This window comes from Cibotium barometz, chromosome 2 (assembly GCF_041138505.1).
Source record: "Cibotium barometz isolate CiBa-2024 chromosome 2, ASM4113850v1, whole genome shotgun sequence".
Lineage (NCBI taxonomy): Eukaryota > Viridiplantae > Streptophyta > Polypodiopsida > Cyatheales > Cibotiaceae > Cibotium > Cibotium barometz.
This window is the reverse complement of record NC_141047.1, coordinates 22,945,862-23,017,950: the sequence shown is the minus strand read 5'-3', so window position 1 is coordinate 23,017,950 and position 72,089 is coordinate 22,945,862. Positions and strand designations below refer to the sequence as shown.

At 39.7% G+C, this 72,089-nt stretch overlaps 1 protein-coding gene across 1 annotated transcript; it reads right to left on the bottom strand.

The window, feature by feature from the left end:
- Positions 1–41,571: 41,571 nt before the first annotated feature.
- On the bottom strand, positions 41,572–65,235 carry LOC147640826 (protein AUXIN SIGNALING F-BOX 2-like). The gene is made up of 3 exons (XM_086815885.1): positions 63,197–65,235; positions 62,557–63,049; positions 41,572–42,763 (listed from the first exon to the last, which is right to left on the bottom strand). The coding sequence occupies exons 1-3, from the start codon at positions 63,664–63,666 to the stop codon at positions 42,020–42,022; spliced, it is 1,707 nt and encodes a 568-aa protein (XP_086672011.1). The 5' UTR covers positions 63,667–65,235; the 3' UTR covers positions 41,572–42,019.
- Positions 65,236–72,089: the final 6,854 nt, after the last annotated feature.

The window sequence follows — 72,089 nt, the reverse complement described above, 5'->3', positions numbered from 1 at the left end:
GCTCTTTATACACTAGGTGTAACAATAGCTGATATTCCAAACTTCTCATCAAGGCTCTTGTTTGAGCCATTATCTCCATATCAACAAAGGAGTGACCTCCTTAGACATTGGCATTATAAAAGAATGGTCCATCTTTTCTTTTCCCTTACATGATACATGAAAACTAGCTGAATTTACAACACATATAGTATCACCATAAGACATATCAAAATACCTAACATTCTAGCTCAACTTGCCTCAACAAGATCGCACAATAGATATGTTTGTTTGCGAGAGAACTCTCCTAGTCCACTAAGTGCATGTGTGATTGATGCTCAGCATTTAACGCACCCATTTGATTCTTTGTTTTAGCCTCTATATAATCCTTTATTGGCGTATATACCAACTACTTATCTCATTAAACATAACATATGTTCTCACTCAAATCTTACAAATAGTGGGGTTATAACATCTTTAACCTTTCTTCTTAAGGGATTTTTCTACCTTGAGATCTGACTTAATTCTCAAATCATTTAAAGTAACTCTCACCTCATCTAAAGAAACAAACAATTTCAAGTGTGCCAAATTTGGTTATCTGCCAGTAAACTTTAATTCAAGTATCATGCCATAAACTATTTTAGCAGGCATATTTCTCATGATATAATTTTTAAAAACTACTAATTTAGCCTATAAATAATAAGGTATCCCTTTCTCATTCATGAATGCACATGAAACTTTTATAAGATTCCTATTTTTCCTTTCTGCCTGCCGCATTTTACTATGGGGTGTACCTTGCATGTAAACTGCCTCTTTATCCCATGCTCTCTCAAATAGTCCTTGAATTCATTGAAGAAGTATACTCCCCTACCATGTGACCTTAGGAATTTTATATTCATGTATTTGTCTTTCTCTATGATAGCTTTAAGGCTATGAAAGTGAATAAACACTTCACTTTTCTCTTTGATGAAATACACACACACTTTCCTAGTGGTGTGGATGTGAAAGTGAACAAACACTTCACTTTTCTCTTTCATGAAATACACCCAAACTTTCCTAGGGTGGTTATTAATGAAATATACATAGTAATGGCACCCTTTTATTGATGTCATCTTTGTTGGTTTCCAAATATCAGAATGCACCACATCTAAAGGTCTTTGATTAACATGCTTATCATGTAAAAATGTATGCTTACTTGCTTGCCCGATTGGCACACTTCATGTACTCTATGCATTCCATCCACTTTGAATTTTGGCAAACTTGTAGCAATACTTTGGACCTACATATTCTTCAACTACTAATATTGGCATGCCCACTGTGTTTATATCAAACATCAATGTTTGTAATCACAACGTAATTTTGTAGGGTTTTCACAGTCAAGAAAAGTGATTTTCACGAACATGAAAAATTATCTCGCGTGAAAAGTGAAGGTTTAATTTTTTTGATAATTTGATGATGTTGATGAGAGTTTTTCATGTCCAAAGTTTCTAGTTTGAGTCCTTTTAGCACAAATTTTACAATTTTGTATCAATGGGATTTAAAATTGTACACCATTTTTTATTTTAATGATTTTTGAATAAAGTCTAAAAGCTGCAATTTCAAGGTGTGAAAAAGTAGAGATCTAAACAAGAAATAAATGTACAAAATTGTTTAATGTCCTTTCCTCTAGGGAACCCAAACAACACATAAATTTTCCTTCTTTTTCTCATGAAGCTCAAAACCTTATCCTCTTCTCATAAATAGTAGCTATGGGACAAGGTACTTGCATAAGGGAGAGGAGGCTCTAAAAAGAGAGATCAGTGTTAGGGAAGAATGTGCACATCCTTTTTGACCCTGATAGCACTCACAACTTTGTTAACGCTAAACTTGTGTGCACAGAAGTTGGAAGTGAAGATGCAACCAAGTGATCACATGTATCGTGTGAACTTGATGGTGAGACTTGGATGGATCTGGGACATGCATGTATCTCAAAGCAAGAATTTTTGGGTATTCAGAGCCTCATGTGTGTGTGAAATAGCCCTTAGATGACTTAGTGTGTGTGTGAACAACCTCTAATATGTGTGAGTGTGGTAAGCAGTGATGTCATATTTTTTGCCATATGTTATTGCCCCAGTGTATATGTAATGTGTCAAAGATAAGGCTGTGAAGCCTATAAAAGGCACTATACTCTTTGAATCTTGTATCACATCAATCAATCAATAGAAGTTATGATTGAGTCATGCATATGCTCTCTCTCTCTCTCTCTAGAACTTTTGTTTCTCACTCTCTCTCCTTCATCCACCATAACCTTGCTGACATGTGCTAACCCTAAACTCCCACAAATGGTATCAGAGCTACACAGCAGCACATCACCTTCAGCATAGCAGCTCATTGTCACCCACACAAGGCACGTTACAGGGCTGCTGCCACCTCAGCGCTGAAGGTTGTGCCACCCACTTGAGAGCTGCATTCACCCCCGCCTAGCTGGGTGGCATTAGTAGTACAGGGAGAGGTCCACTATCGCCAGCATTTTGGGTGGCTCAGCCTGACCATTGAGCGGTGCAGCCTGGCCATCAGAGGCGACACTAGTGCCGAGGGGTCCGTCGACTATTCAATCACCTTTGCCCATCTCTAAGGTCGCCACCCATCTACGCTACTTGGCTTGCCTCCAACCAACAAGCCTTCTCCAATCTTATAGCTGCTTGTCTTTGTGGCTGCACTCAACATCTCCGACTAGTTTGCCGCCGCTTCCATGGCTTGCCGCCTTCTCTGAGCTATGTGTTATGATCAACGTGGAGCCTGAGGTATTAACTCCCATGCTTTCATAAAGGTACTATTCATTCAAGGGGTTCTTTCTCACCATGATGCCTACACCATCTATTGCAAAGTTTAATCGGGTTTCCTATTGTTCAAGGCTTGGCTATGGTGGTCGAAGTTGTAGATGATGTAGAGGCACATCGAGAGAGAGGAAAGAACCAAATTATAGTAGACAAGGTAAGCTTTTGATTGATATTAAGCTTTATGAAGCAAAATGCTTTTATAGGTACAAAGCCCTACCTTTTGACCCATTGAAACACCATATGATAATGACACCTGGCATAGTAATGACATCACTGCTTATGTCAAACTCACACATAATATCTGCTCGTTAGAATAGGGTCACATGCACATATAAATGCTAGCACTTTAAGGGGTGTTCACACACACACACACACAAGGACTCCAATTTCCCAACAATCCTCCTTCAAAGTCAAGGTGGTGTCTTATGAATTGGCCTTCATATTTATGATGATTTGAGCCCATAACTATACACATGATTCAAAAGATCACACTACACCAAACACATGGACTCTCATACCAGGCCTGATATGGGGTTTGACCACACATAAAATTCCTCATCCCTTCTAGAGCAACCCCCCTAACTTAAAACTGGGAAAAGTAGAAGAAAAAGAACACCTGGACTCTTGTACTAGGCCTGATATGGGGTTTGACCACACATAAAATTCCTCATCCCTTCTAGAGTACCCCCCTAACTTAAAACTGGGAAAAGTAGAAGAAACAAAACACTTGGACTCTCATACTAGGCCTAATATGGGGTTTGACCACACATAAAATTCCTCATCCCTTCTAGAGTAACTTAACATTGGGAAAAGTAGAAGAAACAGAACACCTGGACTCTCATACTAGGCCTAATATGGGGCATTACCACACATAAAATTCATCATCCCTTCTAGACTAACCCACTTAACTTAGAACTGGGATAAGTAAAAGAAACAAAACAACAAACACACATAGATACAATCTGATTTTCGGGGACTACCTGAGCAGAGAACCCAAACATAAATAAAGAGAATTATATAGAAAGCCCAATCAGTATCCACCTCAAAGAGAGATAGATTAGCCAATGCATTGTAGGATTTCCTAGGTATAGTAGAGGATTTTGGCTTGTCCAGAACATCTTTAAAATCATCCTCTTCTTCGTCTTCTCAGCAGCAACTAGGTTGGCATGATTCTTCTCTTGTTCTTTAGCTAGCCGATTACACTGATCGTCTCTGTTGTGCCCTAACTTTTTGTGCAGAACCTGTATTTGAAAACCTTCTCTTTGCCCCTTGGTGGATTTTTATCTTTCGTAAAGAATCCCTTATTCAAATCAAAGGTGGAGTCAACGTCGTGGTTTGTGATCTTAATCAAGAAGTATGGCTACCATATCCTCATATCACATTCATTGCTCACGATACATAGAGTGTAGATATGAATTCTTTATACTTAGAAATGTCTTCAAGACATGAAGACAAGACTGCCTTCTTATCATGTTCATCTACATGTGTTGATAACGTAGTCAATTATTGTAGTAGTAGTGACCCTATGACGCTTAAGTGCTCTTGGTGCTCTTGCAGCCTATGAGTCTCTTTCATTTTAAGGCCATAGTATTTGTGCTTGAAAAATATTTTAGAGTTATTTATTTTGTTGCCAAATAAATTCTCAAGTTTTGTTCATACCTCATTTGCTATCTTGTGGACATTTGCTACCTTGTCGAATTCAATGTGATGCACGAGGTTGTCTACCAATCCAGGCTCTTTGTATGCCATAGCTTTGTTGTTAGGCCACTGTAAGCTCCATAAGTAATCTTTCAGGCTTTGGCTCATCACCCTTGTGACGATCTTCCATAGTCCTTCCTGCACCAGGAGTAACTTGATTTTAGTCTGCCATGTTGGAAAGTTGGAGCCACAGAAGTTGTCAAAAGAGATAGTGCTCCTATTGAGGTCCATGGTGGGTGGAAACCAATGGCAGGTAGAAGATGGTTTTCAACAAGCACACAGATGATTTTAGTCTGCCATGTTGGAAAGCTGGAGCCATAGAAGTTGTCGAAAGAGATAGTGCTCTGGAAACCAATGACAGGTAGAAGATGGTTTTCAACAAGCACACAGATGTATACCGTAGGAGGCTTTGCAGAGGAATCGTAGTGATTGGATTGGGCTAAGGATAGATCCCAAGCTCCTCCTCTTGTCTTTTCTGCCCCTTGGTGGAGCCCACTTCTCGGTCCGATTTCTTGAGGGTTGTCGGGAATTTTTTCCAATGCATGTACTTGTGTTTACACTTGCCTATGCATGCCACATTACACTGCATGTGCCACTTACACTTGGAATTTTTCTCTAAGTGTGGACCTCGCCCTCATGTAAAAATGAGGGTGTGTGGAATTTTTCTCTAAGTGTGGACCTACTTGTGTTTACACTTGCCTATGCACGCTACATTACACTACATGTAAGCACTTACACTTGGAATGTGGGAGAACATGCATGTGTAAGTCAGTCAAGTGTAATAATTGGATGTGTAGCGTCGTAATGAGGGTGTGACTGCACGTAATGCACTTACACTTGGAATGTGGGAGAACATTACACTACATGTAAGCACTTACACTTGGAATGTGGGAGAACATGCATGTGTAAGTCAGTCAAGTGTAATCATTGGATGTGTAGCGTCGTAATGAGGGTGTGACTGCACGTAATGCACTTACACTTGGAATGTGGGAGAACATGCATGTGTAAGTCATGTCAAGTAGTCAAGTGTAATCACTGGAGGTGTAGCGTCATAATGAGGGTGTGTGGAATTTTTCTCTAAGGGTGTGTGGAATTTTTCTCTAAGTGTGGACCTATTTGTGTTTACACTTGCCTATGCACGCCACATTACACTGCATGTAGGCACTTACACTTGGAATGTGGCATGTGTAAAGCAGTCAAGAATAATCATCGGATGTGTAGCGACGTAATGGGGTGTGTGGATTGCACGTCCACTCACTTCCCTCATTTCAGCTCTATCCACCGCGAGAATGCCTGGTAGATAACGGGAGTGTAATGGTACTTTTCCGGCCTGTCAACACAACTTGACCGGTGGGCTGGCCCCCCCGCTACCGGCCAAGCCCCCCACTACAGACAAGCGGGGGGGGCTTGCCTTTTATCCTCAGCCGATTGGAAGCAGCAATTGGTCGATCGGACATTAGCAATCGCGCGATGATTGGAGCCGAGCAATCAGAGCGATTGGAGGCGAGCAATTTGACGATTAGAGGAGACATCAGCAATCGAGCGATCGGCGATTGGAGGCAACAATTGAGTGATCCAAAGTGGACACGATCGATGATCGAAGTGGGTGATCGGCGATCGGACTACGATCGAAGCAAGTCATGAGCCGATCCGATTGGAGGGGCGACCGATCGTAATAGAGCAATCAGCGATTGGAGGCGACCGATCGTATCTGGGGTGATTGTAGCCGATTGGAGCGAGGTGATCAGAGCGAGAGCTCAGCTGATAGAGGTGGAAGTGGTAGGCAGATCAACCGACAAGTGGAGCGACCCATGGTGGTGCACTACACACTAGCACTGCCCATGCTTAGTAGCAAAAGGGGCAGTTCTGTGCAAGAAGCAGAGTGGATGGGGCGGCCATGCAGGGCGAGGTGAGGCACATACAGTAGGGAGTGTGCAGGAGACCAAGCAACAAGTGGATAGAGGGTCGCCAAGAAGAGACTGCATCCACAACACTCTGATACCAATTGTTAGTCTGGTCTTGAGGAGAGTAAGGCTATGGTGGTCAAAGTTAATGCATTATAGATGATGCAGAGAGAGAGAGAGAGAGAGAGAGAGGGGGGGGGGGAAGAATCGAATGAAAGTAGAGCAGATGATTGCACATACAAGATAAGCTCTTGATTGATATTAAGCTTTATGAAGTACAACGCTTTATAGGCACAAAGCCCTATCGTTTGAGGCATATGGCATAGAAATGACATCATTGCTTATCTTAAACTCACACATATTATCTACTCATAAGAGTAGGTTTACATGAACATATAAACACTAGCACTTTTAAGGGGTGTTCACACACATAAGGACTCTTATTTCCCAACATTTCCAACTTGGCAAACTAAGGTGCAACTACTCCTTATGCAAGAACGATTATGGGGTACTGTTTCTTTCTGATGATAATGATGTAGATCTAATATCCAAAGATCCAACCAATCAACATCATGGTGGCAAAGAAATAATAGAGCTATTACTCTTATCAAACTCTCTTGTGCATCATATTAATTTCACTCTCTTTGGTGGCAAAGGAATAATAGAGCTATTACTCTTATTTGACTCAACCTTATCAGACTCTCTTGTGCATCATATCAACTTCACTCTCTTGGTGGCAAAGGAATAATAGAGCTATTACTCTTATCAGACTCAACCTTTCAGACTCTCTTGTGCATCATATCAACTTCAAGTCTACTTTAGTCACTTTTGAGATCTGGGAGAAGCTAGAAGCAAGTAATCACATCACTAACTCTAAATTTTTTCTTAAGCTCAAATTTTATGATCTAAAGATGAACAAGAATGAGGAGTTAAGTGATCAATTGGCCAAGCAACTTGGGTCATTAGTGCATCAGCTTACCGGCTTGAAATGTGAGCCCAACAATGTAGCTAAAATGCAAGTACTTGCTCATCAAAAGCATGCAAGGGATCACTTGATTCTAACAAACTCTAGAGGTTTTACGTCTTGCTCTTGCTACTACTTTTGATGATCTGGCGCTTTAATTGAAAAAGAAGAACAAAGAGGAGAAAACCAGCATTGGTATTAATCAAGCCTTGCATAAACAGGAATTAGTAGACCACCAAGAAGATTCAGTGCAAGTACTACAAAAGGATGGGGTACAAGGAGGCCACTATTCAAAAAGTTGGAAAAAGAGAAAGAAAAGAATCCTGACAATCTCCTTGAAGAAGATGTCTCAAACTCTTCTGTGAAGAATATCTCGCTAATAAGGAAGAAATTCATGATGCAACGGTCTAGGTCAAAGACCTCACTCTAGGAAAGGTCAAGGATGAGTGGGCTTTCTAACCCTCTTCTCCACTTCATTATGTGTGATTCATGGGTTCTCTACCTTGAGAGTTCCCCAAAATCTGAGTTAAATAATCCTTGTGTGTATTTTTCTCTTATATGTTTGTATCACCTTCACTTACAAAAGGCTCTATGTTATCTTTTATCCTTGTTAGGAGCTAGGTGGATGACGAAGACCTAGCCTTCTTGCTGCTTTGGTCACTTGTTCATTAGAAGATTAGCATGGCACAGGAGGTGCGCATGAGCATGACACAAGAGGTGCGCATGGTAGATCACTCCTTTGCAACATGACACAGGAGGTGCACATGGCTAGATCACTTCCTCGCAGCATATGATGAAATTAGAATCTTTTTCATGTTGGGTCTCATCGTTTCACTCCAAAGAGGAGCTTGTTGGGTAGTCAGAGCCTCATGTGTATGTGAAATATCCCTTAGATGGATTAGTGTGTTTATGTGTGTGAACAACCTCTTATAGACATTTTATGTGTGAGTGTGTTAAGAAATGATGTCATATGTTTAGTCATGTGTCTTTGCTCTAGTGTATGTCATGGTGTCAAAGATAATGCTTTTAAGCCTATAACAGGCATTGTACTCTTTGAAGATTGTATCACATTAATCAATAGAACTTATCATTGAGTCATGCATATGCTCTCTCTCTCTCTCTCTCTCTCTCTCTCTCTCTCTCTCTCTCTCCACACGCTATGAGTACCTTTTATCCACCATAACCTTGCTAACCTATGCTCTAACCATAATCTCCCACAAGAATGTGTCCCCAACATTGGTATGGCCCATTTTTGCCCTCTCTAAAACTCATACATTCACATAGAAATTCACAAATAAGAGACAACAATTGTTAGAAGTAACAATAGTGTGGGATACTTACCTTGAGGCCATCCAAACCTAACCGACAGCTTCTCTCCTTCTTCCCTTCTCTTCCTCTGTTTTATAGAGGAAAGTGCTTCATCTTACATATAAGGACTCACAAACTGTTAAGACTTTGAGCCAATGAAGAATTCCACCACAAAACTTGTGTTAATGGCACAACCAAAATAATTCAAGAGTGAGCTTCATAACTTTGTTATTGATCCATGTATACTATCAAACAAATTGAGTGCACCCCAAGACTTGTGTATGTGCTACTAAAAAGAAATACCACTATAACAATAATGTAATTAGTGCATATTACACTTTTAGTCTCTCTTCCTAAGGCAACATAATTAGTGCATGTTAGGCTAAACATGATTGAAAAATGATGAGAGAAATTAACACTTAATTAACTGCTAAGGCAACATAATTAGTGCATGTTAGGCTAAACATGATTGAAAAATGATGAGAGTAATTAACTCTTAATTAAAATCACTAATCGCATTTATCTTCATCTTAGATTATGATATTTGTTACTTCCACTCCTACAATGGCTGGATTTAGGAGGTTCAAGGTCGTGTCATGCTTTAGCTATGGCATCCTCTTCTTTTACTGGTTCCCCAATGTCATCCATTACTGCATTATACTCTTCTTCTACTAGTTCCCTAATGTTAGTCATTGTTGTATTATACTCTTCTTTTTGTTAAGGTGTGTTGAAAGAGAATCATGGTCTTTAATGTCTAAGCCAAAGAGTTATTTTTTAAAGTTAGTTTTTAAATTATTTTGTTTTACCCCAAACAATTTCTCTAGCTTATCCCAAGCACCCTTAGATGTATCTTTTGTGATGCAATATGATGGGTAAATCCATCCCCTAATCCTAATACAATGATGGCTAATCCCTTTCCATCCCGCTTGTCAAATATTCTTTTTAGGACCTTCATCCTTTGGACACCTCTCTCTCCACTAACAATCCCCCAAAGTGATTCTTTCATTTAGTAAAAATAAGAACTTGACCTTGACTTACCAAACAAGTATCAAACCCTTCATTGCTAAACTTTTCAAACACAAATGGGGTTTCCACTGTATGTAGGTGAGGTGAATGGGAAGGTCTTTGCACTTGAGTATGTCTCAAGGCTAGTGTCTAGTCCCAATATAAGAGAGGCTTAATGATTAATTGAATGAAGTTGTTGTTGACACTTTCCTTAGTCTTGTAGAAGAAGTACAATGCTTCCTAGGTTTATATTCCCCTTGCTAGAATGGGTAAAAATGCTTGTGAACACAAATCCTTCACTCATCATGTGAAAAACCCTTGTGGAAGGCTCTCTCTTTTTTTAGACCCCTTTTAATATCAACTAAGCATATAGCCCTTAGGGAGACTGCACAATCATTAAATCATTATCTTTTAATGCTTGCAACAAACCTCTGACTATATGAAGATGGTAACTGAGGAGAGAACTTCCTTCTCTGCTTTTGCATGTATGCTCTCGCTTTGTTTCTGTCTCATGGGCTATAGATGACTGCCTATTTCTCTTGAGTTGCAAACAAGGTCCTTCTTTTATCATTTCCTCTCCATGATGTTGCCTACTAGAGAGGTTCATAGTGTAGAGGGCTCTCATGAAGCTATGTTCTCTCTCTTTCGCTTTTAGTGCTTGTTTTTTGCCATGTCATTCTTTGCATAGCTTACTGGTTTCTGTTGTGACCGATTGATTGCCCTCTTTTAGTCACATTGTTGGTCACAAGAGAGGTTCTTCTCTCTTCTTGAACTGTTATTGTTAAAGCCGTATAAACCACTACCTTGAAGGAGTTGTTGCCTTTGTGACAGTGCAACTTTTCCGCTACTCAAAGACAAATGTTGTTTGCCTTAATGATGTTAATACTCTTTCTTGATGATATTGATGTCCTTGTAGCTTGTTGCTACTTGAATTATGTGACCTACCACTGCAGATCCCCACATAAGAGAAAGAAACCTCTCAAGAGCATAAAACGAGAGAACGGATTACATTGATTAGAAAGGGAAACTCTAATTATGCCCTTATCAAGCATTAATCATACCCTCATTGGCTTTGATATACCAAGTTGAAATTACCTAAGGTAGGGAGGATTAAGAAAAATAATTGAAAACATGATTGAAAAATGACGAGAGCTCTTAAATTAAAATCACTAATCAAGGCATCAACTCAATCAAGCTCCCTAAAATGAGCCAAGGATTGCATGGTTTATATCTCTCAAGGAGCTCCCAAATCACAACCTATGTGCACCCTTGTGCCATCCATGTGTCAATAAATGCTCACATTCCACATGTGCCACCTTATGCTTTTCATGTGCTACCTTTTTTACCATTGACTTCTCCTTTTACATATAACCATATAAATCGACCTTTGAGTTAGGACTCTTAGTCTTTCTTCTTCCTATTTAATGTGCATGCTCTTCACCTTGCTCTAGTCATATTATGTCCTCACACATTGCTGTTTCAACATCCTTTGCTTGTTGTGAAAGGAAATTGGATCCTCTTATAAGCAAGAAAAAGGAAAGAAGATTTTCTAATAATGAGTTCATTGTGAGAGTTGGAAAGATTGTGTAAAGGACTTTATACTTTTTTCAAACAAGAAAACAATAAAAGAAGTACTTGTGCGTGCACAAAAGTGCTTCAAATTGGAGGAGCAAACAACAAATATCCCTTACTACCATCGACCAAACTATAAATGACTTTTAAAAAATGTTATTTTTTTAATAATATTATACATGTTTTAGTTTTGTTCTCTTGATTTTAAGATGTTTATTGTTCTTCAAATATTGAATGACAACTTGTTCAATCAATTTTAAGATGCCATTCATGCTTTTACTACATAGAGATCATCAAAAATCCTTATAGAGAAGCTAGGACCTTTTTTTATGATTATTTATATTATCCTCCCAAAGTTAACATCATTTTAGCCTATAGAATATTCAACACTATCAAATTTGAAAAGTGATGATTGGCTTCTTCAAAATCCAATCATTAGTGAAAGTTTTAGAAAAAAGTTGTTTGTTGCTGATAGCAAAGATGTCTAAAAGGCCCAATGTTGCTAGTGTTATGGTATATGTTCAATGAATGCCTCTCAACATGTATCTCACTGTTATATGCACATTATGTGTGCATATACTAGGAGGCTAACCCACATTAGGCTTGTGAGCATGGGAACAAGCTCTAGTGGAGCATGGGTTAGGACTAACCTTAAGGGTCAAGGTTAGGATCAGGCATCCAAGGGTCACACATGGGAAATGGAGAGTCAAGAGTCACTTGAGGGCCTTCCTATATAATAGGGACATGGGACACACTCAAGGGAGGCTAAGGCTATGTTATCTTGAGGCTAGGCTATGATATGATGTTCTCTTGTAATAAAGAGAATTATATCTACTCACCTACCATTTCACACTATAGCTACATGCTACTAGATTGGAGTTATACCTCTTGATGGTATGGGACATCAAGGTAAAGGTATGATGTACTTCATTATATTTCATATTATGTGCATCCCCCCTTGGGCTCGGGGGTGGGTGAATGAGTTTATGCTTGATTTATGCATGTTTATGCATAACAATTATCTAGAGAGATCTTAGTGTTTTCACAGTGGTATCAGAGAAATCTCTAGTTAATTGTTATTATTTTTTTCTTTCTTATTGTAATTTTGGTATTTTTTAAAATAAATTTTAATATTTACTAAATAAAAATATTATTTTGTTGATTTGTATTGATGATTTGCACGTGGATCACTGATATGGCAGTTGGAATGTGTGTTTCTTCTATTCAATGGACGAATCAATGTTGCGGGGGAATTTCGTGAGTTTAATGCTATTTTTTTCTATGTTTGTGGTTTAAAATAAGCATTAATAGAAATTTTATCAAAATACCACATATTTTACTATGGATATTTTTGGTAGAATGAATTCCCTGATTTTCTACAATTTTTATGAATTTTTTTCTAATTTTTTAGAATTTTTTGAGCATTTTTATGGTTAAAAATAAATTTTAATATATTTTTTCGAGTTTTTCCGCATGTATGCTATCAAATTTCTACCAATTTTCTGCTAAAATGTGGTAGGGGGCAACATGTTGATGCATGGAACGCTCTCCCGTGCACGTGGGACCCTCTTTGCCTCTCAATTCTGAATTTTCCTTCTTTTTTCCTCTCTCGTGTGTGAATGCCTCTTGCTAGGCACAATTTGATTAAGTTTAATTATAATTATAATTATGATTAATTAAAAAGATTAATTAATCTTTAATCCTCCTCTCTGTTAACAGAGAAGGAGGGGGTGGAGAGAGAATGGAATGGAGAAGGAGAGGAGAGAGGGGAGAAGAGAGAGGGGAGAGGAGAGAGGACTCCCTCTCTCTTGGTTTCAAAACGCGCCACCTGGGGGGGTTTTCGAGCAGCACGCTGGCGGGCGGAAAAAGCCCCCGCCATGAAATCATTTTTTTAAAAGCTTGTAAGCTTAAGCTTAAAAAAGCTTCATTAAAGCTTTTTAAATTATTTTTTTAAAGTTTTATTTTTAATAAAAAAGCTTTTCTAAGCTCTTCAAAAAAGCTTTAAAAAATGAGAAAAGAGATTTGAAAATTTTTATTTATTTCTCTGAAATTTTCTAAAATTTTTCTGGAGTCTCTTGGCTTTCCGTATTTCCGAGAAACCTTTTGGGCTTTCTGAATTCCGAAAAATCTTTTGACCTTTCGGATTCCGGAAACTTTTGACCTTTCACATTCCGATTTTTTTTTGTCTTTTCATTTTCCTGAAACTATTGGCTTTCCGTATTTCGGGAAGACCATCGGAATTCCGAAATTTTTTGACCGTTCGTATTCTTATGCGTTCGGGGTAAATTAAAAAGTTCAAAAAATCCTAAAAATTAGTGGAAAATTAGACAAAGGATATTTTAAATTTCTAAAAAATATGGGGTTGGTGTTTGGCATGCTGTGTGTCCATTCGTTGAGCACCTTCCGTGACCATTCAATTCTTTTAAAAATATATTTTTGGCATAAAAATTAGAAAATCCATAAAAATTATAAATTTTCATTAGATTTGAGAATTGTCGTGGCGGAATTGGAAATTTTGAACGATGGGATTCTCAGGAAAAATATGACTTTGTGAAGCAACGTTCTAACAATAATCCATTTAAATCTAGTATTACAAACATTTTTCCTATCAGATTCCTAGTATCCAATCCTATATTATCATTATCTTCATTAACACATCTGTGATATACTTTATCTGTCGAAAAAAATATGAAAGATATGTTGATAAATCGACAAACCTCAATTAAAAAATCACACATATAATGTCTCACAAAAATTACATATATTTTTCACTACATAAAATCAATTTTAGTAATATGATCAGTTGTCCACTTATTTGGATGGTTTTGAATGTTGGATTTGGTTAGTTATCCAAATCTCACTAGATGATGTCTTGTGCATGATGTTATAGGAAAAAGAAAAGACAGAAGGCATTGAGTCAATCAACCAAAACTCAATTAAAAAATCACAAATACATGCTTTCATTACTCTTAAATACTCGATATATCTATAAGTACATGTAATTAAATTTGGTCATATAGTTAGTTTTCCACATATTTGGATAGATGTAAATGTTGGATTTGATCAGTTGTCCAAATCTCACTAGATGCTAGTAGACATCTTGTGCATGTTAGTGGCTAGATTCAATTACTTATCCAAATATATGTTAAGGGTGGGTAAAGCTAGTAGTCAAATCTTATAGATGGATGTGAATTTCTAGATTTAGTCACTCATTCAAATCTTTGTCATGGGTGTTAATGTTATAGATTTGGCCAATTTTCCAAATCTTATGTATGACTATAATATGGCATTATTGACATACTATAAACTTTACGTCTTCCTCATCAGGAAGAAGTTGATCCAACAAAGTCTAACATTGCCCCTTCATGCTCCTTTGTAAGTGTAGCTATATGCTCTCGTTTAGGGCCTTCTACCAAAAGCTGCTCATTTGTAAACATTGAATCATCTCCTTGCTTTGTGATTCTAGTCCATGAACTTATTTAAAGATTCCCTCAACAAATCTTGAACACATTGATTCAATCTCATGTAATTCTTGTAAACTTGGAACCATTACCAGACTGTTTTCCATTTGTTTGCAAGAGCCATTCTACATGCACTTCCCAATGCAAATACATCAAAAACATACTCATCCTCCCTATAAAAAGAGCATATAGGTAGAAATAACATCTTCCATCTTTAGTAATAGATTGTGTGCACTGGCTTGCTCTTCATGTGCATTTGAGTCACCAATATCACTATCACTATTGTCAGCAATATCATTTGAGTCACCAATATCACTATCACTATTGTCAGCAATATCCAAAATATATGGTCTATGCTCCAAATCTTCGTAGTGAGCGACGATTTTCCATGAATTCTTTCTCTTTGCTCACTAATACATGTGCCATAAAAGCATTGATTGATCCATCTACATGATCTAGGAGGATTAATATCCATGCTACCAATTACCATCTTGTATTTCCCAGTTACCTTCTCTAAAGCACTCTCCAAGGCTACAAGTTGCTTGAATATTACAAATGCAATGAGGATGAATTGTGCAGGTTCAGCAAGCTAGTTTTAACAATCCATGCAAAACATCATCTCAAACCTATTTGTGCTCCATGTCATGCTATGAATCCCATGAACTCCATCAATCGCCACTGTGCCAATGGTAATTGGTTCCTTGAATGTGTTGCACATGAACTCCATCCATTCCCGTCTAGTCCAACTTGGTATACACTCCAAGGATATTTATCAGAATCCAAACTAGTTCCCTCCTTTTGGTTTATAATCTGCTGAATGTATGCTTGTGCCAATGGAGGCAATGCATCTTTATAATATCTATGATCAAGCTTCTTTTTCAGCCATATTTGACTTGATCCAACTATCTTTTCATAGTATTCTGGCTAGATATTATAGTAAGTCACAGAATGCTCCCATGGTCTGTCAACCTTGTCACTTGACTTTTCCTTGAACTCCTTCACAAGCTCTTCTTGCAACACCTTATCCTCCTCGAACTCCTTCACAAGCTCTTCTTGCAACACCTTATCCTCCTTCATTTAACGTGCTCTTTCTGCCATATACATCTTGTCTATATCATGCTTTCCTTTGAGTAGAAAAATCTTGGAATTCAATATTTCTTCTTGTATGATCTTAATATTCTCCTCATCTACACCTTCTTGTAAACACTTGAACATGCTAGTAATCAGTTGTCTCCCACCCTTATTGATATTATTACTATGATCAGCATGATACATTAGTGATCCATCTCTGTATGCATCCATAATTCTCATCCATGTCTCAAACATGTCATCTGGGTAGATTATCATGTGTGCATCCTTGGTTGCAACACTATCACCACCAAATGAAACTCGCGCTAGCTCGATAAACTGATGCACAACATTCTCAACATTAGGCAATGTTACGAACTACTTTATTAATGACAAACAAGAATATATTGAGGTATTTCTTTTAAAAAAAATATTAAAAGGTTGATAATTACTTTCATCCTATTCTGCACATTGTTCACCTCCCTTTGCAACTCCTTGGTGAGGCTTTGTTGCAGGTCTATTGAATGCAATCCATTGATCACTTACTTACTTTATATTATCATGATATGGAGATTGCCGCATTATATTTTGAGATTCTAGATTTTCCATTCGATAACTCCACACTCTCCTTTGGAGGGCAATGTTGCACTATCCTCGGCCACCCTTTCTATATAATACTTCTTTCATTAAATCATGGCTTTATCAGTCACACTCTCTATGAAAATCATAGATGGAGTGTTGACAAGAAAGTATCCAATACTTGTATTTATTTATGAAGATGGTCTCTCCTCACCATCTCCAAACGTTTGCCGATGGCCTCATCAAAAGGCATTAGATTAGCACATGATGCATATGGTCTAGAATTCAATCCAAAGTTGAGAGCTAATGTTTTGGCATGCTTCTTGCTCAATGTTTTGTAGACATATATTGTAGGAACTTGTACACAATTTCTCACCTGTATGTGGAAAGTCTCTTGTAATCTAAATGGGTAGTACTGCTCATAAGTGACTAATCCAGAATGGCCTTCACTACTCTAAATGGGTAGTACTACTCATAAGTGACCAATCCAGAATGGCCTTCACTACTCTTTTTTGCAAGCTTCTTCTTTGTTTGATCATAGTCCACCACAATAGCAATATTGCCAAATGGAACAATGGCATAACCTTCAGCTATATATGTCACCAAAGTAGATGATGTTTGTGGTTTCTGATTCACTATTTTTGTTTTACCTCTAACCTAATCCTTTAAAGATTGTCTTAGAACTTGTAAAGTCCATCTATGTATTGTTTTATCATAGGCTCATCATCCTCCTCCTCTAAACATCAACCCATTGTTAACATAGACTTAGCACCATCGGTCTTCACCTTTGCATCATCATAAGAAAATAAATCCAACAAGTATGATTTATTAGATTCTCTAATATCCACATGAATGCATGGAACTCCTTCTTTTCCTGAAATCCCCTTAGATAATGCATGTACTACATCAAGCTTTTTGTATGTTTTTTTCTTGGGCTGTAATGCAAACAATTACACATGTTTCACTGGCTTCCCCTCTTCATTGTAGAAGTCAAGGTACCAATTCCATGCCTTGTCATCATCATTAATGCCATCAAAAATCTCAAGCCTAGAGCTTCCCTTGGAACTTTTAACAGCACAGTGGATGATGTCTTCCTCTTTGACATTTTGAACCTATTCAAAGTCAACTTAGTTTTATAAATTTTGTAGATCTTTATAATTTTTAATCATTTAACAATTACATAGAAAAAAAATCTATTAATCAAATCATGATTGAGTACTCTAGAGGACTAAAGTTAAAATATTAGACTTAGTTAAATACTTAAGAGGGATATGAGAGAGAGTGAGCTATGAAGTGTATATATATTTGGATAATTGTCCAAATCTATATTGAATGATTGGTCAAATCTAGTGAGAAGAGCATTAGGCAAGTCCCCGATAAGGGTTAGCATTAGGAAAATCTCCAAAAGGAGTAAGTTCTAGCAAGAATTAGGAAAATCTCCAATAGGGGTAAGTTCTAGAAAGAGGAGCATTAGGCAAGTCCCCAGTAAGAGTAAGCTATGAATTATAGATAGATTTGGATTGTTAAAATCTGTATTGAATGGTTAGCCAAATATAGTTATACTCTGGAGCATTAGGAAAGTCCCCAATAGGAGTGTGGTATGGATTGTAGGTAGATTTGGACAATTGTCTAAATATACATTTAATGGTTGGCCAAAGCTATTGAGAAGAGCATTAGGCAAAGCCCTTATAGAAGTGAGCTATGAATTGTATATAGATTTGGACAATTGTGCAAATCTACATTTTGTGGTTTATCAAATATAGTGAGAGGAGAATTAGCCAAGTTTGTGATCAGGGTTAGTACTACAAGGAGCATTAAGCAAGTCCCCAATAGGAGTGAGCTATGAATTATAATAGATTTGGATAATTTTTCAAATCTATATTGAATGGTTAGCCAAATCTATTAAGAAGAGCATTAGGCAAGTCCTTAATAAGAGTGATATGAAATGCTTATAGATTTGGAGAATTGCCTAAATTTATATTAAATGGTTGGTCAAATCTACTAAGAGGAGCATTAGGTGAGCCCCGATAGGAGTGAGCTATGAATTGTATATAAAATTGGACAATTGTCCAAATCTATATTAAATGGTTGGTCAAATCTAGTGAGAGGAGAATTAGACAAATCCCTAATAAGGGTTAGTCTTTGGGAAGTCTCCAACAATAGGGGTGAGGTCTAGTGAGAGGAGCATTTTGGAAGTCTCCAATAGAAGTGAGCTATGAATTGTAGTTAAATTTGGGTAATTGTCCAAATCTAGTGAATGATTGGCCAAATCTAGTGATATGAGGATTAGACCAGTCCCCAAAAAGGTTAGCCGTAGGCAAGTACAATAAGGGTGATGTGTAGCGAGAGGAGTATTATCAAAGTCTCCACAATAGAAGTGAATTATGAATTATAGATAATTTTAAATAATTTGAACTGTGGATATATTTAGATAATTGTCTAAGTCTATATTGAATGGTTGGACACATCTAGTGAGATAAGCATTATGGAAGTTCCCAATAGTAGTAAGCTATGAATTGTATATATATTTAGACAATTGTCTAAGTCTATATTGAATGGTTGGCCATACATCTAGTGAGATGAGCATTAGGCAAGTCCCCAATTGGGGTGAGCTATGGATTGAAAATAATGAGAGAAACATTACGAAAATCCCTAATAAGGGTTATTATCAGGCGAGCCCCCAAGGTTAGTATTAGGTAAGTCCCCAATTGGGTTATTATCAGGCGAGCCCCCAAGGTTAGTATTAGGTAAGTCCCCAATTGGGTTAAGCTATGGATTGAAAATAGTGAGAGAAGAATTAGGAAAACCCCTAATAATGGTTACTATTAGGCAAGCCCCCAATGGTGATGTGAGGTCTAGTGAGAAGAGAATTAGGAATTCCCGAATAGGAGTCAGCTCTATGAATTGATAGATTTGGATTGTCCAAATCTATATTTAATATTTGGAAAAATATAGTGATAGGAGAATTAGGCAAGTAGTGACGTATGGATTGTAGGTAGATTTGGACAATTGTCCAAATTTACATTTAATGGTTGGCCAAAACTATTGAGAAGAGCATTAGGCAAGTCCCTAATAGAAGTGAGATATGAATTATATATAGATTTGGACAATTGTCCAAATCTACATTGAGTGGTTGGTCAAATATAATGAGAGAGGAGCATTAGCCAAGTTTGTGGTCAGGGTGAGTATTAGTGTGAGATCCCACTGTCCCCTCTGCGCACCGGATTCCCAGATGGTAGCAGCGGAAGTAGCTTCCTCTTGTGTGAGGCAGGGTTTCTCTCACACTCGCGACCTCGCCCTCGAATGTCTGGGTACGAGACTAAGCTAGTGGTCATTCCGAAAACTGAAACCAGGAAAATTTTCCATGCCCAAGAAGCAGGGACGATTCCACCATTTTTTATTTTCTTAACGAATTTTTCTAACGAGGTCAAGATACTGAACTAACCTTCATCTGAATAAACCAAATAGAAGGGAAATTATTACAGACTTAACTTGAAGGAATCAACACTTTTTTCCTGATTGAATCAGGCACAGCCGTTGATTTATTCTTTAAAGAAGTCTTCAGGATTCTAATTAACTACTTAAGTTCTAAGCATATTCCTATTAATCAATTTTATTATTAAAACTCTACTGATTCCAGCCTAACCCCATTTGGCCCATGGGTTAGCCACCGCCCAACCACTAGAATAGTAGAACCAGACAAGTACTCACCCACCCATAATTGAATGCCTTTCTTAACTTTTGCTTTAGAATACAGATATGCACACACTCCTCTTTAAACTTTAACTTATAAAACAATCCATTGACAAACAATTACAGGTTACACATGTCATTCGGCCCATGGGTTAGCCACCGCCCAACCATTGGAATAGTAGAACCAGACAAGTACTCACCCCCCCATAATTGAATCCCTTTCTTAACTTTTGCTTTAGAATACAGATATGCACACACTCCTCTTTAAACTTTAACTTATAAAACAATCCATTGAACTGGTTACACATGTCATAACTCAAAATTTCCATTGAGACTTTGTTTCTCACAAAACAGTATCACTCTGGACTCTCCGTTGTTGAGACCAACGGGTCAACAACGAGATCCAGTAAAACAAATTACAATAAACATTGGTCCATCATACAATATCTTCCTCGACATACGCATGGGTGTCCTCGACACCGCGAGCCCGTGCATCGCCTGGTCAGAACCCTCCAGGATCCTGCTTAGGTGTCTTGGCACTTCACTTAGGGAGGACCGCTTCATCGGCCCTCGTCCATCGTACTGGAAGTGCACCATTTTAACCATACCGAGGCTGGTCAAGACCTGGGCAAGCTTTGCCGCGTGAGCTGTCCTTTGAACACTCCCCACCAGCTGTTGCAACCGAAATTCCCTTAGAAAAACACATATACTAAATGCTCCCTCCACCAGCATTCTAGCGTAAGACAATCCTTTAAGAAAACAGGGTTTCTATGCAAGTTTTCAGTTTTGATTTTCTTTTGAATACAATGAGTATATCTTAATTCCGTATCCCAAGACTTCTAGATCATAGGACTGGATTCCCAAGCAGAATTCCTCAAATTCTGAATTCTTGATTCTCAAATCAAAATCAAAGGTCTCAACTTAGTTTCAAATTCGATGGGTAATTTGAGTGTAGATTACTGAACTGGTCACATCGTCATTTCTTGAAACTAACGAAGGAGATTAAGTCTTGGTCATAGACTGATTCAGGGCTTTAGTCTGGAAAGGTTCTCCCTGAACTATTCAAAATTGCTACTTAACTCAATTTCATTCATTGAGTATTTCGCTTAACTGAATTCAAAACTAGTCACGAATTCCTATGAGAAATCATTTATCTAAAATTCTGATTTCAATAGTTTTTCTGGATTTTCTCACTACCATCTTAAAGAATATGAAATGGTATTCATTTTCTAATATTCATAGGATTTAAACATAGGATTAAAGAGAACTCTTATTTTGATATATAAAGTTTTTGTATGCATCTATTTATGCATAAAATCTGACTTTTACGAAAATAATACTTGTATATTAAAAAAAATCCTTTTATGCATCTATTTATGCATAAAAATCAATATTGGTGAAAGTAACACTTTTTTAATTAAAAAATTCTTTTATGCATCATTTTATGCATAAAAATCAATAATGATGAAAGTAACTCTTTTATAATTAAAAAAATTCTTTTATGCATCCTTTTATGCATAAAAATCAATAATGATGAAAGTAACACTTTTATAATTAAAAATTTTCTTTTATGCATAAAAATCAATAATGATGAAAGTAACACTTTTATAATTTAAAAAAAATCTTTTATCCATCCTTTTATGCATAAAAATCAATAATGATGAAAGTAACACTTTTATAATAAAAAAATTTCTTTTATGCATAAAAATCAATAATGATGAAAATAACACTTTTATAAAAAAAAATTCTTTTATGCATCCCTTTATGCATAAAAAACAATAATGATGAAAGTAACACTTTTATAGTTTTAAAAAAAATTCTTTTATGCATCCTTTTATGCATAAAAATCAATAATGATGAAAGTAACACTTTTATAATAAAAAAATTCTTTTATGCATAAAAATCAATAATGATGAAAGTAACAAAAATAATCAATATGCATCTTTCTATGCATAGAACTTAATTCTATTAAAAATCACTCTTTTATAATAATAAAAAATTTATCAATATGCATCTTTCTATGCATGAAAATGACACTTTTAGTATATACAAACGATAGGGATTACTCTTTTATAATTATAAGATAATACTTATTTCACCAAATTTTAAAAAAAATTTACCATAACCTCCTTTGTATGACTGACCATTTTTTAATTTTTCCTACTTTATTTTACTTAAAAATTAACCTCAATTGATGTTAAGCATTCAAACTAAACAATTTTCACTTTTAAAAGAGAAAATAATATGAAAGTTTAATCCCAACTATTAGTTCACTTAACTAGGATAAAGAAGGGCTGATTTGAAGAATGAGAGAGGGGGAAGGCCTTTCCACAAGGCATAGCATCCATTTATCACTTCAAACAACACAAAAATTAGAAAAGCATAAAAAGAATAAAGAAAAATATAAGATTTCTAACGTACATAAATTCTGGGAGCTTTCCTTTGACTTGATGGTTTGAGGGTTCTACTCTTGTTTACAACAAGAGTGGCCACCAAATCGGGAAAGGTCAAAAACTAGTGAATTATTAAGAAATTCACAGTTCTTGGCTCTTGGGAGGAGGAGTAGAGTAACTGTGCATAAACACTATTATTTTTCAACAAAGGGAGAGGCTTCTATTTATAGGAAAAAGTGAGCTCCTAACCAAGCAAACTGATTCTAGAATTTTCCAGGTCAATTTGGTCAATTTTTGACCATTTTTAGGTCAGTTTAGCTTACTTTTTGGAACTAGACTTGAATTAGGAGAGAAGAGAGATGAAATATCTCAATTTTTGAAGATTTAAAACTCCACCCCACATGTGAAGTAGGCGCCTCATTTATGAGGAGGGAATCCCCATTGTGAGGTGTCAAAAATCCATTTTTTAGTTTTTCCTTTGGTCCTAAGTCCACTTTTCATCTTATGTGAGTATTTACTCAATTTTGGGAGGGATTTTCTTTATTTCTTCTATTTATCTTCTCCACACATTTGGATGAATTTGATTGGCCCCTCAAAACCTTAATTTAAAATTTTTCAAAAATCTGGACCCCTAGGATAAGGCCTCTTGAACAGATTATACTTAATTTCTAATGCACCTTCTGAAAATCTTTTTGAACTTCTGTTTCGGGGGAACTTATTTTAATAAAAAGAGATATTTTTCCATCCAAAAATATTCAAAATCTGAATATTCTCTCTCTAGAATATTTTCTTTCTCTAGGCCAAAACAAGTAGAAACAAGATCTTTTATATTTCTGAAGAGGGATTTGATTACAGGGAAAAATGCTGGACATCTTGAGAGGCTGGGGAGAAATCTTACATTCTCTCCCACTTGAAAAACACGAGATGTCCTCATCTCGCAAACTGGGGGTAATCTCGCAACAAAAGAATCTTTTCTTGAACATTAAGGATTTCTTCAGGTTGGAGTTCCATCTGTCCTTGGGTTGAAGAAGTTAAGATTTCATCATCAAGCACATGATTCGGGCTTGGTATATACTTTTTAAGAAGGCTGGCATGAAATACATTATGTACTTTAAGATGAGGAGGTAAAAGAAGCTCGTAGGCTAAGTCACCTACTTTCTTTGTAATCAGATATGGCCCACAATATCTAGGGGATAGCTTCTTGTACTTCCCAAGAGATAGAGAACTTCTTTTGGGCCGTACTCAAATGAAGACCATATCTGCTTTCTGTCTGTCCTCTTCTTATCTGCATACTGCTTCTGTCTATCCTGGGTAGTTTTTATATCTTTGCGAATTACTTGCATCTGCTGCTCCATGTCCTCAAGGATCTGTCTGGACATCTTGACCCTAATCGACCCTAATCGATGGGTCGGACCAAGTTAACGGAGTTAAGCAATCTTGTCCATACAAAGCTTTGAAAGGGCTCATCCCAATACTTCGGTGATAAGAAGCATTCTAGGCGAACTCGACTAGGTGTAGATAGCTTAGCCACTTCTTGGGTTCCCTGCCATAGCATGACCGAAGTATATCTTCGATTACTTGGTTTACCCTTTCAGTTTGACCATCGGTCTCAGGGTGGTAAGCTGTGCTGAGGTCCAAGAAAGTTCCTACTGCTTCAAAAAATGCAGTCCAGAATCTTGACGTGAATTTGGGGTCTCGATTACTATTCTTCTAGGTAGACCATGCAATCTGAAGATTTCCTTGAGAAACACTCTGGCCACATCCACTGCAGTGTAGGTTTCTTTCACTGGAATCAGATGGGCAACTTTGGTTAGTCTATCAACTACCACGAAGATGGAATTGTAACCTGATTGCACTGAGGGTAATCCAGTAATAAAATCCATACTGATACATTCCCACTTCATCTGGGGGATGTCTAAAGGATGTAACTTCCCAGGCATTTTTATTCTCTCGGCCTTGACTTTCTGACAGGTCAAACATTGACGTACATGATTAAGCACATCCTTTTTTAGACCAGGCCAAAAGAAGCTTTTCTTTACAGACATGTAGGTTTTGATAAAACCTGGATGTCCTGCAATAAGATTGTCATGGGCTTCATTCAGAATTTTTCCCTTGGTTCCCTCATCATTGGGAATGCATAGCCTGCGATTATAATACATAATTCCATCATCCAAGCTGTACCCTCCTTGAACTCGGTTCAACTCCTGTGGAGTTTTACTTTCCTGCATAAGTAGGGTAGCAATAGGGCCAAAGAATCTATCCTGCATGATCTTCTTGCTTCTATAATCTTCCTGCATGATCTTCTCTCTTGCTTCAATAATCAAAGGATTTGACACTACAGTAATTGCAAGCAAGGAGGCTTTTCTGCTGAGGGCATCTGCTATCACATTTTCTTTGCCTGGGCGGTACTTGATTTCAAAATCAAATTCCTGTAGGGTTTGCATCCACCTTCTTTGGCGCATGTTGAGATCCTTCTGAGTGAAGATCCACTTTAAGCTCTGATGATCAAAGTGAATCTTTGACCCAGTAGGTAATGTCTCCACAACTTCAGAGCATATACTATTGAAAGTAGTTCCAAGTCGTGGACAGCATAATTCCTCTCATGCGTTCTGAGTTTTCGGGATTCATAGGCCACTGCATGACCTTCCTGCATGAGTGCACCTCCCAGGGCAAAACCACTGGCATCAGTTACTACTTCAAAGGGTAGAGAGAAATCTGGTAGCTTTAGAACGGGATTGGTTACCAAGGCGGTCTTCAACTTATTAAAAGCACTCTGGCACCTGGCAGACCATTGAAACGGAATATTCTTCTTGAGAAGATTAGTCAGGGGGGAAGCTATGAGAGCATACTTTGGTATAAAAATTCTATACCAACTAGTCAATCCTAAGAATCCTCTAACTTCTTTCACTGTCTTTGGTTCAGGCCAATCTATGACTGCCTGGACTTTTGCGGAATCTGGAGAAATTCCATCTTTTGATACACCAGAAAGCCCAAGTATTCAACATGGTCGGCAGAGAAAGTGCATTTGCTCTTTTTTGCAAAGAGTTGGTGCTTCCTTAGAATCTCAAGAACTTTTCTGACATGAGCTTCATGGCCAGCTGCATTCTTTGAGTAAACCAGAATATCATCAAAGAAAACAAGAACATCCAAGTATTCTCTGAGAATGCCCTGCATTAAGCGATTGAATGTAACTGGGGCATTTGTCAATCCAAACGGCATGACAGTGAATTCATAATGCCCATACCGAGAGTATTGATGGCTGTCTTCGAGATATCTTGCTCATTAATCCTGATCTGATAATACCCTAATTTGAGATCTATCTTTGTGAAGATCTAGGCTCCACTTAGCCTGTCTAGAAGCTCGTCAATTCTGGGGATAAGATACTTATTCTTTATAGTCAAGTGATTGAGGCCTCTGTAGTCCACACAGAGTCTTAGCGTTCCATCTTTCTTTTTTTGAAAGAGAACTGGAGCACCCCAAGGTGAAACACTAGGTCTTATAAACCCTTGTTCTAACAGCTGTCTAAGCTGTTCCTTGAGTTTGATGGCTTCAAGAACTGGCATTTTGTACATGCGCAGGACTATTGGCTGAGCTCCTGGGGTTCTATCATATGATCTACTTCCCGAATTGGAGGCATCTCTGTTAGCTCTGCTGGGAATAAATCATCATCATCACTTAACCATTCAGGTTCTTTAGCTTTTAACTTTGAGTCTACCAGATTCATTTTGACAAGATAAATGCGCTGCTTCTTTCTAAGTCCTTTTAGTAACTTAGAAGCCTTTACTAACTGCAGACTTGGGAATCCTGATATTTCGGTTCCTTGAACTTTGTTTCCATGAAAGCCAGGGAAGGAAATGGTTCCATTATTATGACAGTGAGTGTCAACTTGATTTTTGTGGAGCTAATCCATTCCAATCAAAAACTCCCAAAGGTATAACTCTAAACTGATAGTCAGTTAAATTCCCATCTAAGATTGAACTGAGTACGATCTGTCTCAAGGTGAGTGAAAAGAGTCTTCCCACTTGCTAATTCAACTTGCATAGGTTTTCCTGATTTCTGATCTAAGACTAGCTTACGCAAGCATCCAGGGGTCATGAAAGAATGAGTAGTGCCTGAATCAATCAAAAGCTTAAAAGGCTTACCCTGATACTCAGCTGGAGTATTGACAGAGAATTGACGATTTGGCCCTTGGTTTTCAATTGCAACATAAATCTGTCCTCTTTCCTCTTCCAATACTTGTGCAATTGTGATTGCTCTAGCTGCTGCTGCAGTCTAAGGCGGAACTCTTTCTCTTTGGTTGCCCCAATTCTGGGAAGGAGTTCTGAGGTTACTCTGGACAGAGCCAGACGGCTAAGCTGGAGTTCTCCTGGGATTTCCCTAATTCTAGCACGGGGGATCCTGACTGGAATGATAAGAAGGAGTCTGTCTCGGAACTCTAGAACCTTGGCTTCCTTGGCCCACAAAAGGAGAGGGGCAATCCTTGAGCTGGTGCCTGTCCTTGACATCCGAAGCCTCTGTTCTCGCTTCGAAGGTCTTGTCTTTGCATTCTGGAGAGAGCCGGAGTTCCAGAGAATGTACTTCGGGGGAAAGGTCTTCCTTCATTTCTAAAGCTTCCCGTCTCCACATTCTGGTTAGGACCTTGGTCTCTCTTTGGAGGCGGAAAGTTGGAAGAACTTCCCGGTGTCTGAAATCTCTTGAAATTTGAGGGTGCAGGCTTTGGTGGGACCTTAACCACAAAGGCTTTGGCAAAGTCCTTTGCCATTCTTACTGCTTCGGCCATGGACACTGGCTTGGCATTTTTGACCAGTGTGTCCAAGGGTTCGTTCATCCCCCGAATGAACCTGGCCACCATGAGTTGTTCTTCATCTAGAGGTGGTGAATATTTGAGTAGAAGAGAAAAGGCTTAGTGGTATTCCTCGATGGTTTTTCTCCCCTGCTTTAGCTCTACGAATTCGTTCATTTTGATTTCCAAAAATCCAGGGGGACAAAATCTCTTTCTCAAATAGGTTTTTAGGTCGTTCCAGAACTGAGTATTTCTATCCAAACGGTTGGTGTCACAGTGGTTCCTCCATGCTACCCTGGCTGTTTCCACTATTTTCAGCCTGGCAAGAGCCATTTTGCTCCGCTCATTGTAGCCTGTGATGTCAAAATATTCTTCCATGGCTTCCCCCCATTTCTCCACAGCATCGTCCGGGTTCTCCCCTTCTCCTTTGAAGGGTCTTGTGGCTGAGTCCTATGAAGAGCCTTGCAAACATCAGGGTCAAGCTCGTCATCTTCAGAGAGAGGGTCTGGCTGACGGCCACGGTTTCCTCGTCTCATGATTCTGCCAAAAATTTATATATTATTAAATTTTTATTTTGATATCATCCATGAGATCCTAAGACTTTAGAGGTTTGAAAAACAATTTCTTAAATAAGACAATGATCTTATTGGAGATCTATGACATATGTCCGATAATAGATTTTTCTTTATCAGATCGTCCATAAATAATCACTTATACAACATGGAATTTTTCTCCAAAAAACTATTCTTTATTTATATAAAAGTTGCAATATGTACATAGAGCAGCTCCGCTCCAAAATTCAAAATCTCCTCGGGAGACGCATATGACGATGGTAGCCATGCCCTGATACAACCGTTCACTTACTGACAAGGGAGCTATTATATCTTCTCCTTAGGAATAAAGTAACTAAGGAGTCTATAAACTTGGCATGAAAGTCTGAACGAGGCGTTGAATGTTATAGAATGACACCATGTACCATTTTCAGCTTTAACAGAATCATTGCCAATGAGAGGTTCTGCCTCAACATTGCACACCGATCACAAGAGGCATGGACATACTGCCCTGTAAACCACTTATGCTGTCGTCTCTCCGCTGGGTCAGGAAAATATAAATCCTTGAAATGGCTTGCGAGTCTTGCTCAGCTTGTTCGAAGTGGAAGAGATGAGATGCTCAAAGGCGAACGCAGTCATGTCTTGTGACTGGGTGAGGTCGAGAATACCGTATGGAACTTCCATCTATAATTTCCAATTCAATTTATAAGTTTTCAATTTTTTTGAAGTTTATTCAACATAATATTAACAAGTGAAAACATTATTTCCCAGACTTACTTTAAAAATTGTAAGCAATTTCTGCTCTGTTGTTACGTAAATTTTACAACAGCGCTCTGATACAAACTGTGAGATCCCACTGTCCCCTCTGCGTACCGGATTCCCAGATGGTAGCAGCGGAAGTAGCTTCCTCTTGTGTGGGGCAGGGTTTCTCACACTCGCGACCTCACCCTCCTCGAATGTCCGGGTACGAGACTAAGCTAGTGGTCATTCCGAAAACCAAAACCAGGAAAATTTTCCATACCTGGAAAGCGGGGATGATTCCACCATTTTTATTTTCTTAACAAAGTTTTCTAACGAGGTCAAGATACTGAACTAACCTTCATCTAAATAAACCAGATAGAAGGGAAATTATTACAGACTTAACTTGAAGGAATCAACACTTTTTTCCTGATTGAATCAAGCACAGCCGTTGATTTATTCTTTAGAGAAGTCTTCAGGATTCTAATTAACTACTCGAGTTCTAAGCATATTCCTATTAATCAATTTTATTAAATCTCTACTGATTCCAGCCTAACCCCATTCGGCCCATGGGTTAGCCACCGCCCAACCACTGGAATAGTAGAACCAGACAAGTACTCACCCACCCATAATTGAATGCCTTTCTTAACTTTTGCTTTAGAATACAGATACGCACACTCCTCTTTAAACTTTAACTCATAAAACAATCCATTGACAAACAATTACTGGTTACACATGTCATAACTCAAAATTTCCATTACGTCTTTGTTTCTCACAAAATAGTATCACTCTGGACTCTCCATTGAGACCAGCGGGTCAACAACGAGATCCAATAATAGATTACAATAAACATTGGTCCATCATACAATATCTTCCTCGACATACGCATGGGTGTCCTCGGCACCGCGAGCCCATGCATCACCTGGTCAGAACCCTCCAGGATCCTCCTTAGGTGTCCTGGCACTTCACTCAGGGACCGCTTTGTCGGCCCTCGTCCATCGTGCCGGAAGCGCATACCGAGGCTGGTCAAGGCTTTGCCGCGTGAGCTGTCCTTTGAACACTCCCCGCGGCGCCAGCTGTTGCAACCGAACTTCCCTTAGAAAAACACATATACCAAATGCTCCCTCCAGCATTCTGGCGTAAGACAGTCCTTTAAGAAAACAGGGTTGCTATGCAAGTTTTCAGTTTTGATTTTCTTTTGAATACAATGAGTATATCTTAATTCCGTATCCCAAGACTTCTAGATCACAGGACTGGATTCCCAAGCAGAATTCCTCGAATTCTGAATTCTTGATCCTCAGATCAAAATCAAAGGTCTCAACTTAGTTTGAGATTCGGTGGGTGATTTTAGTGTAGATTACTAAACTGGTCACATCATCATTTCTTGAAACTGACGAAGGAGATTAAGTCTTGGTCATAGACTGATTCAAGGTTTGGTCTGGAAAGGTTCTCCCTGAACTATTAACTGAATTTCATTCATTGAGTATTTTGCTTAACTGAATTCAAAACTAGTCACGAATTCCTATGAGGAATCATTTATCTAAAATTCTAATTTCAATAGTTTTTTTGGATTTTCTCATTACCATCTTAGAGAATATGAAACGGTAGAATTTCCTCTCACAAGTATTTATTATTCATTTTTCAATATTCATGGGATTTAAACATAGGATTAAAGAGAACTCTTATTTTGATATAAAATTTTTGTATGCATCTATTTATGCATAAAATCCAACTTTTACAATACTTTTATATAAAAGAAAAGTCCTTTTATGCATCTATTTATGCATAAAAATCAATATTGGTGAAAGTAACACTTTTTTAATAAACAAAATTCTTTTATGCATCATTTTATGCATCAAAATCAATAATGATGAAAGTAACTCTTTTATAATAAAAAAAATTCTTTTATGCATCCTTTTCTGCATAAAAATCAATAATGATGAAAGTAACACTTTTATAATAAAAAATTTTCTTTTATGCATAAAAATCAATAATGATGAAAGTGACACTTTTATAATTAAAAAATTTCTTTTATGCATAAAAATCAATAATGATGAAAGTAACACTTTTATAATAAAAAAAACTCTTTTATGCATCCCTTTATGCATAAAAATCAATAATGATGAAAGTAACACTTTTATAATAAAAAAATTTCTTTTATGCATCCCTTTATGCATAAAAATCAACAATGATGAAAGTAACACTTTTATAATTTAAAAAAAATCTTTTATGCATCCTTTTATGCATAAAAATCAATAATGATGAAAGTAACACTTTTATAATTAAAAAAATTCTTTTATTCATCCTTTTATGCATAAAAATCAATAATGAGGAAAGTAACACTTTTATAATAAAAAAATTCTTTTATGCATTATTTTATGCATAAAAATCAATAATAATGAAAGTAACAAAAATAATCAATATGCATCTTTCTATGCATAGAACTTAATTCTATTAAAAATCACTCTTTTATAATAATAAAAAATTTATCAATATGCATCTTTCTATGCATGAAAATGACACTTTTAGTATATACAAACAATAGGGATTACTCTTTTAGAATAATAAGATAATACTTATTTCACCAAATTTTAAAAAAAATTACCATAACCTCCTTTGTATGACTGATCATTTTTCAGTTTTTCCTACTTTATTTTACTTAAAAATTAACCTCAATTGATGTTAAGCATTCAAACTAAACAATTTTCACTTTTAAAAGAGAAAATAATATGAAAGTTTAATTCCAACTATTAGTTCACTTAACTAGGATAAAGAAGGGCTGATTTGAAGAATGAGAGAGAGGGAAGGCCTTTCCACAAGGCATAGCATCCATTTATCACTTCAAACAGCACAAAAATTAGAAAAGCATAAAAAGAATAAAGAAAAATATAAGATTTCTAACTTACATAAATTCTGGGAGCTTTCCTTTGACTTGATGGTTTGAGGGTTCTACTCTTGTTTACAACAAGAGTGGCCACCAAATCTTTAGAAGAGGGAAAGGTCAAAAACTAGTGAATTATTAAGAAATTCACAGTTCTTGGCTCTTGGGAGGAGTAGAGTACCAATGTATAAACACTTTTATTTTTCAACAAAGGGGGAGGCTTCTATTCATAGGAAAAAGTGAGCTCCTAACCAAGCAAACTGATTCTAGAATTTTTCAGATCAATTTGGTCAATTTTTGACCATTTTTAGGTAGTTTAGCTTACTTTTTAGAACTAGACTTGAATTAAGAGAGGAGAGATCTCAATTTTTGAAGATTTAAAACTCCACCCCACATGTGAAGTAGGCGCCTCATTCATGAGGGGGGAATCCCATTGTGAGAGGTGTCAAAAATCTATTTTTTTAGTTTTTCCTTTGGTCCTTAGTCCACTCTTCTTATGTGAGTATTTACTCATTTTCGGGGGGGATTTTCTTTATTTCTTCTATTTATCTTCTCCACACATTTGGATGAATTTGATTGGCCCCTCAAAACCTTAATTTGAAATTTTTCAAAAATTTGGACTCCTAGGATAAGGCCTCTTGAACAAATTATACTTAATTTCTAATGCACCTTCTGAAAATCTTTTTGAACTTCTGTTTTGGGGGAACTTATTTTAATAAAAAGAGACATTTTTCCATCCAAAAATATTTAGAATTGGAATATTCTCTCTCTAAAATATTTTCTCTCTCTAGGCCAAAACAGGTAGAAACAAGATCTTTTATATTTTTGAAGAGGGATTTGATTACAGGAAAAAATGCTGGACATCTTGAGAGGCTGGGGAGGAATCTTACAAGCAAGCTATGAATTATAAATAAATTTAGACAATTGTCTAAATCTGTATTAAATGGTTGTCCAAATCTATTAAAGGTCAAATCTAGTGAGAGGAGCATAACGTGAGTCCCCAATAGAAGTGAGCTATGAATTATATATAGATTTGGAAAATTTTTCAAATCTATATTAAATGGTTGGCCAAATATAGTAAGGATAATTAGACAAATCCCCAATAAGGGTTAGCCCCTTAGACAAGTATCCAATAAGGGTGAGGTCTAGTGAGAGGAGTATTTTGGAAGTCCCCAATAGGAGTGAGCTATGAACTACAGTTAGATTCAGACAATTTTCCAAATATATATTGAATGGTTGGCCAAATCTAGTGATATGAGCATTAGGCAAGTCCCCAAAAAGGGTTAGCCTTAGGGAAAGCCTTAGGGCAAGTCTCTAATAGGGGTGATGTGTAATAATATGAGCATTATGGAAGTTCCCAATAGGAATGAGCTATGAACTCTAAATAGATTTAGACAATTTTCCAAATCTATATTGAATGGTTGGCCACATCTAGTGAGATGAGAATTAGGCAAGTCCCCAACTAGGGTAAGCTATGAATTGAAAATAGTGAGAGAAGCGTTAGGCAAATCCCCAATAAGGATTAGTATTAGGCAAGGGCCCAATAGGGAAATGAGGTATAGTGATAGGAGCATTAAACAAGTCCCCAATAGGAGTGAGCTATGAATTATAGATAGATTTGGATTATCCAAACCTATATTGAATGGTTGGCTAAATAGATTTGGATTATCCAAACCTATATTGAATGGTTGGCTAAATAGCATTAGGTAAGTCCCCAATAGGGGTGACAGATTCGGATAATTGTCCAAATCTACATTTAATGGTTGGCAAAAGTATTGAGAAGAGCATCAGGCAAGTCCCTAATAGGAGTGAGCTATGAATTGTATATAGATAGACAATTTTTCAAATCCACATTGGGTCTTTGGTCAAATATAGTGAGAAGAGCATTAGGCAAGTCCATGGTAATGGTTAGCATAAGGGTGTAGTCAAAGAATCGTTAGAGGCAAGTCCCCAATAGGAGTGAACTATGAACTATAGATAAATTGTTCAAATCTTTATTAAATGGTTAGCCAAATCTAGTGGGATAAGCATAAGTCAAGTCCCCAATTGTCCAAATCTATATTGAATGGTTGACTAAACCTAGTGATATAAGCATTAGACAAATAGGCAAGTCTTCAATAGGGGTGAGTTCTAGTGGAAGGAGCATTATGAAAGTCCCCAATAGAATTGAGCTACAAATTATAGTTAGATTTGGACAATTGTCCAAATCTATATTGAATAGTTGGCCAAATCTAGTGAGATGAGAATAAGACAAGTCCCCAATTGGGGTTACCATTAGGCAATTCCCCAAAAGGGCTAGGTCACATGTGATGGCCATTATGCATTACTATTTGATGTAGATTTGGATAGTAAATGCATTAATCGATAGTGATAGATTAAATGCATTAATAGATAGTGATATATTAAATGCATTAATCTCACAAAATAGTCAAGTTAATGAATGTGAATGAAATATAGTATAATTAGTTTAATTATTAATTTAATATATCAATCAAGAATAGTTAATAAATATTAATTAATTAATTTAATTAGTGATAATATTAACTATAAATAAAGATTAGTTAATCAAGATTCATTAATAGCATGCAGCTTCCCTTTTGTATGTGTGTGTGTGTGTGGGGAGAGAGAGAGAGAGAGAGAGAGAGAGAGAGAGAGAGAGAGAGAGAGAGAGAGAGAGAGAGAGTCATGGCCGAAGCTATGTGAGAGACAAAGAGAGGAGATAAACTCTCCTTCTACTAAATCTCTGCACAACAAGCTATTTTTCAAATTATGATAATGGAGAAAGAGGGCAAGAAAGATTGATTCTAGTTTAGGATATCACCATAACCGTCATGCAATTCGTTTTCACAAGGCTCTGCTAGGGTGAGACGATTTTCTAGGGGGGGGGGGAGAGAGAGAGAGAGAGAGAGAGAGAGAGAGAGAGAGAGAGAGAGAGAGAGAGAGAGAGAGAGAGAGAGAGAGAGAGAGAAACGGTTGAGACGATTTGACATGGAAAGTTAAGAGGGAGAGCATACGATTCACCTGTGCATGTCCTACTCTGCACCCTTGCTTCTCCCTGCGTTTTTCTTCGTCACACTATAGAGGCAGAGAACGAAACCTTTTTTTTTAATTTTTGGGCCAAATCTTGTGAGATATTGACCTTTAATGTTAAATCATCAAAGATTGGTCACATTTTTTCTTTCTTTTTGGGCCATGTCTACACACACACACACACACACACACACACACACACACACACACACATAACCATAAGCATAATTATAATAACTACCTACATTTTAAATTTTGTTATATTATATATTATTTTAAAAAATTTTACTGATGTTTTAATGATTTCATGCTATGAAAATTGTTACATAGGTCATACCATTTGGACCTATGGGTGGCCCCCATACCCAGAGGGCTTGGTGGGCCCCCAGACCCCCGACCTCAATAATTCCCGACAAATTGGGTGTCCCCATTGCCCCCAAAGGCAAGCCAAACAATTACTAACAAGGAAAAAAGTATATAAATCATCCCTTTTTAGGACCCATAACTTCTTGTTCGGGCACGTATGTTGGGGATGTTCAAGAGCTTAATGGAAAGCCCTCACATATACTTACTTACTTACTTACTTACTTATATACATACATACATATGTACGTACGTACGTACGGACGTATATATATATATACATACATATATATACATATATACATATATATATATATATATACATATATATATATATACACATATATATACATATATACATATATACATATATATATATATATATATATACATATATATACATATATATACATATATATATATATAATGTGTGTGTGTGTGAACACACACACACACACACATATATATATATATACATATACATATAATGTGTGTGTGTGTGTGTGTGTGTGTGTATAAACACACACACATTTATATTTATATATATAAACACATAACATCACCTATAAATATAATATTGTATTTGTATATACATATGTATGCATGTATATATTTATATGCATACATACATATATATATAAACACATACACTCACATATAGATATATAATATTATATTTGCATATATGTGTGTATGTATATTTCTATACATACATACACACACACACACACACACACACACACACATATATACATATACATATACACACACACACACATACATGCATGCATACATACTTACATATATATATATATATATATATATATATATATATATATATATATATATATATAGCTAAAGGTACAATGAGGATAATTGGCCAAAACTAGGGCCTTGTTAGAATTTCATGTTAGAGGTTGATTTGGACACTTGGTCAAAACTAGGGCCTTGGTCTTCTTGTTATAAATCCATGTTAGAGGTTTACTTGGGCTCTTAGTCAAAACTAGGGTCTTGCTAGAGGTAGATTTGGATACTTGGTCAAAACTGGGGCCTTGTTAGAAATCCATCTTAGAGGTTAACTTACACTTGGTCAAAAATAGGGCCTTCTTAGATATCCATGTTAGAGGTTGTTTGGACACACTTGTTCACAAAATTAGGTCCTTGTTAGAATTCCATGGTACATATTGATTTGGACACTTGGCCAAAACTTGAGACTTGGTTAGAAATCCATGTTAGCCGCATTGATTTGGACACTTGGTCAAAATTAGGGCCTTGTTAGAAATTCACATAAGCCCCATTGATTTGGACACTTGGCTAAAAGTAGGGCCTTATTAGAAATCCATGTTATAGGTAGATTTGGACACTTGACCAAAACTAGAACAACCTTACAAATAATTAGGTCTATAAAACTAGGAGGTAAATTCTGAGGTGGATTTGGACACTTGTCCAAAACTAAGGCCCTAGTAGATTTGGACACTTGGTCAAATCTTTGGAGAGAATTAGCATTAGAGGGGGATGTATATATGGATGGTTAGGTCCTTAAAAGTAAGGTATAATGTGTGTCCATATCACATATAGATTGGAACACCTTGGTAAATACTAAAGAAGTAGCATTGGATGGGAGGGGTATATAAAACTAGCTAGTTCATATCAGATGTTTATGAGACAATTCATATTGTATATAGATGTTTATATACCCTCTCCCATTGGATGGGAGAGGGTATATAAAACTAGCTAGTTCATATCAGATGTTTATGAGACAATTCATATTGTATATAGATTTGGACAATTGGCCAAATGTAGATTGATTGGTATTAGATGGGGGGATATATATATATATATATAAATGGCTAGGTTCATAAAACTAGGATGTGATAGAATTCCAAGAGATAGTTTTGGGCATTTGACCATTTCTTTAGAGAGTTGTGGCATTTGGAAGTGGGAATGGGATATGTACAAATTCTTAGGTAAAAATCCAAGAAAAAGGAGTATTACATGTATTTGATGAAGTTCAAGGATTTGGACACCTGGTGACCTCAAAATTTTCATATTGTATAGAGATTTAGACAATTGACCAATTCTATATCAATGGTAAGTGAAAGAAGACGATATTAATGATAGATTATTATATATAATCTACTAACTAAATTTGTACACTTGATCTAATTTGGAGAACTAAAATAATGTATTTATCTAATTTGGAGAATTGAAATAATGTATTTTCTTATGTGTAAGGCAAATGACATCTCAATTTTCTCATGGAAAATGTGTCAAGTTGATCATCAATAATGTGATGGTGGTTATAGGGAAGATACATGCAACCCATGAGGAAGATGTGTGCCATGGAGAAACACTTAGGAAAGACCACGTCTCTGTGAGCATTGACAAATCATTCAACCATGCATGACATTACACTACCATTCCCAACTTTAGATGCAAGTAAATTAGTTGATGTAGTCGAGTGGTGTAAGAATTCTCTAGAGATCTTGCCTAACATTCAAGAAGATTTGGGTTCAACCATGGATGGTGGTCATGATTCAAGAGTGGTACCATATGATGGAATTTCAGTCTCTGAGAGTTGGAGAGAAAAATCTATGTTGTTGTGGTCAGAGAGCAAAGAAGAATGTGTTGGGAAAAGGGTCATATTGTTGGTCTTTTCATATGAGGCTATTAATTTTAAAGTTTTAGGTGGAGATGATGTGGGGGTGGTGGTTGATCAAGCTATCCAACAAGTTGAGTCATAAGTACCTTCTTTAGACAATGGTGTTAATCTCATTAGGTGGCCTATTAAAAGACTCACATTTGAGGATGATTCAACACTCCTCATTGAAGAGGATTCCAATGATATGAATGACCAATTCATTGATGAATGTGTTGATGCTCCAACTAAGAAGAGGAGATACTGCATGGTGAAGAGGCAGCCCAAAGTGTTGGGCATAACAAAAAATTCAAAGAGGCAACACTAGATGTTGTTTCTCATGTAGCTATAATTGATTATTGCAAGAGAAAATGTTGCCAAGTTGTTGATCATGATGTAGTGATACAACTCCACAAAGATTTTGGGAGGTGTTGCTTGTAATCTCACAAGAAGATTCCAAATGGCCTGGATGCAATCTCGCACTGATTATGTGATCATTCCATTGAAATGGCATGCCGTGTGGATGGAATGGGGACAAGAAAGTATAGCTTCATATCCAATGGTGTGGAAACTTATGTTCAAGGGCATGGTGTGAGATGCATGGCATTCCAACTACAACATTTTACAGATACAGGGGTCAATTTGAGAATGATATACACAAGTAAATGCATGGAAACAAGGGGAGTATAAGAAATACATGGAATCACACTGAACTAGAAAGAATAATAATTCGAGAATTTATACAAAACAATTCTGAGTAGATGCCTCGCAGGAGCAAAACCATGACAAATGGTTCTAGGGAAAACCCAACTAGTCAACCCATCTGTCTACAAGCAGATGAACATTTTGAAGGAGGTTAATATAACACTGAAGCATCTCAACCAGAAAGAAATTTTCACATCAACATTTGGTTGGATCCAGAATATAAAATTCAAGCATGTTAGCTTTGCCAAAACCATGACAAATGGTTCTAGGGAAAACCCAACTAGTCAACCCATCTGTCTACAAGCAGATGAACATTTTGAAGGAGGTTAATATAACGTTGAAGCATCTCAACCAGAAAGAAATGTCCACATCAACATTTGGTAGGATCCAGAATATAAAATTCAAGCATGTTAGCTTTGCCAAAAACAAGTGTGTTTTCAAAGTGCACTATATGCAATGGAATGAAGGATCAGTTGTTGGGAGCCACAAAGTGCCAAGATGAACGTAATACATTGATGTGTCAAAGAAAGGCCCACATGTTGCAACAACTTAGTTGTAGAAACCTCTATTATGCTTGGAGATTGACCTCACAATTAAATGCTAATAAGTCCTTATGCATAATACATGATAAGATAGAGTAGAGGAAAATAGTGATCTCGAGATTGAAGGTGTGTTCCAAGGAGACTAATAGGTCAACACAATTGCCAGTGTCACTAACAAGAATGATAACCCATAGACATGGACAAGGGCACTATAAAAATTTTGCTATCAGCTTATGGCCATCTGATCCAAATTTCACAATAGGTTCTCTTGCCTTGTGTCTAAGAAACCTTGAGAGGTGTGACAGACATGAGTATGAGATCTTTCCAATGATGGTATGCCCAAATCTACTAGCACATTGTTGAATGCTTTAAACTCTAGAAAGACTCTTGATCAGCATTACATGCATGATGGTGGACACGTGGTGCTTATTCAACTACAGTTAATGATGTTGGGATAGCAACAGAAGTGTTGAACACAAATCCTAGTTTAGAATTCAAGAAGTTGCCAGAAAATTTGATGTTGCAATTAGACAATTGTGCATCAGAGAACAAGAATTGGTACTTGTTTTCCTATCTATCATTGTTGGTTGCCAAAGGAGTATTTAAGATGGTCCAGTTAGGATTTATGATGGTTGGTCATACACATGAGAATATTGATGCAATGTTTTAGTAGGTTTTCTGAGAAACTAAGGACTAGCTAGACATTCACCTTTCCACATTTAATGAAAATATTCAAGGATAGCCAAGTATTTTCTCCAATCCCATTTTTGATGACAAATGTCCCAGACTTCAAAGGATTCATTGATAGGTACTTATCTAATGGACAAGATACGATTCAGATTCTTCATGCAGAAAAAGGTTCCAATCATGCAATATAAAGTGCATCCTAGATCCATTGAATGGTTTCCAAAGGATGGTGGTATAGAATTATGGAAGAAGGATAGTGATGGTAATAGAAAACTACTGACAGGGATTCCATGTGTTGTTCCAATGTTTGAGTACATTAAAGATCACTTAAAGGTTGTAAAAGGAATTAAAGATTACATACGATATTGGAAAAGATAGGCCAATGTTCAAGGATCTGATGCAACTTTCACCTTGTATATCAGCCTCTATTGATTGAGTATTGGGAGGCCATGGTTTAGACACTAGAGAGACCAAGTGTCTAGGATAGAGGCTTCTATCAAAAAATTTGGCCAATAACTCTAGGCGCACATGTGGATAATATAACTATTGATCTTGATGATGAATTCTTAGAATTGGAGGAATTTGATAATCACTATTGTGGACCACAAAGTAAAATGTTGAAGCAATCTTTCAGCCCATGATTGATGCTAGAAAGGGAGACTTTGTTCTTATTCAACTATCGGAACCAATATATCCTATATGGTTGGGTGTAGCTCAGAGTAACATAGATATCAATAGTACATCTGAAAACTACAAGAAGATTTTAATACAATATTGGGCACCTGTAGGCAAAAAGAGAAATGTTAGTGATGCTGAGGTTTATAGAGATTGTTGGAACGAATTCTAGATGTATAACAAGAAAGATCCTATGTGTTGGGAACTATTAAACACAATAGTTTTTGCTTGGGTCACTAAGGGGCAAAAAAGTGCCACAAAAGATTAAGATTACAGCAAATGTGTGCTAAGACAAAGGAGAGTTTAGCAATATCCGAGGACTATGATGAAGGCCAGTGAGTTTAGATTATTAGAGTACTAGTTGGATCTATGCTGGTCACCTTTTGTTTATAAGTTAGTGCATGTTAGTCTCCTACTATTTAGAATTTGATTGTTTTTTATACACTTCTTTCAAATTTTATAGATATTTTTTGCCTACATTATAGCTTAAACGATGTTTGTAAACACCCCATATGTGTTATTATCAACCTTAAGTAGTAACACTTTCTCTTTCAAATTTAGTGCAATTACCAAAGTTATCAAAATTACTTAAATTAATTTAGGGGTATCAATCTTATTTTTTCCAAAATGCATGGATTTTTCCAAATTCCCTAACATGGACTTTATGGCTCATAATGAGCTTAGCGGCACATGTAGATAGACCGGTGTTTACAACAAGATTGGTGCCATATTATGATGAATACAATCAATTTTAGATGGTTGTGGTTATATGCCAACCTAACCAACATACCAAATGTCACACCAGGAGGTGTGTCACTAAGTAACATCTCCTCTCCCATGTACACACAGTTGTTTGTTCTGTCTATTGTGCAGTTAGATCAAGAACAACCTACTAAAAAGCCATAATTATTAGATTCAATTAAAAAGTTAAAACTGAATGTATCTTTTTTTACAAAGGGTGAAGTGCTAATTTTAAATCCTAGCTGATTTTCTCTAATTTGGTACTACTTCCCTTCGTGTCCTTCATTTTGAACACACACAAGCTTTACCTTCGAGAAACCAACCCTTCTGAACTAAGGTCTCCTCCTAGGTTATAAGCTTCCCTTTTAAAGGCTCTCTAATCCCCTCTGAAAGTAAGAAAGACAATGCGCATTTGATGCCCATAATTTCTTCAAAGTCCTTAATTTGAGAAGTGGAGGATGAGAGTAACATTGTAACAGAGGAATGTTAGGGCCTGAGTGGAAACAGGGAAAAAGGATTGACATCCAAAGCATAAATGCAAGCCTAAGTAGCATCTGCACTAGCCTAAGTAGCATCTGCACTAAGGACCCAGCAGTCAACAACTCATTTCTCCCACCTTTTCAGTGTGTTCATGTTGTGATGATTTGATTTTATATGCTGTGATCATGTCATCAACTCAAGGAGAGAGTGCAAGTTGGCCATCAGTTCTTGTATGGATGTCATATGGTGTGATCTTGTCAACTGAGAGTAAATAGCAAGACTAGCAACACATTACACTGGCACTGGCTAGACCACCATTTCAATGCAGAAAACTGGACAGACGCGCGGCCATGTTATTACTTGGAAAAAGCAACATAAACAATGTTCTTTCCCACATCCTTAATGCTGCTGTGATGATATGGGAGAAACAATTACATTGTAGGTATTGAAGTAACTGTTTGTAGGAACAACCTGAATGAGATCTTGGATCTTCCTCTTCAAATGCAGATCCTTAATTCTGCCACCATCAAATGCACCCCTTAATCTTGTAAACACAGATTGATAGTCGATTTTTGGTGACTTCTACAAGGGTATTGCATAGACCTGGTCTTCCATTGAATTGCATACAGTGACAATGCTAGGAAGTGTTTCCCATGGTTTTTCTTGCTGACATGAAAAAGACTTAAGAAAGGTGTTGCCACATACTGTATAAGTGTATGCTTTGTTCCATTTCAAGAACTGTAACACAAGATTACCATTGCAACGTCAAAGTACTGTAACAAAAGAAGGCACATCATTTCTGTGCCCAACAGTAGAACGGTACACATACACGCTTTCAATTTGATTTTCATTCCCTTCTTTTTTAATCACCTCCACAACCAGTTGACGGCGCTTCTCTGCTGCTAAGGACATGCAGCCCGGCATGGTTACATTGCAAGCTGACATCCACAAAGACCTCATAAACTCGTAGCGGTCAATCCCTGCCAGAAGAGCTGCATCTCCAAATGGACTGTCTCTTATCTCAAGCTTAAACAGATTTGTACACCCCCGTAGTACATACTGCATACCTAAGTCACTTCCACCGGCAAAGGCAACTGATAACCTTTGCAGCCTCTTTCCAAAAGCTCCAATGTACTCAAACACTCTATCAGTCAGCAGACCTGATAAAGCGAGGCGGCGTAGATACTTACAGTTCCTTACAATGGCTCCAAAGCCTTCATCCATTGGCTGATCCGTTGTCGGGTCTGCCATCGACGGATTCAATGTGGCAAGCCGAAAGCTTTCCAGCAATGGACAATTTCTTGCCATGGCTATAACAGCCTCGTTTGTCATCCGCCCACAGAAGTACAGGATCGAAGTGAGGTCTGGACAGCCTTCTGAAATTGCCACGAGACCCTCTTCAGATACACCTTGTCCTTGCCCCTCAGTTGGATATACCCGAATGTGCCTCAAGCCTTTACATGTTGAAGCAATAGCCCTCAGCCCCCTATCCCCAACAGAATCCAAAATCTGCAAGAAAAAAACAGGATAGGCATTACAGTATGCATCATGAGCTAACTTAACAATTTATCAGCATTGATACATAATCATAAAATCACAGCAAACAGAGCCTCATTACTAACATCCTGATCTATTTACTGCAAAGTTCACAAACCACAGAGACTCTTTGACTGGCATACATTTGTAGAAGCGCTTCACAAAATAATGGACCACATATTTCATATATACTCAAAACTGCTCACTTTGACATACTTCCGTGTACAGGCCAATTCTCCGGGGACTGCCGATCGCCTCTCTGAAAATAGGGGAACCTGTCCTGAAGTTGTGCTGCACCTGTAAACCTTGGGCTCGACTTGGAGCCAGAAAAATTATGAACGTTTCTGTGAGAAGCAGTTTAAGCGATTGCATCAACAAAAGGAAGAGGGAGGCGAGGCCAACGAGTCCGCCACTATACCGGAGTCCATATCCACAATGAGATTACATGCCATCACACAGCCCAGCAATCCCCTATTGCTGGGTCGGAGTAGGGAGCCAGGAGAAACAGACCCAGAGCCAAAGGATTGAGCGAAGTTGGAGTCCTATCCTCACCAAGGTGTGTAGGTGTCAGACCCCAACTCATGGCCTAAGATCTAACCATTACTAATCAAGGGCCAGCACAATCACTGGTCCTCAACACTAGGGGAAGACTGGCAAAATTGTCCCACGCACACAGGAGGCTCGATGTGCACTTGCTCACAGCAGAAGCATCACGCTGGCAAGATGACTCAGCTATGAAGGTCCATCAAAGGCCAAGTAACTAAGGGCCACCAAGGCAGCGGCTGCAAGTCGCAAGGCATGAATGGAGAAAATCTTTGCACAGCTCTCCACGAGGCTGGAGGCCACCAACTATGAGCTTGCAAAGGAGTACCTGGCTATGGATTGCAGTGTTGTGCAGGGTTGATAATGCCCAGCCCTTGTGGGAAGGCAAGATGATGGTGTCCCATGTCACTTTCACTCAAGCATTGTGGCAACACCCCTAACCAATGAGATGCTGAAGTTGGTCAGAACAGGATCTCGAGAAAGATCAAAAAGAGGTGATGTGCCATATGGTTAGCCCCATGACTACGCATTCTGCCAGAGAGAGCCTTGCTGTGCTCTAGAGCAAAAGCATCTTGTGGATGCTCACAAGAAGGGGGCTCGGGGGTGCCCACCTGACATCCTAGATAGCAAACTGGAGACTGATAACCACACCTGACTATGAGCTGAGATATCAGAATGGCAATGCCTTCCACGAAGTTAGCAGAGAAGCCCATCTACAACATAATGCCCTCTAAGAAAGCCTAATCCACCACAAATGACTCCCAGGAAGTAAGGATGTTATCCAGGATCCTCTGACCCGAGATCTGAATGCCATGGCAGGAAGGGCTGAAACCGGAGACTAGCAGCTTTCACAAGAAATTTGTAAGCTATGCCAAGGAGGGTGATGAATCTCCACTACTGGATCTCCTGGTAATCTGCCCTTCTTTGCGGATCACGTAGATGAAGCCCTAGGAGAGGAGCTCTGGCATGCTGCCATCTCGTTCAAAGCAGCCCGGAGGCCATTCTTGAACAGCTCCAATTGGATCTAGAAGAAGAAAATGGTATTCCAAACTCACCCAGGCTTCCTGCAGTGGAAAGGCCTGAAGAACTTTTGCAAGCTGTGTGTAAAGGGAGGCTCCCGGGATGCTGCAAAGGCAGGGACTACCAATGCTCTAGCCCCACTGGCCGGCTCTATCATGCTCGTCAGAATCATGATCAACCATCACTCCTAAGAAGATCAGAAACATTGAATACAATATGTTTCCAATGTTCTGTTTGAGTAGGGACGGTACCATCAGGATAAGAGGGAAAGTAGCATCAGGACAAGGTACTAGATATGTTCACGTATTAATTAAAAATGATTTATCAATGATGACCTACAATTATCATGAAATTGGGGGACCATCAGAATATTGGGAGAATTGGAGAACTGCAAATTAAGGGAATTGCGAAAAATTGGGATTGGGAACATTAATTGAAATAAATTGGGAGAACTGCCAAAAAAACAAAAAGAGGAATTGATGGAAAATTGAGGGGAACGGAATATTAGGGGAATTTGGACTATTGGACTGTAGAGAGAGAAAGAAAGAAAGATATAGTATAGTAACACTCTAAGAGAGCTAAGAGCTGAAAGCTGAACTGCTGAATCGTCGCGGTAAACTCCTCGTGGTGGGCAAAGATGGCTTGAATCTGCCGATGGTGAGGGAGTCGTGGACGCAATCCTCATGGTCGTGGTCATGGGCGTCTCCCCAGAGAGAGAGAGAGAGAGAGAGAGAGAGAGAGAGAGAGTTATATAAACATCTACGGAAGACCCCAAGGACCTATGAGACCAAAAGTAATACAATGGTACCATGGATATACTGAGCCATGGAAAACTGAAAGAAAAAGTAAAATGAAAACATCTGACAGTACACGTGATCCGCAGATAATCCTGTGTAGAGTGAGATATGTTGTCATCAGCTAATGACGATACCCGCCTCGGCCAAAACCGACCTGATGGTGGAGTAAATGTCGAGCCTCTGTGATGGGAGCGTGACATGTCAGCCGAGAACCTCACGAATCCGTCTGTGTGGTGGAGGGTCCTGATGCTCTAGGTTAGGGACGTCTCGCTCACAAAATGGATCGAGCTCTCTAAGAACTCCTATGGGGCGTGGAGCTGGAGCGTGGGTACGGGTGGTGGACTCTGATATCATAGTAGAGGAACTGTTGTGGGCAGTGGATTCCAATGTGGATGTATGTACCACAAAGAAATCTGTGATGGCTCTCTGTGAGGTGCCCTGTCGGAGTCGGGGCTATCTCTCAGCATGCTGCCTCAACACTACATCCCTGTGTCGTCTGAGCTCCATCAAGTACATGCCCAAGCACCTCTAATCCTCAAACTGTATCACCCGTGTGAGTGGTCTGAATCCCTCTAGGAAGAGGCAGTGGAATCTCCCCCGTATCTCATAGTAAGCCAGGCAACTGAGCATATAATGGGCCTCATCCTCTACTGCTCCTCTGATGCATATTGTGCATGTCCTCTCCTCATGTGGGATATTCTCAGCTCTACCAGTCTCTACTCTGAGGCAGTGGGAGGATACCCTAAGCTGGCCGATCATGATACGCATGGCATGTGACATGTGTATCGGTATGTATCCCGGGATCTCAAAGAATCCATCCTCGGAGAGTCTCAAGAAGTGATCTCTGTAGAACTCACACTTCTTACCAATCTCTGATGGAGACACCCATGTCTGGTGTATGTGTAGCCTGAGTAGATCTAACCGGATGATCCGGTTGATCTCTTGACGTGAGAGATCAAGGTATGGGGAATCCAAGCTATATTGAAACGGGAGGAGACGGTCCATCTGCATGCCATGTGCATGAAACAACTCGACTACCTTAGAGTACCATGCATGTGTCAGTAATGGTGATGGCCGTGTCGCTGGGAAGGAGGGCAGTCCAGCTCGTCTCAATCGCTCCCTCTCCCTCCCGTCGTATAATTGCATAGAGAACTCTAGTGCTAGTCATGGGAGGCGATCTCTGTCAAGCGTGTATACATGCTGGATATAAGTGACAGTCTGAAAAAGGGCATCTATAACCAATGGGGCCACCCCAAACTCTGCATGTAGAATGTCATGTGGTACAGATGGCTTACTCCTAATCATGCGTGACAACATCATCACCTGTAGCCTCTCGATGCTCCTCCAATGATCCTTCCCTAGGCATGGCCCCCAAAGGGTTGCACCATACATAGCCACTGGTCGTACTAGAGTATCAAAGAGCCAGCACTTAGTGCGGGGTTCTTGGAAATGTATGTGCCAGTGCGGGGTTCTTGGAAATGTGCCTGGAAACAGTCTCTCCATACGGGCTAGGGAGGCGTGCCCCCTTGTAGGTTGGTCAGTGGCAGCTGTGGTCATGCAAAACAAAGGACCTGTAAAAGTGACTCCTAGATACACATACTTCTGCACAATCTCCACTAGGGCATCTCTGTATATGAAAGAAAATCGTGAGGCGACTGCATAAGATGTGTTGAAGACCGTAACCTTGGTTTTGTCCAAATTGATCGTAAGGTCTCTCTCCCTGCAAAATCTATCCAATGCATTTAAGTGTTTCTGTAAACCCTCGGCTGAATCTGAGATCAAGACAATGTCGTCAACATATAGCAATATGGGCACTACTGTCTGAGCCAATGGTGAACCGTGAACCTCTACCTCCGAAACTATCCACAAGTATTGCGATCTCATCAATGTATAGGCCAAAGAGTGTAGGTGAGAGTGGGCAGCCCTGCTTAACCCCAATAGTGCTACATATCTCCCGAGGTCCCACCGGGTGCACGTACTCGGCCGAGTAGTACTGCCCCATATAGTGCCATCACACCCCATATCATCTCATGTGAGAACTGGAGCTCCCGCAAGCGTCCTATCAGACGAGATCGAGGGACGGAGTCAAAGGCTTTGTGAAAATCCACAAAGCAGCAATACACATGTCTCTTTGAGGACCTCGCCTCCTCCATGATAGCCCGTAAAGTAAAGATATGGTCTAGCATGGAGAAGTTTCTCCTGAAGCCTGCTGCATGAGCTTTGTTTCCCATCCTCTCTGATATAGAGCTCATCATGTCCTCTAGTACTACCCCATAGATTTTGGCCATTGTGTGACTAATCATGATAGTCGTGTAGTTACTTGGGTCCGTGGGATCTCCTGCTTTTTGGATGGGGACAATGGTGTTGGTATTCCAGGAGGGTGGGAAGCCTTCACAAAGTGCTCTGTTAAAAAGACTGGCAACAAGCGCGTAGATCCTCATGATCTTTTGCTCTCCCATTATGCAACTTTTTATTAAGAGCCCTAGTGACATTGGGGGAATCAAGGAGAGAAGATGATGTAGGCCTAGGGATGTGTGACATTTGTGGTATAGGCTGGTTTGGCACATCATACAGCTGTCATGCATAGGCTTCCCAAAGGCTAGGATCTGTGATAGGTGTAGGTGCTCTTTTTTCTTCCAGAATGCGCCAAGCTTCTGAGTTGTCCTCGCTCAAAAAGAACTGGTATAACTCTTGTTCTCGTTTGGCGAGAAATGCCCGTTTCTTTCGGTGAGTGAATGAAGATGCGTTGCATCTTATGTGCTCAAATCAGCTCATGTTCCCTCTCGTGTAAGAGGCGAAGCCTGGTGGTTTTGCAACCTTCATCATACCATCCATTTTGGGGTTGGGATCCCACTAGCAAACTTGTTGTGGAACATGTGGTGTAGGGGAAGTCATGCATAGGCTTCCCAAAGGCTAGGATCTATGATAGGTGTAGGTGCTCTTTTTTCTTCCAGAATGCGCCAAGCTTCTGAGTTGTCCTCGCTCAAAAAGAGCTGGTATAACTCTTGTTCTCGTTTGGCGAGAAATGCCCGTTTCTTTCGGTGAGTGAATGAAGATGCGTTGCATCTTATGTGCTGAAATCAGCTCATGTTCCCTCTCGTGTAAGAGGCGAAGCCTGGTGGTTTTGCAACCTTCATCATACCATCCATTTTGGGGTTGGGATCCCACTAGCAAACTTGTTGTGGAACATGTGGTGTAGGGGAAGCTAGCGTGGGCGGAGTCATGGATGATGAAGGAAAGTTGGGATGTGATGATGGAGATAGGGAGGGATAAGTCGAGAGCTTAAATGTGGCAAGAGAGGTGGTCCTCATAAATGTGGTCAAGATCATGATGGAAATGAATCCGGGTGAAGGTGGTGACAAGGGGTGTGGGCATAGTTGTCACGGTATGAAAATACGATACCGTACGGGAATTTTTGGTACGATATGAAATTTTCAGATACCGTACGATAAAATACGGTTTTTATTTTTTACACTTACAACCCATGGAGCTTCAAGCTTGAATGTGAGGGAAGGTTGGGAGGGGAGGAGTCTATAGTGCTTGAGGAACCAGAACATGGATATGTGTCTCTCCCAATTGGATCTCCCGATTGTCTCCAAAAAAGAACCTGGATGGGTAATGCAATACCAAAGGTCTCCCAGTGTAGCGTTTATGACTAAGGGACCGTCCTTGCACAAATACGAACAGTGCATCTAGGGTGATAGGTTTAGGGACTCCTCTCTAGATCAAAATGGCCATGTCCAAATCTTCTCCCTCGTACATAACTTGAGAATCTAACTGTCTAGCCTACCTATACCAGGGATCTCCAAGTGATGTAGCAACATTCTCTCATCCTACCAATCAAGTGTACACTACCAGTCTACCTCGCCAGATTTTTTGGGTCTCTCAACAACCCCATATGGAATACTAAGTGGACACGAAAGTTACGAAGTATTGCGAGCATTTGGGATCTTCGTTAAGCAGGGTTTCTATATTTTTTTTAAGCATTCCGAATTTTTTTTTCAAGGGGAAAAAAAAAATTGGGGGGGGGGGGGGGGCTCGTACCATACGATATCGTACGGTATCATACCGTACGAACCGTACAGTACGAACCCATTTGTACCGGTACGAGAAACAACTATGGGTGTGGGTGTGGGTGTGGGTGTGGGCACTAAGATGGGGCATGAAGAAAGTAATGCGTGGTTAGCTAGTATGGGGAGAGGAGGAATGGTGAAGTCTGAGATGTGTGGTATAAGAGCAAGAGATTGGGGAAGGGGGGGGGGGCGCATAGGGGAACAACAAGTATGGGTCCCTAGACAGGTAGCACGTATGGATGCAAGAGGCTGGAGCAGGCCTCAAATCAAGGAGGTACCACGCAGCAAAAAAGGGGGCTACATATAGAATACATGTTTTGTACTGATCAAAAGGATCAATGCACATACATAATGCAACCTTGGTCATGAGAACTTGTAGAAGTCAACAATGTTGCACATAACTGATGTCCCACCTCAATTTGGGCCAATATAATTGCCTCTCTATCTTCTCCAACATTGAGTTCATGCCCCTATGATTGCTAGAGATTGCAAGTGAACATGGTTCCAGACATGAGAGAGTGTGAGTAGAAGGAGATATGGAGAGATCAAGCCATGGTGAGTCATAACTTGGTGCGTAGACATGGATGGGTGGAAGAGAGAGAGAGTTGTTGCACAACACAACAATGATTGTATTATGATAATATTTCCACCATGTGCAATGCTTTATATAGGCACCAAGGCCCTACCGTATGATCTCTTAATAAGAGGGTGTTCACAGCTTTAAGTATTCACACACCACTGGACACTTACAAGAGTCCGAAATATCCAACAAACCAAAGTGAAGGAGTGTCATCTGAGAGACCTTCAATATGATGATTCGGGCTCTAAACGGCAATAGTGTGATACAAAAGAACACAATGATGCCAACACTTGAAACTCTCATGTCAGGCTTGATACAAGAGCTTGACCATACATAATGCCTACATTAGTCTATCCATAGACAAGCCCATAAAAAGAGCCGTACCTTCTATAAAAACAAGGCTAACAAAAAAGACATCCAAAATATTCAAATTGCGGGGGACTTCCCGAGAAGAGAAGCCATGACTAGAAATTATTCGAATTGCGGGGGACTTCCGAGCGAAGAACCCATGACTCATACAAAAAAGGACTAGAAAGCCCAATCATAATCCTCCTCATTTAAGAGAGATTTGCCATGACAATGAGGGCTTTGTCTTCAACTGTTGTAGATGCTTCATCTTCATCTTCATCTTCATGCTCTTGCACCAAGTTTGCATGATCCTTTGATTGCTCTTTGGCCATCTTCTTAAACACCTATCTTCTATATGTCCAAGCTTTTTGCAATAGGTGCACTTGATGGTCCTTTCATGTTAACCTTTCGCCAACTTGTGCTTTGGTGGCAACAAGTTGTTGAATGATGGAGCCTAAGTTGCTCAAATTTTCACCTGAAGTTTGATTCTCATTTGTCCTTAAATTAAATAACTTACGCTTAAGGAATACCTTTGAGTTGTTGATTTTGTTGCCAAATAGGTTCTCCAACTTCTCCCATACCTCTTGGGCTGTTTTGTCGAAGTCCACATGGTAGATGAGGTTGTCACATTGTCCACAAGCCCCAAGCCAATCCATGACATTGCTTTGTCATTCTTGTCCACCCACATCAGCCAAAGCGACCCCAAACAATGCCCATGCAAACATGAGGTAAGCCGCCTCCTTTTCTTAGCATCTACTTCAAGCTTCTTCTCCGTTCCTTGGACAATGCTCCATACTCCTCACATTAAGAGAAGTCGGCTCTATGTTAGGAAGTTTGCCCAAGTAAACTTCTGAATGGACATCTTGCTCTTGTGTGCCTCCATTGTAAGAGGCTATCAAGTGGTAATATAGATGACTTAGGAAAAAACACACATGCTGGTAGACTACTTTTGACGAAGAGATGATCCTGTTAGGGCAGCATTTGTATACTGAAAACGCATACCGGAGACAACAGGGGACAGTCCATGATGAAGAGGCGGCATGTATGGCTAGTTACAGCTACTTGGCCTTTTTCTCAAGTGTCTTCTTAGACTTGAATTCCGTATCTTTCTTGTCTCCCGAGGTGCTATAGGAATCTTTCTTTGTATCCTTGCAATTCTGAGCTCCCTTCCCCGACTAGGATGATGACTGTTGGGTGGTGGATGACTACTATTGGGGTTTGGAGCTAGCCTAGATCTGCTTGGGCTTACCTCCATTCAACATCATTTCCTAATTCTGAGCAAGAGTAAGAGTCTTGTCATATGACTGTGGCTCAAAATTACGCACCGTGAGTCTCGTGTTTGTATCCAACCCCCTAATGAACTATTTCAATTTATCCTCCTCGTATATCCCCAATTGTTGAGCTGAAGTGAAAACTCTGTTAGAGTATGTCAGTACTGAAGACCCATTTTGGGAGAGTCTGGAGAACTCATCCTCAAGATTGGTCATGTATTGGGAAGGAAGAAACCTTTTTTTGAGGTCGGACACAACATACTAAGGAGCCCCTGTGGTCAGGTCTACATGTAGACTGGACCAATGTTGCCACGATGTAACTGCTTCGCCAGAGAGGTGAGGTGCTACCAAGTGGACTCTGTCTTGAGGATGTGAAAGTTGAGTCAACATGCTCCCTAGTGAGATGACCCGGCCGACACCAAAGATGAAATTTGCCATAAAAGTAGCCCTCGCAGACAGCCTACTGTTAGAAGTCATCTCCTGTCTTTACTGAGACACTAGGGCCTTTGTTGTGGGTGTGCCCGCCCTTATAGATGTTGTTCTCATTTTTCCTCACTCCCCATATTTTTCCCATTTTTCTATGGCTTGGGGAGCAGTCCTGTGGTGGCAGGTGGACCTCTGATGCTGGCCGACTGCATTTGTCTATGCTGGAGGTGGCTGATCGTTTTGCTTCAGGTCCACGACCACCCATGAGTGCTGGTCAACACACCCTCAGCTGACCGACTGGCATGTGTTGCTGGTCATGGAGATTTTTGGCCTATCGGCTGTCTTAGAGCAGGCCGACTGCACTATGGGGGCCATATAAAATGGCCCCATAGCCCCTTGCCACTTTTGTATTGTATTCGGGATCTTCTTGTGTAAACATAGTAGAGTTATACGCCTCTCTCTCCATTGCTGTCTATTTTCTGCACTTGCTCTTGTGTTTCCAGATTTGGTCATCATCTCTGCTGCATATTCTGACATGGTATCAGAGCCCTAGGCTCTTGATAGTTCTTGGGAGTTGTGTGAGCAAGAGGGGGACTGTTGTGTTGCTGATCGATGGACTGTTCAGGAAGAGAAAAAGCAAGAGGACGGCAGGCTGATTTGCTGGACAACCACTTGCAGGTGTAAGTTTTTTTTCCCCACCCACCCACCATTTTCAGTTACATCCCTGCAATGGCAGATTTATTAGAGATGGCTGAGAAGCATGTGAAGATCCCAACACTCCCCACGTTCCCGGTAGACAGTCAGTTGGACTTGGACGGGAACAACTACGGCATATGAAAGGTTATGATGGAATCTGTTCTGGAGTCTTACGACCTTGCTGATTTCATTGTTGTTAGGGTTCCACGGTCGGAGGTAGAGGAAGGGGAGTTACCATCGATTCATAAGGACCAGGAGGCACAGGCATAGTTGTGGGATCGTGTCAACGCCAGGGTCCATTCATTTATCTTCCTCAACTACACACCACAGGTAATCAATCATATAAAGCATATGACGCTAGCCAGAGGTATATGGCAGTATTTGGCTTCTCTTTATAACAAGGTATCGCCCATGAAGAGGATTTCCATGGAAGTACAGATGCGGATTATGAGTCCTGCAAAGTTGTTGACGATGCGGGAGCATATTAACAAGCTACAGGCTCTTCAGCAGGAAGTTCTCCAGGCTGGGAAGGAGATATCATCAGAGGACATGGCCATAACGTTGATGTCACATTTGCCCTCTCAGTACTCAGCATTTATCGTCTTTGATTATTACCAGTGGCAGGCTTAGCACCATCACGTGGGAGGAGCTTGTGCCCACGGTCTTGGACCAAGAGGAACAAACGATTCACGAACCCTCCTCACGACGGAGGTTCGGAGGCCTTAACTAGCCAACGATCAATAGGCCGTAACACGAGCAAAGGGAAGGCTTCATCGGAGAAGTCTTCTGAGAAGAAGTCCGACGCTGACCGCGAGAAACTAAAGGCAAAGAGGACCTGTAATGATTGTGGCGAGAAAGGCCACTATTGGAGGCAGTGTCCCAAGCGGAAGACCGAGAAGCTTGAAGATTCCTCAGCAGCAATCATGAAGACTCCGGCTTTTGTGCGCTTGGAGGTGATGGACACCGATGTTTCATTTTCTTCAGGCAGGGAGGAGGTTGGAGGACTCTCCGCAACGGATACTCGGGAGTGGATTCTAGATAGTGGTGCTTCCAAGCACACGACTCCTTCCCGTTCAGATTTACAGGATCTCTGCAGGTATTCTCGTCACAGGTTGGAGATAGTTCCTGATGGCAGAGGGGGGAAGCACTCATCCCAGGTGTTGTATGTTCCGTCACTTGGTTTTCATCTAATGTCAGTGCATCAGGTTTGCAAGACTGGCGTACAGGTGGAGTTTGATGAGCATTTTGTTGCTCTTCGGGACAAGGCAACAGGCCAGGTAGTTTGGGAAGGCGGAGTGGAGACTGGAGTTTACAAGCTCTCAGCACTCTCTCTCCCAGGTCCTCAGGTTTGTGATGAGTGGTAATCTGGTAATGGCCACTTAAGTGTGGATACGCTGCAGGTGCAAGCTTTCCGAGACCAGATGGAGGATAGCTTGCCAATTGATGGTAGCAGTTGGCATGAACTTTCCTGATGTTGGTGGTTCTTGTGTTCGTCAGTCAGAGGAAAGTTGGAAACTGAACAGGTAACTTATGCTCTAATGTCTCGTAGTATTCGCGACAAAGAAACTCTTGTAGATGAGGATGTTCTTTCCATGGGGACCTCTCGGAAAGCCAGGCAAGTGGCAGTTGATTACTTGCAGAAGGAGGTGGATTCTCCAGGCTTTGTGGTTCCGGATTCAGAGGGGGTGGTTGACAGGTTTCAGAAGGCCTTGTGTGGTCTTCAGCACGTTTCCAGGACTTGGCTTTGCACTGTAACAAGTGTTGATCCTTGTGAGCAGTGTGATGCCTCTTTGACTCGTAAGCAAAATGGTTCATTGATTTGGTTAATGGACACCAGATTGGACGTGAGCTTCCTGATAAGGTTGTTGAGCTCATGGTTGAAGATGACTCTTTGGGAGGCAGGATTGCGTATCTTGTGGTTTCTACAGCATGCGAAGGATCATGGACTCTTTTACACAGGAGGGGGATTGATGGATGGAGTCCGACTCCACAGTTGGAGTGACTCAGATTGGGGAGGAGATCCAGTCATGAGGAGATCTACTTCAGGCCCAGGAGCAGTAAGAGGCAGTCATCTTTTGCCTTGTCATCGACAGAGGCAGCGTATCGGGCTGCTTGTGATGCTGCTTGCGAGGTGGTGAGGTTGCAGAGGTTGCATGGCAGGATTGGGCTTCCACTGGAGGAACCCACAGTCATCCAGAGGCACTTTGTTCGTGAACGGATCGTTGTTGATGACATTTTGCTGGAGTTCTGTTCGCGAGCGACGGAGAACAGTTCGTTGGACCTCTTCACGAAGTCACTACCTCATGCTTTGCTCAGGCGGCACCCCAGCTCCCTGTGGTTGGTTTCACAGCCACAGGGAGCCCAAGACCTGAGAGGGGGTGTTAGAAGTCATCTCCTGTCTTTACTGAGACACCAGGGCCTTTGTTGTGGGTGTGCCCGCCCTTGTAGGTGTTGTTCTCATTTTTCCTCACTCCCCGTATTTTTCTCCATATTTTTTCCATTTTTCTGTGGCTTGGGGAGCAGTCCTATGGTGGCAGGTGGACCTCTGATGTTGGCCGACTGCATTTGTCTATGCTGGAGGTGGCTGATCCTTTTGCTTCAGGTCTACGACCACCCATGAGTGCTGGCCGACACACCCTCAGCTGGCCAACTGGCATGTGTTGCTGGTCGTGGAGGTTTTTGGCCTGTCGACTGTCTTAGAGCAGGCCGACTGCACTATGGGGGCCATATAAAATGGCCCCACAGTCCCTTGCCACTTTTGTATTGTATTCGGGATCTTCTTGTGTATACATACATAGTAGAGTTATACACCTCTCTCCATTGCTGCCTATTTTTTGCACTTGCTCTTGTGTTTCTAGATTTGGTCATCATCTCCGCTGCGTATTCTAACACCTACATGGCCATGAAAGAGCATGTCAAAGTGTTGAGGATGGTGGCCGTGTTGTTGCCGGAAAACCCACTAACGTGGAGTTAGTGTGGCACATGTCATGGACCTCCAGATAGCTGAAAGATATGGCCATTGGACACATGAGGAACCTATGGCGACTATTCTCCAAGGAGGTGAGTCACACGTCCCGATAATGCCCAATCCTCCCATGGATTTGACTGATGTAGATCTGGAATGGGCTCAAAAGCAACCATACAACTCTGCGACTGATCCCAATCTCCCTATAACCATGTGGGACATGATAGAGGCGCCTCACTGATCGGAAGGAAATCAGCCTGTTTTGTGAGGCAAGCATAATGTCAGACAAACACACCACACCCAATATGGCCATGCGGTTGAATTTGGGGCGGATTTCTTGCTTGTCAGACCATGTGATCACACGCGATGTAGCCAGAATCTCTGTCCGAATGGATTTAGCTTGGCGGCGAGAGTCTGGAGGTCTCCAAGTTGCCATCTGCAATACCTCCTACCATGAAGCTACAAGGTGGTGAAGTATGGGCGAAGCCCTAATTTTAATATGCTGATCCGCATTAACCACATGCCACCATGAAGCTTGAATATGGGTATCACCATGATGTATGGCCGTATCCTCTATAAGGAATGTTACAATATCAATCCATGGCTGCTGCCCAGAACGAGTGCATATATCCTAGAGAAGAGACCATCTTCTTGCTACCATATGCATTCACACATCTAGTATAGCTACACCTCCCATTCTCTTTGGTGTACATATGTGTTCCCAAGAAACCCAATGCAAGCCAGCTTGGGAAAATATTATTTTTCCAAAGCATGAAACGAATAGGTTGCATAAGTGCAGTCAATGTTTTGTTGGTCCATGGCAGCAAAGGCAAGAAGTAAGACACCATCGGAAGCATTATTGCCTGCGCAGCTTTAAGTCTAACATGGAAAGGCCAAGCCTAGGATTTCCAATAGACTAACTTATCCGCAATTTTGCCTGAAATCCAATGAATGAGCTGCTTTTGAGTGACATCAAACCCAATTGGATACCCCAAATGTCTAGTGATGGTCCCACGTGACACAATCTCCCCCTGCCAACCAAGATCATAGATATCCCTCTCTGTGCACGAAATGAGGGCTGATTTAGCGCATTAATACACTGTAACACGCAGAAGCTCTGGGAGTCTTCTTTCAGCCCTAAACACTCCTGGAAACATGCTGATGCAAAACGCAGATATGGAGAGAGAGAGAGAGAGAGAGAGAGAGAGAGAGAGAGAGATTTGCTGGAAATTCAGTATATTCATATAGTACACAAAAAGGGTACTCTTCTACAGCCCTAGGCTGCCTCAAACAAAAGGTGATAATCACCCAAAATCTTGTCCTACTCTAGGACCCTAAGGATCCAATCCCTAAAGGACTGAATACCTAGCACAATGAGCACCCTATGCCTTATATAGGCCTCTTGTAACCTTGGAGTGCTGGCCGACTGGGCACATAATTCCATAAAAGCTGTGCCAAATGATATTCCTGCTATGTCACGGTGAGTTCTCAGCCGCCTCGCTTTTTGGTACAACGGACTAGTCCTGTAGGCAGCCGACAGCACCTTCCATGCTTTCCAATGCCAATTCAAGCCCTGGCTCCAAGTCCAAGCTACTACCTCATCTGCACCTTGTGCTCAAAATCCTAACTCTATCTAGTTCATACTCTTTATCTCGCTGCCTCTTCTGGACCAGCACCCTGAGAATGTCCATGGCATCTTTCATGCACATGACATCCCCCTCTGATAAACTTGATGACGGGATTCCAACCTGTTCTTGGAAGACTGTCATCATCCCAATCTTTTCCCGAAGTCCCTCTGTCATCCATCCATCCCTAGCAAACCCTTTTCTCTGAAAGCCCGGCCCTGTCTCCAAAACCACTCTGTCTCAGAATAAGATCTATGCATATGTTCCATCTAGTCCCCAATCCATTCTTGCCCTGACTCTGAAGACTGTCTTGGTCTTCATTCCTGAGAAATGAGTCTGGCACTCTCGCATCACCCTTTGGAGGATAAACCTCCCTTGGGACCATTGCCCGAGAACCTATCTGGCTCACAGGACTGCCATCCCCTCTGGCTTTGTGGAACACCACCAACAAACCTCCTGGGAGCTCTTCCCGATTCTGTGCTCCTTGCCTTGGGTTTCATATCCGTGTACTTTCCTGTACCTTGGACCTATACACCATCATATGGGACTGATTTAGTGTTTAGCTTTGCTGAGCCCAATGCTTTGATACCAATGTAACACGTGGAAGCTCTAGGAGTCTTCTTTCAGCCCTAAACACTCCTGGAAACATGCTGATGCAAAACGCAGATATGGAGAGAGAGTAGAGAGAGAGAGATATGCTCGAAATTCAGTATATTCATATAGTACAAAAAGGGTACTCTTCTACAGCCCTAGGCTGCCTCAAACAAAAGGTGATAAAACACCCAAAATCTTGTCCTATCTAGAACCCTAAGGATCCAATTCCTAAAGGACTGAATACCCAACACAATGAGGACCCTATGCCTTATATAGGCCTCTCGTAACCTTGGAGTGCTGGCCGACCAGCAGTAAACTGCTGGTCGGCCAGCCAACTGGGCACATAATTCCATAAAAGCTGCGCCAAATGATATTCTTGCTATGTCATGGTGAGTTCTCAACCGCCTCGCTTTCTGGTACAACCGACTGGTCCTGTAGGCACCGACAGCACCTTCCATGCTTTCCAATGCCAATTCAAGCCCTGGCTCCAAGTCCAAGCTACTACCTCATCTGCACCTTGTGCTCAAAATCCTAACTCTATCTCGTTCATGCTCTTTATCCGGCTGCCTCTTCTGGACCAGCACCTGAGAATGTCCATGGAATCTTTCATGCACATGACATACACAAACCCAAGGCTGTAGCAAACAACGACCAAGCATCCATCATCAGCCTTGAGAAACATAAAGCAATCATCAGCAAGTGCCTGCCCAACACATTGTTGTCCAGAAGGCAACGAAAGCCCAAAGAGCTCTCCATTAGTGGCCAAATGCAAGAGCATAGTTAACATTGGATGTGTAGCAAGAGCAAACAACAAAGGGCTCAATGGACATCCTTGCCTGACTGATCGGCTGAGAGCTATCGGATTCATGGCCCCACCATTGATCATAACTTGGGATTGAGACCCAAGACCAATCATGAAAATCAACCTGGACATGCGTGGACCAAAGCCCATAACGCTCATTAGCTCTACAAGGAAGGACCAACTAAGATGATCAAAAGCCTTCTCAAGATCCAGTTGAACCATGACAATCTCTTGACGTGGATATTTTGCATAGTCTATACCCAGCTGAACATTAAGTATGTTATGCAAAATGTTTCGTCCCTTGATAAATCCATATTGTGCCAGATGTATTAATGTTGGCAGACACTTGTAAAGACGGTTTGCCATGACCTTTGCAAATATTTTATACATGCCCCCCATCAACGAAATAGGCCTCCAATGTTTGAAGGTGAATGGCGAGGGTATTTTAGGTAGCAATTTAATCAGCCCAAGTTTCCAAGAGTCTGGCATGCATCCTAAGTGTCATACTTGTTAACATACAGCCGCCAAAGGACCCTTCAATTGGTCAGCATATTTAATAAGAACTCATTAGCAAGACCATCCCAACTGGGCTTTTATCCTTTCGCAAATGTGTCAAGACAGCACCCTACTCTTCTTTTGATATATTTGCTTCCAGCTCAAAAGCCAGTGCATCTGGAACTTGCTATCTAACCAACTCAAAGAAAGTGGCACGACCGCCTTTGACATGATCGTCAAGCAACTCATGTGGACCCAAAAGCCAGTGGATCTGGAACTTGCTATCTAACCAACTCAAAGAAAGTGGCACGACCGCCTTTGACATGATCGTCAAGCAACTCATGTGGACCCAAAAGTTCAGCATAGTATTGCTAGCACATATCAACGATGCTTCGAGGTTCAGTTACAATGTTACCTTCTGAAGTTTGAAGTCTCACCACATTTTCTCGAGCATACAAAGCATGTAAGCAATGAAAAAATTTATGTGTCTGGCAATTGTGGTCATGCAAACTCTTATTTATAGCTCTCAATTTCACCTTCTGATAGGATGTCAACTGCAAATCAACCACTGTCTAAGCAAAAAATGTTACCAAAGAGAGTATACGATCATTGCTCAGGTTATCTGTCAACAAAGAGTGGCAAAGAGCAAGAACTCTTGCATCCGAAACAACTCCTCCCTCTTTTCAAATGCAGATGAATACCATATTGGCGAGCGACCCTTTGTATGTTGTTAAGAAAGTCATCCCAAGCCAGCAAGCCAGATTGGTTCAACTCGACCATAAAATGATCGATAAGTTGTTGTACATAACCATCAAATAACGAATGATCCGAGAAGGAGTTGTTGAACCTCAGAGGGATCTTCGTCAGCAGTTGCTTATATACATGCACTGGCTGATGAGACATCTCTAAAACCATTGGGAAATGATCCGAGAAAACATACTGCCTTTGAACCGCCATATGTAAAACTTCTGCCAGGAAGTCATCATCATGCATAATGTATAGTCTATCCAGCCTGCTCCAAGTATTTGTAATGTATGTACGTATGTGTACATACATGTATGTATGTATGTATGTATGTATGTACATACATACATACATACATACATGTATATACACATACATACATACATATACATATATATATATAATTGTGAGTGAATCCGATCAACTCTTCTGATTTTACACATACATACATGTACACATACATACATACATATACATATATATATAATTGTGAGTGAATCCGATCAACTCTTCTGATTTTACACATACATACATACATACATACATACATACATATACATATATATATAATTGTGAGTGAATCCGATCAACTCTTCTGATTAATTCTTGATATATACATACATACATACATATACATGTATGTATGTATGTATGTATGTATGTATACACATACATACATACATATATATATATATATATATATAATTGTGAATGAATCCGATCAACTCTTCTGATTAATTCTTGATATATATATATATATATATATATATATATATATATATATATATATATATAGATATATAAAATTGTGAGTGAATCCGATCAACTCTTCTGATTAATTCTTGAGAGGGTGACCCCAGTGTGGTATAAGAATTAAGAGCGAATCTCTTTAGAGAGTAACCTAAGTCGGTTGTTTGTGAGTGAATCCAACCAACTGTGACACGTGTAAGACGTGTGGTGTGAGTTTGATCAACTCTGTGAATATGTGTGACGCATATGAAGACATTGTGAGTAAATCCAATGTGGCAGTTTGATTGTGAGTGAATCCGATCAACTCTAAGACACATGTGATACATGTAAAGGTTGTGTGAGTTTGATTGTGAGTGAATCCGATCTACACTAAGACACACGTGACGCGTGTAAAGACATTGTGTGAGTGAATCCAATGTGGTAACGATTCATGTGTTTAATCACCCGTGTACACTGATATTTATAACCAAGGACGGTTGTATTCTCAACCGGGAGGACTATCACGGAGATGAGATTTTTCAGATATTTTATTTTTGTAAAAGAAAGCTTGTGGAGCAAGCAAGGATTTTTCAGATATTTTATTATCCAATTTTTATAAAAGAAAAGCTTGTGGTGCAAGCAAGGGCTAAAATAGCCATGTAACCTATTTTTCAAGTAATAAAATCTATGAATACTCAAGCGAGGATGCTTTTGGCACACGCTTAGGGAGGGCAATTGGGACCCAATCTAGTGTTTCTATCTCGCGTCTATATTTTCTGTTCGGCACGCTTCTCGATGTCTATGGTTTTCTCGTCTCAAATATGTACATATGTACTTATGTACATACATACATACATACATATATATATATATATATATAGTATAACAAACACCTCTAACACGTCTCTAATGTCTCTAAAAAAATACGAGTCTTTCTTTCGAGGCGGGTACCATACTGACGCCTCTAACAACCCTAGTATATCCGGATCTACAATATTCAGCCCCCCTTCATGTCTGGGGCATATATAACAACAATCTCCCAAGCCACTCTAGCCCGGGTGTCTAGTGAACCATCCAAACCTGACTAAAGAAAGTTACGGACCAATCTCTGGAGTTGGCCAATGCATCCACGAGAGAAGCACCAACAAGAGGCAATGAACCAGGCTGAGGCAAGCAGTACTTGGTTAACCACCAAAGCTCTAGAGGCTAGATCCAAACTCAAGAAAGGTTATTTCCATACTCAACAAAAACCAAATTGTGATCTTGACTCCATGAGAATCTACTCTCAAAGCTTTAAATCATCAAATCCATCATGCATAGCATACACTTCATGTTATGGCACCCCCACCCAAAAGTAGGAGCAGGTTCATGCATAAAGATATGTTCACGTTAGTGGACAAATCTTCATAAAGAAACCAGCGTACTGAGTTTCTTTCATGTCTCAGAGGCAAAGGGAAGAGTGAACCATGATGAAAGCTAGCATTAAAGAAAACAGAAACACAAACCAGCATACTGAGTTTCTTTCATGTCTCCAGAGGCGAAGGGCAGAGTCAACCATGATGAAAGCTAGCATTAAAGAAAACAGAAACACCCACGCACACAATAGCTAGCCAAACAATTGCATTGCTTTGGATAGAAAAAATTAGCATAAACCAACTGATAGCAACTAGGAAGAGGACTTCAGAAGAAATTTGCAAGTCAGCTAAATACCAATGGAAAAAGGTTGTTCTATTTCATACTCAACAAAAACCAAAGTACGGTCTTGACTCCATAAGTGTCTACTCACAAAAGTTTGCAAGTCTCTAAACTTACTCATGCCTTGATTAATTTGGGTGTAAGCTTGCTATGCAGTATAATAAACACATCTCAAGAGTTTTCCTCAACATGCAAGCCTTATACAGACATTTCGAATACATATGCGGTTCCTTATAAACTCCTCAACACAGCCACCACATAATAATCCCTAGAAGCCAAACGCTAAAGAAAACACTGGCATACAGTTGAATGAGTAATGTTGCATTGAGATTGATTATCACAAGTGCATAGACTAGAACTCACCCACAAACGTTGAAGATTGTGGCATCGGCTAACAAGCTCGGCCAAGTCTGTGTCATCAACCGGTGTGTAGCTCAAATTCAAAGAAACCAGATTTTTGCAGACTGGGTAGACAATAGGAAGACGACCTGGTCTCACTTCCCAGAATCCGGACAAGGACGTGAGATTGCAGCAATTGCTGAAACAACTTTGAAGCCTTAAGAGGTCATCTGCTGTGAGCTCCTGAGAAAAGGAGCCTGTTCCCAGTTCAACTAACTGGGGTGCTCTATAAAGCAACCCCTGCATCTGAATTAATGATACAGAGCTGTTCAATTTCAGGGTTTTCAGAGTAGTACACCTCCCCACAAGTCCTTCCAAAACCTCGAAGTTTACTTCACCCTGGATGTTTTCGAGGTTAAGTGATACAAGAGAAGTGCACACCTCTTGGAAATGGTTTAACCAAGACCCTGACAAGCTTTCAACTCTATTCTCTGTCAAATCGAGGCATTTCAAAGACCTGTGCAAAAATGGAGAGATTACATGCAAGAATAAACTCATAGTCCCATCTGGATATGTCCCAGTAGGATGAGGACATAATCAAAAATCTACAGAGAAAGACATCAAGTGATTCAAAATGAAAGTGAAGAGGCAAGGTGTGGCATACTTGCAATGCCTAGCGATGGATGCAAGACCATCCGAGCTGAAACCATCACAGCTGATGAGTGTCAAGCTCTTGAAGTTGGTGAGATCAGTAGCAATCTTCTGCAGACTGTTGTCACACACAGTCATCCTCTTGAGTCTGAGTTCTTCTAATAGAGGGTAGGCTTTGCAGAAGGCTTCAACCCATGGGTAAGCATGAGCGCCCCAGTTACTGGGCAGAAGGTCAAAGTCAGCAAAACGTGGCTTGCCCTTCAAAGTGACCGAAGTTATCCTGTGGAACCTCTCAATCAGCTTTTCTGGCGACACAGCATAGCAGTTGCCGATGAAAACCCGACGCCTGCTCTCAGCTTCCACCTTGTACCAAGATTTACACACCAGCGAAATATTGTTCCTATCTTTGTCAGATAAAAATTTGAGGACATGCTCCAGCACATCCTCCGGGAAGAAAGATGGGGCTTCTTCTCGTCCCCTCATGTGCAAAACTTTGATGATTGACCTTAAAAAGTAATCTGCAATTTTCCACTGCCAAGGCTGCTATGAAAACCCAGATTAAGGTGCCATTAAGGCTTAGGGATTATGACTCCCCAAAATACCAAAAAGAAGCTGCTGATTACTTGCAATCTTGTGCAACAAGACTGCCAACAAGTAGGCCTAATCTTCCTGCTAGCCGAATTGAAAAGCCAAATTAAGCTGCTAATCAGGGCCAAAGGGCTTTGATCCTCCCGTCTTGCTTACTGTTGAATGCCTTATCAAGCTGCCTGTTACGGTTAATCTTTGGCAAAATGCCCTTAATTCCCCCAATCGAGCTGGTGATTACTATTTTCCCAGAACCTCTAGCTGTGTTCTTACTGCATACAAAGCAAGAAACTCTTGCCCTGATTTACTGCATTTCTGCATCGTTGACAGCTTAAAATGCTAACTGATGTTAACTTGTAAACTTCTCCAGCGCGCTTAAGAATGCTCAAACCGTTGAAAGCCATGTAGCCGATCAGGGTATATTAAGACGTAAGCTTCCATGGAAACTTGAGAGCCTTAGCCAGCTTTCAAAGTTATGAGAGAGCCAAAGTCTAGTCAAGGGCTTAGGGTTTTGATCTTCTCAGATAGCCGTAGCTATGAAGGAGAGAAGAGAAAAGAGATCATGAGAAGTACGGGAGACGGGAGGGGAGGAGGGGATAAAGAAGGGTTGTTCTCACAAACACTGCTCGAGATGTGCATCAGAAAGGACTGGCGATGGCAATGGAGGAGCTCTTCAAGGACCACAGGCACCAGTACGTCAGTCCGGCCGGGATGGGAACCAAATCAACGCGCGATAAGCTCGATCTTACCGCCGTGACCAGCCTCAGAAGAGGATGCGTGAACAGCAGCAGCAGTGAGCACATACATAATGATAATGATGACGATGATGAAGAAAAAGAATCTATCATCTGACGCCTTTCCGCTATGCCATTGCCCCTTGAGCTCCCTCTTCTTTTTCTTCTTCTTCTCTGTGCAATTAGTTCAGGATGTGGCTTCAAAAGTTCAACGTCACAGTTCAAACCCCCTCTCTCTGCAACAGCCTTCTGTCCACCTCCTCCATGACCAAAGCAAATTACACCTTGTCATCAAAGCTTTGCAGCCTGCCACTGCCATTAAAGCTCAGCTCTGCAGAAACCCTCGCCATGGCCATTAAAGCATTCTGCAAAACCCTTACACCATCGCCATTAAAGCTTTACGTCGAAACCCTAATGCTGTCATTGTTATTTACAGCTAACGAGAGGCTTGCTGCACAGATTGTCCTTGCAGGAGGGAGCAGGCTCGACAGAGAAAGCAAGGAAACCAACAAGCAAACATGTATGGCACGGAATGGTATGGGCATATGATGGTATGGCTAGCCATGGCCGATGGCCATAGCCTACTCCTATCAAAAGCAACATAGGAGAGAGATGTACATTTGCACTGCAAGACTGCACTGTACAGTGTACAGGGTACTGTGAGTGTTCAAAGCATGGGTGATGGTGGTGGTGGGCACTGCGCAGGTCAAAGAAATCCCAGATCTCAAAGTTTGCACAAGACTAAAATTCCTGATTTTTATTTATTATTTTTAACCAAATCTGGCTTTGGGTAATTTCTTTTTTCTACCTTAGGTCAAAACTTGTGTTGCATAATGAGCTGGCTTTTGCACACCTCTGCCAGCAGCAAGTGGGTGGGAAGTTTGACTAGAAAATTCAAACATCAACTCAAAGAAGACAATGGGGTTTGAAACTTTGAACTTTGAATTTACATTGCTCCAAATAACCAGGTTAAAATTTGGCATTGCCTTTATTCCCACTGGGACAAAAATCACAAAAATCATAAGTCTTAGTTTTAATCTCAATATTTGCCTAACTTTTAGTGCTAAATCCGGATAACTTTCGAGCATCACCTTCATTTAGACTTATTGGAAAAAACATTAATGTCCTAATAATAATGAGTTTGAAATATCCATTATCCATATACAACATGGCCGAATTTTGCATGTGTATACTTTTACTAGATTGGATTTTTAATGGGGCCAAGTTTTCTATGAGGTTTGTGGCTTATTTTAATTCACTTATAATTAAGAAGGGCAAACATGGTTCACATAGAAGATTCTCTTCAACATATCATAAAACTTATGACTTTTAAATTTCGCAAGGTTTTCTTAAAAGTTTGCATGATCACATTCACACTCCTTGTTTGTGTCACTTTAAGCATCCGTACGCTTTGTGTGCCTTTGTGAGTGGGAATTTACCTTGAGGTTAGACATCTATGATATACTTAAAAACATGTGTGCATCTCTCTCTCTCTCTCTCTCTCTCTCTCTCTCTCTCTCTCTCTCTCTCTCTCTCTCTCTCTCTCTCTCTCTCTCTCGGGGTAGGATTGGCGACTCCTTGTGACAAGAGAGACTTTTAACTTTATTGACATAGAGAAGCATTTAAAGGATTGAAATAACATGTAGGGCCATTCAACAAAGACACTTAATCAAATGCATGCAAAGAGTGAAAAAGATAAAGGGTGCCTCTCCATGAAAACTAAAAGAGCACCAAGTTCCAACAATAAACTGATTTAATACTTACAATGTGTTGTCATTATGAAACTTTTTAAGGTTTTTCCATTAATTGAGAGAAACATTATTCTGCCAACTAACCATCATGATTTCTTAACATATGCTAACCTTCAACACCTTTTATTTTTGCCATATGGATAAAACTTGGCTATCTTTTGAATGATGGGGATGGATTGTTCCTATAAATGTATGCTAATATTGCCTCTCCATAACACAGAGCAGACGCCTAACAACAGATCACCTGAGGTATCCACCAGGGAGTAGATGGTTGCATATAAAACTTTGAGGGTTTATATAAAACGTGGGGGGCTGACCCGCGTCGGGGGAGGGGGGGTGGGGGGCTTTCTTAAAGGAGAGAGGGAAAGCAAGGGGGAAGCATAATAGCTAAAGGAGAGAAGAAGAGCAAGGCGGGTGGGGGTGTACTTAAAGGAGACATGTTTTTACTTAGGGTCTCCACAACAAAATTAATTGTCATGATGGTTCTTGAATGGCAAACCAAAGCCCTAATTGCAAGTTCTACCATTGCTTCGCTGATTTGGCATGGCATGCTCCTCCATAGTCGTCACCATTGTAGTAGATCGAATATACCATGATTTTTAGCCAATTAGATTTCTTCATGATTTCTTATCACTCCTTCTATCTATCACTTCAACTATAATGAGATGTTAAAATGTAGTCGTTGCCACCACAAACAAACAAAATGGTACCAAGGGTGAAGCAAGAAAGTAAGATTATGTATAACTTTATAATTAATATTAATATAATACTTTTTAGTTAATCTAAGATCTTGTATAAAAGGCCACGCATGCTATGAGCACATGTGTGGTCAAACAAAATCTTAACTATCAAAGCAGAGTTTGATCAATGCAAAAATCTTCCCAGCATCTTTGTCACAAAGAGGTGGGAGCTACAACTTCCTAACCTTATTTGCATTTGTCCTAGGTGAGAGCTACTAGGAATCTCCTTGTCAAAATAGCCAACACGCAATACCCAGGAGATAAAGTCTAACATGGGCCTCAAGCATGATGTGATGCAAATAACCCTTTTGTTCATGATATAGCATACCACACCCTTCGTAGATAATAAGTTCATTCTTAATTAACTCTCTCTCTCTCTCTCTCTCTCTCTCTCTCTCTCTCTCTCTCTCTCTCTCTCTCTCTCTCTCTCTCTCTCTCACATACACACACACACACACACACACAAATGACTGCACATCAATATTCCACTTATTACACCATTCACTCTCGTGTTCAAACTCACATCCTTGCCCATCCAATCAATCAAGTCTTACTTTCTTCTCTCACCACTACTACCACCACCACCAGCTCCATGGATTCTAAATACATTTTTCTTTGTCACTATATGTCAACTTTACATTTGCCCATCCCCTCAAGTTGCACTAATGTCAATGGCTCTTATTAGCACATCTCTCAAATAGAAGCTATAGAATGCTTATAATATATATGTTGGTGTACCTTTCATTGACAAGAGTTTCTCCACTTTAAAGAAGTGCTACACTCTCATGCACATAGCACTCTTGCAAAAAAAAATCCCACCCTGCTTACTATATTGAAACAAATCTAGCAAATTGTTAGTTTTAAATAGTATTAGAGAAATACCTTTAACAAATAAGGTACCCACATTAAAAAAGCGCTTCTTATCATATACACTTGTCAAAATAAACATATTATACAACACTATTTATAACCACCTAATGTGCCTTTCCAATTGATACCTTCGTTGTGAGGTTTAAATGTCATATAACTTACAAAAATTTGATGTGATTAATGAAAGCAATAAATTTTAATATGATAATACATCTTCAATTTATTTGAACTTGAAAAGACATCTCTCGTGGTTGGATTAGGAGAAAGTGAGCTAACTTTTTGTGTAAAAGGAAAGTTGATCGCATCTCACACTTAGATTAGGAGAAAGTGAGCTAACTTTTTGTGTAAAAGGAAAGTTGATCGCATCTCACACTTAGATTAGGTAAAGAGAATTGTCTTTTCTAAACCATATCCAAAAAATTACTCACAAAATCATAGATTGATGCCCTAAAATATCTCAATTAAGCCTTTACCATATTGTGACAAATGAAAAGGGGTGCATACTTTATAATGCGACTGAAAAGTGATGACGGCAAGTAAGGAGTCGATGTTAACAACAAGGAAGATTTGATAGAAATTAACAATAAATTCCTTTACAATTAAATAAAATATGAATTATTCTCTTCAAAGCAAGATTGATTAGACACTAACTTTTCAAAAGTGTTGAAGATGCTTAAAATCAAACTATAGTGAGAAATGTTGGCCTCTTTAAGAGAAAGTTAACATTAGAAACATACTTCTTTTGGCTCATCAATATTCATGCACACTGTATTTTGGGAGAAAATTTTATTGGGTATATATGAGACATTACAACAATTACAACGTCCAAAAGGTCATGTTTTGAAAGGAAAATTTTGTTTCAATGTCAAATGATATGTAAACGGTTATTACACCATAGATGTTATGTTTAAACTTCATTATTTATAGAGTTATTTATAAGAAGAAATCTCTCTCTCTCTCTCTCTCTCTCTCGGAATTATGCTAAGAAAGTCAAGGAGGAAATTGTTAATTTACTAAAAGCGTGATTTATCACACAAGTCACTAGCAACTCACTAGCTTTTCTTTATAACAAAGCTAAGAGTGTATGTGGACTACCGTAGAAACTGAATGCTCAAAAAAATTAGGATTCATTCACATACCCTTCATTAATACCATGCTAGATAAAGTGCCAAGACATGATATGTATAGCCTTCTGGATGGCTATAATGGGTATAACCAACCATTAGAAAATCAATTTTATTACTGAGTGGGGAGCCTTTTTCTATAATGTTATTCCATTTGGGTTATGTAATGTTCTTACAACTTTTCGAAGGTGCATGATGGAGTCATTTGTAGATTTCCTTCATGATAATCTTCTTAGATAATTTTGCCATCAATATTGCCATACGAAGCCATTCTATATTGATCTCATTTGGTAGAGGTTCCAAGTCAAGCGGGAATGGCAAGCGTCTATTTACTCTTCTAAAAGCTCTTCTCTCATCCTTTTGTCTGTTGATTGCATCCTTGTATCTCCCAATCCACTTCTGCATGATGGGACTATTTAGAATGCAAAATGTATTTACCTTGTGGCATAATGCTTCATCCAATCTTTGTTGCCTTCCTTTTCCTTGTGTCACATTAGTGATTAGTCACTCATCCTCCTCATTGCTCCACAATTGTGGCATGGAGATAGATGTTTTGAGATATACACAAGAGACTCTTGCCTCAACTATCCCTTTACCATGCTTGCTTCTAGCCTTGCTATTTGTCTCACAAAGTCCTTTAAGGTTTTCATGAACCTTTCAAGGAAAAACATCCATCCAACATAAACAACACCACTTCATCAACCAAATACACCACAAGATGCAATTGGCTAGTGAGAATTGTTCTAGGAAAGTTGTCCTCGATCATACACACTACCTCAATAACATTGAGACGAGCCATCTCAATGGATGTAAGCTCTATCTATTACAGGATAAAGGAAGAGACCCCCATTTTTGAGGTCTTTGAGAAGAAGGTGTATGTAGCATGTCCACATAACTCTGAGGTCCTTTGATTATAAATGAAAGTTTACGATCTTGGGTGTCTTGATTGATGTTGAGCCAATCACCTTTGAGAAGAGCCTCCATCTTCTGTGCCTAAATCGCAAACAAGTAATAAAGTACCTAATCATCCAAAGAAATGAAGCAAGTAAAAATTCACTTATTATATGCATATAAAATTTATAATTGGGTTAAGATGTTCCCTAAAAGTAACATCAAATTTGGTAACTCTTCATTCAATTACATCATTCCGATTTCTTCTCTTTCCACCAATAAGTGGACCAACTAATCCACTCTTCGAGCCTTGTAGGAGAATGTGACTTTAGTCCTCATCAACCCTATACAAGATGCAAAGAAGTGTGAAAAATAACTAAATGGAATAAACCAACTCAAATGAACATGCTTGGCTGGTTTCATTGACGCTTGAACATCATTTGTAAGCTTCACCCAGCAAGATTCTACCAAATCCATGCTAGGTGTTGGCCATTCTAGAGAGACAAGGACATGAGTGGTATTGTTTGTAGGGAGCTAGAATTCTAATCTTCAAATAACAAAGCCCCGATTTCAGTATGGAAAACATCTGGTTTTCCACTCAGACACTCCACATTTTGCCATTCTTTGAAACTAGATGGCTACAGAGGTGGAAACGATATACCATGTTCCAAAATTTAGAAATAGATCATGTTAACAAAATTCTAGAATCACATTGCAACCTAGTAGTAATCATATTCTAGAACAAATAAAATCATATACTCATTATTAGGCTTGTGTCTATAGATCTTTTTGGAGGAGTGTAAGTAGATATCCTTGTGCATATATACATGTTGAATAAGTACTTCCATTATCATACTTTCACCCCCAGTTCACCATTTGAAGCTGATTATTTTTCCCTTTAAATGATTTCTCCGATCTTATATATTCTTAGGCTTCACTCGAAAAGATCCTTGACTGTGCTAGGATACATCAACACCCATTTAGACTTACTATAGAGTTCTCCAATCTTCTATTTTCTTAGGCTTCACTCAAGAAGATCCTTGATTGTGCTAGGATACATCAACACCCATGTTAAATTTGTAGCAATGTGATGAGCTATGGTGGATGAAATGCTAGAATCAACATCATTAACAAGGAGATTAGACGATGATTATATGTGATTAGTGAGCAATTAATTGATAACTTAATGTAGGCATGGATAATCAAAAACCAGCAAATTCTCATTAGGCCAATGCTTCAATTTATAGAGTTTACATCCAAGCATCTAATCCCACTGATGTCTCCTTGATTCACTCCACCTCTTTTGCTTGATTCTCTCCACCTCTTCCCAGAATATCTCCACACATCCTAAATCTTCTCATGCTACCCTTTATTCTCTCCTGGTAGATACTTCTCACCTTTTCACAGCTTCTCACTCATTTATAGATTCTCTTTTACAGCCTCTTGCTAAGGGCTTGTTCTCGCACACACCCTATTCACTTGTATATTTCAACACCTCCCCTCAAGTGAATAATCCTAGCACACCTGGACCCTATACCAAGTTTCCCTCTTACTTGGTAGTCCGCGACCAGTGCCTCAAGTCCCTAAACTCATAGTCCTTGACACACACTCTCTCTCTATGTGTCCAAGGCTACTACAAGTGCCCGTGACCTTGACTAAAGTGCTCACAGATACATCTACCACATGGCCTACATCATCGGTGGCTCAGAGGTGGTTTTACTCTGTTGGAGCAGGTTACATTGGGTTGTGGGGTTTCTCTCTCTCTCTCTCTCTCTCTCTCTCTCTCTCTCTCTCTCTCTCTCTCTCTCTCTCTCTCTCTCAGAAAAGATGATCTGACTCCACTTCCTTAGGAGCCTCCATGAAGTTTGCCGATGTCATTCCTTCTCCACTAGGTTTGCTGTAGCAGTCTCTTGCCATGTGTCCTGGCTTCCCACAGTTGTGGGCAAGTGAAAGGTCCTTCCTCCTACTATGCCTCTTCCTCGTCCTCATCCCCGAGAGAATCCTCCTCGGGTGAAGAATGCTTTTTCCTCTCTAGCTGTTGATTCCAACCATTCCTTCTCTTTGACCTTGGTCTCTTGCTCTAGTAGAGCTCCTTCTATCTTGTGCAGCTTCAATTCAGGTACATTCTTTAGGGTTGCTATAATGTTTTCATATTCACCTTTGTCCACACTCTTCAAAAGCACTGCTAGTGCCTTATCATCTTCTACCTTC

Excerpts from the sequence above, each read along its gene's own strand:
- LOC147640826 (XM_086815885.1), bottom strand. The coding sequence starts at position 63,666 with ATGAGGGGACGAGAAGAAGCCCCATCTTTCTTCCCGGAGGATGTGCTG. Across the intron at positions 63,050-63,196 it reads TCCATCGCTAGGCATTGCAA|GTCTTTGAAATGCCTCGATT; the intron begins GTATGCCACACC and ends ATTTTTGCACAG. Across the intron at positions 42,764-62,556 it reads ACAATCTTCAACGTTTGTGG|ATTTTGGATTCTGTTGGGGA; the intron begins GTGAGTTCTAGT and ends TTTTTCTTGCAG.